The sequence below is a fragment of the Silene latifolia genome, chromosome Y, assembly GCF_048544455.1.
Source record: "Silene latifolia isolate original U9 population chromosome Y, ASM4854445v1, whole genome shotgun sequence".
NCBI classification, from domain to species: domain Eukaryota; kingdom Viridiplantae; phylum Streptophyta; class Magnoliopsida; order Caryophyllales; family Caryophyllaceae; genus Silene; species Silene latifolia.
Window position 1 is genome coordinate 8,867,935 of NC_133538.1, and position 72,089 is coordinate 8,940,023.

At 38.2% G+C, this 72,089-nt stretch overlaps 2 protein-coding genes and 1 pseudogene across 2 annotated transcripts; all 3 read left to right on the top strand.

Annotated features, from left to right (window-relative positions):
* The first annotated feature begins 12,540 nt into the window (after nt 1–12,540).
* LOC141627567 (uncharacterized) lies at nt 12,541–14,168 on the top strand. Its single transcript, XM_074440806.1, has 5 exons — nt 12,541–12,658; nt 12,775–12,859; nt 13,110–13,536; nt 13,623–13,802; nt 14,013–14,168. Exons 1-5 carry the CDS (start codon nt 12,541–12,543, stop codon nt 14,166–14,168), a joined length of 966 nt encoding a protein of 321 aa, XP_074296907.1.
* A 4,383-nt stretch (nt 14,169–18,551) lies between these two features.
* On the top strand, nt 18,552–24,739 carry LOC141627568 (uncharacterized). The gene is made up of 10 exons (XM_074440807.1): nt 18,552–18,663; nt 18,747–18,834; nt 18,898–18,947; nt 19,059–19,506; nt 19,593–19,864; nt 20,627–20,797; nt 21,089–21,966; nt 22,480–23,232; nt 23,452–24,075; nt 24,716–24,739. The coding sequence occupies exons 1-10, from the start codon at nt 18,552–18,554 to the stop codon at nt 24,737–24,739; spliced, it is 3,420 nt and encodes a 1,139-aa protein (XP_074296908.1).
* Nucleotides 24,740–30,299: 5,560 nt separating this feature from the next.
* On the top strand, nt 30,300–35,955 carry LOC141633759 (cytochrome b-c1 complex subunit Rieske-4, mitochondrial-like; annotated as a pseudogene).
* The last annotated feature ends 36,134 nt before the right edge of the window (nt 35,956–72,089 follow it).

Sequence of the window (72,089 nt, forward strand, 5' to 3'; positions counted from 1 at the left end):
AGGAACACCCTCCATGTCCTGTCGGCCCGGTATGTCCCCGGCCTCATTTCTTCAACCACCTTGTAGGGTCCTTCCCGGTTGGCCGTCATTTTACCATGGATGTTTCCTTTGTTGGTTGCGGCTGACTTTCTTAGGACTAGATCTCCTACTCTTAAGTCTTTTTTGTGGACCCTACGGTTGTATGCTCTTCTTATCCGGTTTTGATATACTGCCAAGTTGAGCCGTGCCGTGTCTCGACTTTCTTCGACCAGGTCTAGGGAGGCTCTCGGCCTTCCTCATTTTCGACTGGGTCAAAGGTTTGCGTTACGAATGTCGGCACCGGCCGCTTCATTAGCGGGGACGGCCTCGCACCCATAGATAAGGTGGAATGGACTGTACCCCATTGCTTCTTTCTCCGTGGTTCTAAGGGACCACAGGACGCCGGGTAGTTCATCACCCACCTTCCCTTTAGATCTTCAACCTTCTTTTGCGGCCCGTTTAGGATTGTTTTATTAGCCGCTTTGCCTGCCCGTTGCTCGAGGGTGGCGACGGAGGAATATGCAAATTTGATACCGAGCTCCTCCAACCAGTTCATTACCATGTCGCTCCAAAACTCTCAGTCGTGGTCAAATACCATGACTTGGGGCAACCCAAATCGAGTTATGACGTTCTCCCAAATCACCTTTCTTACGGCCACCGTGGTCTTGGCGGTACCGCGACGGCGACGACCCATTTGGTGAAGTAGTCAACGGCGACGATTAGGTACTTCCTTCCTCCGGAGGCCGTCGGAAATGGCCCTAATAAATCCATCCCCACACGTGCAAATGGTAGGGGGCTAAAATCTTGGTTGCAAGTCTCGGGAAGGTGCGTGTATCACCGGAGCATGCATCTGACAATTCTTGCACTTCTTGGTCTTAGCTCTGGAATCCTCAAGCATGGTAGGCCAGAAGTAGCCGGCTCGGAGAGCTTTGTGGGCTAGCGTTCTTGTCCCCATGTGATGTCCAGAGATGCCTTCGTGAATCTCTGTCAGTATTAGCTCCGCGTCGGCTGGGCCGACACATTTCAAAAGTGGCCTTATCACGGACCTTCTGTATAATTCTCCTTCGAACACCAAGTATCTTGCGGCGATCCTCTTTATCTTCCGAGAGAGACTGCGGTCCTCCGGTAACTCTTTTGTTAGTTTGTATTTCATTATCGAGTCATCCACGTCGTCTCGGCCGATGTCGCCCACCATGCCGATGATCTCTCGGTGATGCTTTTAGCATTCACGATATCCACCAAAGACGTTTCAACCGACATTCTTGATGCTTGAACTGGCAAGTTTTGAGAGAGCGTCGGCTCGGTTATTCTCAGACCTGGGGATGCACTGTATTTGGAAAGATTTCAATTTTGCAGTGTCGGCTTTTACCCTTTCCAGGTATCTCACCATCCCGTCGTCTCGAGCCTCATACTCTCCTCTGATTTGATTGGTCACTAGGAGTGAATCTGTCTTCAACACAATATGCTCCACCCCGGCAGGTCTAGCTAACACGACTCCAGTTATCACCGCCTCATATTCGGATTCGTTGTTTGAGGCCGAGAAGGTAAACTTCAAGGCGTACTCAAACTCGTCCCCGTTAGGGCTGGTGATAAGGATGCCGGCTCCTGAGCTGTTTGCCGTGGAGGACCCGTCGGTGTATACTTCCCATACCCCGGGATTTGCTTCTTCTTGATATGTACACTCGGCCAGGAAGTCTGCAAGTGCTTGCCCCTTTATCGAAGGCCTCGGCTTTGCCGACGGCGAAGGCCGCTTTTTCAATTAGTGGTTAATTTCTTTCGGCGGGCAGCAGTGTATGGCTGATAAAGTAGATTGGGTGTTGCTGCTTATTTTCCTCCCTGACAATTACGAAGATCGACCGTGGCCGAGGTAATAGCGCTAAGTATAGATATAGCGTCTCCCCAGCGTCGGCTGGGACGAGGGTCGGGAGAGTTAGTAGGTGGGCTTTCGATTGTTTGAAAGCCGCACTCTGTCCTCCCCAAGCAAAAGTCTTTATTCCCCTTCAACACTTTAAAGAATGGGGTGCTCTTGTCGGCCGAGAGAGATGAAGCGGGCGAGACCCGCCATTCTCCCTCGGCATCATAACCTCTTTTCGATTCCTCGGCTCCGCAGTCTAATATTGCTTTGATCTTCTCTCGGATTGGCATCAATTCCCCGGCGCCGATTGACAAGTGCCGAGGAACTTGCCGGCCCGGACACCGAAGTTACATTTCATTGGGTTAAGCTTCATCTTATATTTCCTTAGTGAACAAAATGTTTCGCTCAAGTCGGCCAAGTGCTCATTGTCGGACTTGCTTTTTACAATAGCATCGTCGACGTAAGCCTCGATGTTTCGCCCTTTTTGATCTTGAAACACTTTGTCCACCAGCCTAGTGTAAGTTGCGCCAGCGTTTTTCAAACCGAACGGCATCATTTTATACATGTATGTGCCGTGTATGGTGATGAATGCGCACTAAGGCATGTCTTCCTCGGCCATGAATACCTGATGGTATCCTGAGAAGGCGTCTAGCAGGCTCAGCATAGTGTAGCCTGCCGTTGCGTCAATTAAACTATCTATTCGAGGCAAGGGATAGCAATCTTTGAGGCATGCTTTATTAAGATTTGTAAAATCAACACACATCCTCCACCCCCCTGATGACTTCTTTACCATTACAACGTTTGCTAGCCACTCAGGGTAAGTACAAGGCATGATAAAGCCCGCCTCTAATAGTTTGTCTACCTCGGCCTTAATGGCCTCATCCTTCTCGGCCGAGGAGTTCCTCATCTTCTCGCGACAGGCGAGCGGTGGAGAGTACGTTCGGCTTATGAACGATCACCTCCCGCTCACGCCCGGCATCTCGGCGGGCCGAGTACGCGAAGACGTCTTTGTTCTTCCTCGGCAGGTCTAGGAGATCGGCTCTGAATTTTGCTCCAGGCCGACACCGAAGCGATTCACGGTGCGCCCGGGTCAATTTCCACTTCTTGATGCCTGGCTCCTTCGACCATGCTGACGTTGTTGGTGCTCATCGGATCACCCTCCCGTTGTAAGGATGGGCTCTTCCCTTTCTCGATTTTTCGCCACTTTGAGGGATTGCATGTTGCACCCTCCGCGATATTTGGACATTGACAATTTCGTCTCTTTCGTCCTTTGAGACGAGCTTTGCGCTTCCCCCGGTCCGAGACATACATCAATGTCGGGCCCGGGATGGACATCACTACATCGGCCTCGCTCAAAGTGACTCGGCCTATGAGAACATTGTAGGCAGACGAACCATCAATGACCACGAACTCGGATAAAACATTCTTGGCCGCATCGGCTTGCCAAACATCACCGTGCATCCCGATTGACCCCGGGGTACCAGGTAGGCCCGAGAAGTCAGTATAGCGGGTTGGTGCAGGGGCTCAGGTCTTCAATCTTCAGACCGAGATTGAGAAAGCACTCCCTGAACATGATGTTTGTGTAGGCGCCTGTGTCAATCAGGCACCTTTTGACCAAGTGGTTGGCTATGTCTAAGTGGACTACGAGCGGGTCGCTGTGCGGAGCGATGACTCCTTCGTAGTCCTTCTTTCCGATGGTTATATCGGGGACGGTGGAAGCGGGGATCGCTGTTTTGGGCACAAAGTTGATGGCTTGTATAGCTCATTCAGGTGCCGTTTGTGCCCATTAGCTGACCCACCGTTCTCGCTTCCTCCGGTTACAACCTGGATCACTCCCATCCTCTGGAATACTGATTTTCTGTTCGCCCCGTCGGAGCTTGTTTCCGGGCCTCCAGCTACATACTTGCTGAGGGCCGCTTTTTGGATTAGCTCCTCGATGGCGTTCCTCAAATGCCGACATTTGTCGGTCTTATGGCCGGTTTGGCCGTGGTAGTCACAAAATTGGTTAGTGTCACCGTCCCCCCTCGCCTTGGGGGGCCTGGCCCACTTCTGCCCTTCATTCTTACTCAGGGCAAAGACCTCGGCCGGTGATTTGACCAGGGGGGTGAGACCGAGACATTGTACCGCTTCGGGTGTATGGTCCCGAACTCCCCGGCGCCCGCCGTGTTCAGTTTCCTTTTAAATCTTTCAGGCCGTGACCTATTCATGTCACGGCGTCCTTCATCTACGTTGTCCCGGCGGCTCCTCCTCTCTGGGTGCCCAGCTTCGCTGTGGCCTACCCAGGTCTTGTGATAGTCCTCCACCTTTACGGCTCGATCGGCCATCTTTCTGGCGATGTCGAGGTTGAGATCCTCGCACTTGATGAGCTCATTTTTGAACTCGCCTTTCGGCAGGCCTTTCATCAGTGCGAAGGCCGCCAGTTCGGTGTTCAGCTCACGAATCTGCTGAACCTTAGCATCGAACCTCTTCACATAGCTTCGGAGGGACTCGTCCTCCCCCTGTCGGATAGTTAGGAGATCCGAGGTTTCCACGGCCCTTCTCTTGTTGCAGGCGTACTGGGCTATGAAGTTGTCTCTTAGGTCGGCATAGCAGTATACCTAACCATTAGGTAGCCCCTTGTACTAACTCTGAGCCATGCCGTGGAGGGTTGTTGGGAAGACTCGGCACCACACCTCATTGGGTTGCTCCCATACCGACATGTATGACTCGAAAGCCTCGGCATGGTCGGTTGGGTCGCTATCCCCTTTGTATGATAGGGGCGGCAGCTTCAGTTTGGTTGGCACCGGGACTTCGAGGACGTAGGCACTGAGGGGCTGTCTGACCACGTGTCGAATGACACGCGGCGATCGGCTCCTCGCAACCTTAGTCCGGCTTCTCTCCCCGTGGCGGGAAGGGCTTCTTGTTGTCCGACTTTGGAGAGTCGGACTTCTTTCTTCATTTCTTCGGGGTGGCCTCGTTGTTTTGCGCGCGACGACGCTGTCCTCCCGCGAGTGGGGATGGACTTTGGTCCGCCACGGCACCACGGGCTCCGCCGACGTCCTTGCATGCCCAGCTCCTTGTATTACTCCGGTCAAGTTGTTCGAGTCACTTTGTGGGCCACAGTTTACTGTGGAGGCGCTGCCGCCATCGCCGTGACAGAGTAACCGCGTACCACCCATCGAGTCCAGGAATAGCTTCATTTGGCCGCATCGACCACATGTCCCATGACAAAGACTTGGCCGGTTGGCATCGGTGTTTCGGCTCTCTCTTGGCATCCCGTACTTCACCGGCTCAATCACTCGGCCGGTGGGGGGACTGCCGATCTCGAGAATTAGGGAACGTGTCATCCTGGTAGAATTCAGTTTCTACACTCACAAGTTCTGGCTGTTTTGAAATCTTCTTAGCTCTTTGAATGGTTTTTGGTTTGTTTTTTTTTTTTTTTTAAGGTAGGTGACCAGCTTTTAGTATGGTTCCCCACAGACGGCGCCAATTGTTCCGGGTGTGATTCCGGAGCAGGATTATGACCACGTAAGCTTGTAGAATGATGTCTTTGCTTGTCTCTTCCTTTCGCTCTTTCCTGTTTAAGATGAACAAACTGAGGGCTCGGCTTGGCACCGAGCGTACTCACTCCGACGCTCAAGTCAGTAAACTTAAAGGGATTAAGCTGTGAGTTACTTGGCAAAGTATATTGTAGAGAGATAAGGGAGTTTATACCAGATTAATAGTGAGTTTTTGGATGAATTGTGGATCGTTTTCTCAATGAGGATTGAGGAGTATTTATAGACTTTCACCTTTTGTCACGTAGTGGCCAAGTGGCCAAGTGGCTAGCAGGTGGAAAGACTGTTCTACCTTCGGCCGAGGGACCCATGGCAGGCCGGCTGGCCTGGTTGACTCCATGCCGAGGGGACTTGGATGTGAGTACGCGGATATGCCTCCCGGCTGGTTAGTTGCCTAGCCGAGACCCAAGTGACAGGCCGACAGGCTGCGTCGGTTAGGCTGTTTAAGACGTTGACTTGCTGTCTTTTGGCTTTGACCTTGCTCAATATGTTGACTCGGTCAGCGGGCCCAGAATATGCCCCATCACGTATGTTAAGTATTCCCCTGGTTTTTTTTCAATATACGACGTTTTGATTTTTTAAGGCGAGTCTTTGATTTTAATATATACAAAAATACATTTGGTCAAAAATAATAGAAATTATACCATTAAATTTCTTATAAAAAGTTCTTTCATATGAGTATACATATCTATATTTAATCATATAATTTGGGAGATATTGAAAAGAGAAGTGCGTGTCTCAAACTATGAAATAGCCAGATAAAAAAAAACGGAAGTATAAAACTTATCAACCTCTATGGGTCATAATATGTCATATTTTAAAATATAGTTGTAGGGAATCAAGAGTATTATATGCTTATGTTCATTTGGACCTTAATTTTAGCTTATTTCAGTTTAGTTTAACTTTATTCACTTTAGTTTAGTTCAGTTCATATCTTCACAAATTACTGTTAGTTAGGCTATGTTCTTTTCAACTTATTCCAGTCCACTTTAGTTCAGCTCAACTTATTTCAACTCTATTTAACTCAGCAAATGTCTACATTCAACTCACTTAAGATATTTCAGTTCAACTCAATTCAGTTAAACTCGACTCTATTCAGCCCAAAAAAACAGTGCCTTAATTCAATTAAGTTCAGTTAGCTCTTTTCCGGCAAAAAGAACGAGGATCTTATGCTTTACTGTACTTTAAATAATCCATTTTTACATTATTAATAATGCTAATTTCGTCTCAAATTAAGATTTGAGATAAAAAAAATCCTCCGTTTATTTATAAACTTAGAATATATTCCGCAATATGTTTTGGTATCTTGATTTCTTTATTTGTAGAAGATAATATTAGAGAGTTAAGTATTGATAATGATCCTATTTATTCTAATTTCTAGGCTTGAGGTCCTTTGACTTTGCTTTTAAAAGCTAACACCACAATAATAGGACTTACTAATATTTTCCAATTACTACGTTATTACAAATAGACCGGTAAACATAGGCCCGTGCATCGCACGGACATTAAATCTAGTATCTATCTATATTAATAAAGGAAGCTTTTTTCGAGAGATTATAGAGAGTTCAAATATTACAGAAGACTAATATTATTAATAGATAGATATTATTATCTTAATTTGATAAGAGATAGAAATTGGTAAATGCTAGAATTTGATAGACAATGAACCTATAATAGATAATACTCCGTAAAACCTACGAATATGGAGGAGCGCTAGAAGTTGTGAGCGGCTTAAATACATCACCTATGCTATTATAATTTATATATATATACCTCCCTAAGTTCATATGCATCTCAACATCCTCAAGTTTTACGTAAATCATACATTCTGTCACATTAATATATTATCGTTATTTTGAGTTACGCCATTGGTTTTACCATGCTGTCTTTTGAAGTTTTTTCTTTATTTTTTTAATTTTCGAGCTATTTTAATTGTATTGCTCTCCGTATATAGATTCATTATATTTTATTAATTTCATGTTAATTTGTTTGCGGGTTTGCTTTTTTTAAGATTGTTAATTTTGTTGAAGTTAATCTATGTTTTCTTTTTTCATGTGCAGGTTATCAATAATTGACCGTAAGATAACAAAAGTATAAAGATGATCGTCGTGGCGGTTTTAATCATCCTCTTACTCCTGAGTGCAATCTCTAGCGTCATACAAAGGTTTTGTGTTTATAGTCGTACACATGTAAGTATTACTATATAAGACAACAAAAGTATAACGAGATGAACTTCGTGGCATTTTTAATGGTCCTTTTCCTCCTAAGGGCAATCAATATGTTGTTAGTGTCTTATCAAGTATCAACCAGCACCTCACCGTTCTCGTGAATCATGTACAGAGTACCACAACTACAACGTAAGATTACAATCTTGCTTCTATGAAAAGATACTCTAAAAAAGTATTTTAATACGTCAAGATCCTATAAGGGAAAAAAATCATCAAAGCTTGCAATTAAAAATACAATCAGATCATGAAAATTGATTTGAATGTTTACATCAATCCGCCCAATAATAATGTTCACCTGGTTATGCATAGTAATTTAAAGGTCATCATATTTTGTTCTTTGAGCAACTAAACAAATTGCAGAGAGAGTTCATACATCTGTTATCTACTTGTGTAGAAGATGATAGTAATAAGAGTTTCTTTTTTTTACAAATTTTTTTATCGATTAAAGACTAATTACTAACATTAAGTCCAAATACAATTATTTAGCTTAATTTAATTCTATTGACAATCTTGCTTTTAGACTGACTAAATAAATATTGTTGCATAAATGGAGCTTATCAAATAATATATCTGTCCATATAAATGGAGCTTCTTTCGAGCGATTATGAAGAGTTTAAATTATGTTACTCATTTGAGTTATATTATAGAGTCCAAATCTTACAAATTTTGTTACTCATAGCAAATTATATTATAGCTTCTTTCGTGGGAGGGAACGGGGTTGGGTGATTGGGTCGACAATAGGGTTGAGGAGATGACGCGCACGGTGTGGTCGGGGCAGGGGAAGGGGTGGTCAGGGAAGGTGAGGACTGGAGGGGGCAGGGGGTGTCGGTGGTGGGATGTTTGAGTTTCTTTTTTTATTTTATATTTTATTTTCTTTAATAATATGGATAGTAATGGAAAAATGACGTAAAGTGTGTGAGATATAGTAAAAATATGGGTAGGATTTAGCAATTACGAAGTTATATTGACCAAGATAATAAGAAATTTAAATTTAAATAATCTGAAATATCCTACCAATACACTACTACTATCACCTACAATTCATGCGTGTATATGTATGTATATCCTCCTAAGGCTCTAACCCAAAAACAAAAGCAATTTACAAACCACCTATTTACTTTTGATATTTTTATTTTCTTTCTCCTTCTAATTAAGAGTTTGATCGATGGATATTTTGTTTTGCAACTCATCAGTAGTTACCAAAAGCTACTTATTCTACTCCGTATTTACTATTTAGCCTAATGGTGAGAAGTGAAATCTTAATTATAATAAACTTATTAGATTTATTTTACCATTATTAGAAAGTATATCATTTATATATATGCCTTTCGCTTTAATCGGTGGTTTAAATTTAACTTTTTTTTTATATTTTACTTACTTCGATATTAACTTTTGACATTTTTATTTTCTTTCTCCTTCTAATTAAGAGTTTGATCGATGGATATTTTGTTTTGCAACTCATCAGTAGTTACCAAAAGCTACTTATTCTACTCCGTATTTACTGTTTAGCCTAATGGTGAGAAGTGAAAGAAATAATTATAATAAACTTATTAGATTTATTTTACCATTATTAGAAAGTATATCATTTATATATATGCCTTTCGCTTTAATCGGTGGTTTAAATTTAACTATTTTTTTATATTTTACTTACTTCGATATTAATATCAGACTAGGTGTATACGCCTTAAACCTCTACAAGTTTGCATATCGTTAAAGTTAACTGGATGAAATATACGGTTATTATTAAAAAGATGAATGCATGGGATTTCGTAAGATGTATCATAACAATTAATGGGCTAGCCACCCTTAGCCTCGCTACTGCAATCTATGTTACATGGCTTATAATTTGTAATTTAATAACGAGCTTAGCAACGTACTTAATATAATTTTGTGTTTTATTTAAGAGGGACTTCCAAAGTGAGGCTAAGGCTAACTTTAGTTATAAGGAAGTTTTTAAAAGTAGGTTAACAAAGTAAATATGCAAATTATTGTATTATATACTCCGTATATTCTTATTTAAAATTTGTTTAATAAATCGTCTCTTCATTCATGTTAATTATGTACAACTTTTACTTAGGTGTTTATATATGAGGTATATTTTAATCAAATGTATAAAATTTATTTAAAAAGAGATAGTAATTTTAATAGAAATATATGTAAACTCAAAACACATAATGAACAACTTAAAATGATTAGGTCAACAGTCTAACTATGAATATTATTTTTTAAAAATTGATATTTACTCTGTCCCAGTCAATTATTATCTAATTTTTTTTTTGGAGTGGATTATTCAATTGTAATCTATTTCTATTTTTGGTAAGTTTACACAAATGAGTAAGTGGGTCTTAGAAGTAGACATGTGAGAGAACTCTTTAGTTTCCCAGTATTTTTTACCCTTTTTGTTATTTCTTTGATCTTTGTGTCAGAACGAATAAATAACAAATGATCGGGACATATGAAGCATTAAATTAAGACCAAGCTAAGCATAGGACAACTTTAAATTATACACGGCAGAACGTTACAACTAGGCCCGTGCATCGCACGAGCATTAAATCTAGTATATATACTTAAAAGAGGAACTTTTGGAGTGATTTCATTGGTTATTACTTTGAAGTGATTTCATTGGTTATTGCTTTTGTTGAATATTTTATTGTTTTAATATAAAATAATGTTAAGATATTTATATGATAAGACAAACGAAGTTAACATCTAAACAAATTCTTAATCTAATTAAATTGTTAGGCAATCTTATCTATATAAAAGCAAGAGACAATACTCATCAGAGAGCGCGCCACGTCATTATTACATTTTTTTTATTTTTTTTTTCGAAAATTGACATTATGGTGGGACCCATGTGCGTGCAACGTATTTAATTACTGAGATATCCGTCTTTCAAAGCATGCGCTTAAATCCGTCTCGCAACAAATTCTATAAAGTCATCTTACGGAATACTTCTTCAAATTAACATTATGATAAAATTTTATACATTCCGTGTTAAGAAATTGAATAATAATTACGCAGAATTAATTACAAAAGCGAGTTACCGTAATTGAATTACATAATTACTAAACCAAAATTAAAGAATAAAAATACATAATTTCAGGAAAAAATATCACTTATATACGAATCGAAAATACATCGAGATGAATTACAAAATCAATAACAAGTATTTTTCTTATGAACGATTTTGCCTTGTGCAGTAAATTTAATGAAAACATGATTTTTTAAAAATACAGTGTACGAGAATTTTTTTTAAAATATCAATAATGACAAGAAATGTACTTGGAATATAAAACTCGGCATCTGAAGTACCAGCCACGCACACCGAATTTGATAGGTGACAATGATAGCAAACCGAGTTAATATAGACTTTAGCAACCAGTGAAAGCTATTTTTAATTTTTTTTTTTACTCTCAAAAATAAACAAATAAATGTTCATTTAAATTACAAGTGATTTAAAAATTATATTAAATTTTTTTTCAAATAATTCACAATACTGCACGGGTTTTTTAGGAATTAATTCACAATACTGCACGGGTTGTGAATTAATATTAATTAAAATCAAAATAGTATACCCGTGCAATAAAACATATGCACAGGTTTTTGTTAGATTTTAATAAAATAATTTAAACACGACACGAAAAGTCGAAACACTTTAAAATATGTTTTTTAAAAAAGTAATCCTCTCAGATCTGTATAGAAAGTCGTTCATCACCGAGGATTATGTACTTGGAGCAAAAATTCTAGCAATTTAAGTATCAGCCTCGCACTCCGAATTCGGAAGATGGCAATGATAAACTACCGAGTAATTTCTACTTCTACAAGTACGAATGTTAGGCAACGTTATTATCATCATAATAAATACACTTGGACCGTCCAACCATGAAATCCGAAACTGCATAAAATTAAAATAATCAGCATATTCTGAAATTAGGGCATATGCAGTTAAATATGGAATGGCAGTATTTACAGCAGTTTCAAAGAAGTGGGGTTCATGGGTAATGGAAGTAGTGGGGGATTTAGGGTTTACAAGAGGTTGTATTTTAGTATATATAGGATTGCAAACATTGAGATTGTCACAGAAACTCAATATAGCAAATTCAATCAAAAAGTTGAGATTATGGCACACATCCGGAGTATTCCAATTTCGAGCATCACCAAAGAAACATCAAGGACGGAGCAATTAACTGTTCGGGTTATGAGATTGTGGTACAGAAAGTCGGAGACAAATCCCAAGAAAGTGAAAGGTGTAGAACTCATCCTAATTGATGAGAATGTAAGTCTCCCTTTTCCCCTTTTCCTGTGGTGTTTTTCAAATTATTGTAACAAGGTATTAACAAATATGAATGAATGCAGGGAGACACAATTCAGGCATCAGTCAACCAGAGGCTGACTCGCCTTTTCTTAGAGCACCTTAATGAAGGGAGCACATACAAAATCAGAAGGTTCGGTGTATCATCAAACCGAGTGGGACTTGACATGGCAACAATTCACCCGTGCAAGATTTGGTTCGAGTACAGCATCAGGGTGGTACCCATTCCAAATGTAGATATTCCTCTTTCTACCCATGCTTTCTACACTTTCAATGAGGTCGTGTTTTGAGCAATGCCAAATAGACTTTATATTGGTAAGCAACAATGGCCTACAATTAATTTTTCATATATGCACCCTAAATGTTAACTACCAATTGAAAAATTTTGTTAACTAACAAGTGAAAAATTCTGTGACAGGCGTAATTGGAAGGTTGGAGCACATTTATCCAATAAGAGACAGCAATGGCAAGAGAAGGAGGACTATTGTTTTGGACAATAATCTGTAAGTCGACTATATTCTATAAACAATATGCCAAACTTAACACCATATCAAAATAATAATTACAAACCGTTTTTTCAGGAACCAAAACATGTGCTGCTCATTGTTTGGGGATTACCTTCAGCAAATTTCAGAAATCGAGCAAGAGTTCATTAACAAACCAAAGCCAACATTGGTTATGCTTTTCGTAAAACGATCAGTTTATGAAGGTATAAAATTCTGGTCATTCAAATACCATTTTCAGCATTACAAACACTTTGATTACTTACAAAATTTAAGAAAAAAATGTTGGAAAAAAATTGTCTCATTATTTCCTACTATGCAGGGGAAGTTAGCATAACAACAACATGGGGTGCAACAAAGATATTGGTTAATCCAGATATGAACGAGGTGAAAGTGTTCAACAATAGGTATGACATCTAAATCTGTTTTATGTGATGTTATTGTCTTTAGGGGAATAGTAGGTGCATTAATTGTTATTGACCAGAAAAGGCACAACATGAAAACTCCAAAAATCGTCCACCAAATGAAGCAGTCGATAACCGTCAAAAAAAATATTTGAAAAAAACAGTCCAAATACAATCCAGAAACATTTTAAGTTCAAAATTTTTTTAACATTCCCACTTCAGCTTAAATTAATTAAGCCATTTATCTTACCAGTTTTCCAGATGATGATGAACCCATCTTTGGGACTCCAGAAACTGCTGGGTACCATCCTCCAATCCTCGCAAGTGCAAACATCAAAACACTATCAGAGATACCAAATTTAACCAAAGGAGGGGCATATGTCACAATGGCCAAGATTATTGAGTTAGATACATCTGGTAGTAGTTGGTACTACTACTCTTGCAAAGAATGCAGATCAAAAGTGAAGCAAGGAGAAGATGGGTTGTGGTATTGTGACAGGGAAAAAATTAACAATAATTGCACAATGAAGGGTGTGGGGGTGACATCACCAATACCAAGGTTTCAAGTTAAGTTTATTGTGACATATGAAGATCCAGATTCGGTTGAGTTCATTATTTGGGATGATGTAATGGTTGATTTGCTTGGGAAAACAACACAAGCCATCCTTGACGAAGATGAGGTAACCTAAAACTCATTTACATACAATTTGCAATAATATCTAACCAACTTATAATGTTACTGATTAACGTTTAAATATCGTTTCAGATGTACAGTGTCGTCCCTCCCACAGATTTCAGGCCCCTACTTGACAGGACATTTGTGGCAAAAATAAGAGTGACTAATTTATATAACATTCAGCAAAAATCGAAGTCATTTGGGGTGATCAGTTTATGTGATGACCTAAGAACAATTGTTAAGTGGGATGCTATGAATAATGCAAGAAAGGTATAAGATCAATTAATGACTAACATATACACACTTTATTTTTGTATGTTTCGTTTTACTAATAAATAGTGTCCTCTCCTTTAGGAACAAGCAATTTCAACTTCGACAAGGGACACTTCGAAATCAGATTCAATAATGGTGAATTGAATTTTAACTTGAACTAATTTTTTTGATACTAATGGCTTTTTAGTAACAATTATTTTTTGTTAGGAGCAAATGAGAGAGATGATTGAGTCCGAATCTGTGCTGAATTCCGAAGAGATCACACCACAGAAAGGTGTCGTGGAGACGACTGAAGCATCCGACAAATCATCTGCCACAAAAATAAAGGAAATTAAGATAGGCAAGCAGCCTATGGAGTTCTAAAAAATATTTCAGCTATTAAGCAATTTCTGAACGTTGTTAACGGACATTTCTGTTTTTGTTTTTGGACTGTTGTTTTATGTTCTATTTTGGACCAAGGTTATTTTAAGTTGTAATCGAACAATTTAGGTCGTCATATTTAAGATAGATTTGTAGCAGGTTTAATATGCAGTCAATCAAGAAGCTAAAGGAGAAACGGATGGCACAACACTTCAAACATGGAGCTTAAAGGAAAGCAAAGATTGGATGCGGTTTTAAAGAAGCAACATCGGCGGTCCTTATTTATGTACTACGTTTTTTACTATTGTATTTCAATTCCCACTAAGAATTAATGAACTTTCGTCATCATTATGAAATTTAATTCGTTCATTTCCAGTTTACGATACATGTCATTAGTCATTAATAAGTGAGTAATTACCAAAGAAACACGGTTTTTTACAGCCAACAATAATAGAGTACATTCAATATCCTACCAATGAGTAAACGAAAAATGTTGTATGAGTATTTGACTTATATTGAAAATCATGGAAAAAAACGGATGAATGGAAGGGCAGAAATTTAAAAGCATAGTCACGGAATGTGTAAGCAAAAACGTCTTAAAAATCAAGGTCTAAATTTTTTCAGCTTAACTGACGGTTTAAACAGTTATGGTAACTATCCATGATGCACTACTTGCAGTTTATAAGTTAGTGGGCAATATTTGAGTCAACTAAATGAAGTAGTAGTAGCATAATCACGGAATGTGCAAGCAAAAACGTCTGAAAAATCAAAGTCGAATTTTTTTCAAACTTAACGTGGTTTAAACAATTATGGTCAACTATCCATGATGCACTACTTGCAGTTAATAAGTTAGTGGGCAATATTTGAGTAAACTAAACAAAAAAGTTTTGTAAGTTAGTGGGCAATAGTTGAATGAAGTAAAAGTAAATCAAACACATTTTAATTTACCAGTTTTTTTAGATGAATTAAAAAGAAAACCAACTAGAAACTGTGAAATTGTGCACATATTTTGCATCATCTTGAGAAGCATCAAAACAGAGGTGGGTTAAACATGGAAAAGGGCAACTCAAGTATAAGCCAAAAAAAAAAGGAGACGGCAGCAAGGAATGAACAATGATAACAGTAAGTTTCTTAATTTATTTCTATGAATTAAAATCTGTTACATTGTGTTATTGCTTACTTAACTTTTTCCAACTTTCACGAACAATATGCATGCTTCGAATGTTATTGGTTACTTAACTTCTTCTATCTTTCAGGAAGAATATGCATGCTACCAATGAACCTGCATTTTAGTAACATATTTTCATTAGATTAAGTTCAAATAAAATTGACAAAATTGAAAGCAAAAAAAGGTGTTGGTAATAAGAAATCAAACTAAAACTTAAAAGGAAACTTTTTTAAAGAAACAAGGACTGAATAACACTTAACTTATATTTTTGAAACCTTCCCTTCAAAATGTTTCTACAAGGAGCAATATAAGAAGTATTAGTAAATTATGTTCCCAAAAGGGGAAATATGAAATTGAAAGGTATATTAGAAAAGAGAATTAGTAAACGTACTTAACTTTTCACATGTCGATAATTGATCTGTAATGAATGTTCTGCAAACAAGTGTAGAACAATTACTATGATTTGTATATTATACAACACATCTCACAACTGTGAAATCAAAATGAGTTTAGAAATGTAACATATTGAAACCTGAGTGTAAAAGACAACAGTTGTATTTGTTGGTTTGGGGTAGGACCAACAGTTAGGTTGGGTTAGGTTAGATCAGTCTAGGTTGGGTTGGGTTGGGTTAGGTCAGTCTAGGTTGGGTTGGGTTGGGTTAGGTCAGTCTAGGTTGGGTTGGGTTGGGTTAGGTCAGTCTAGGTTGGGTTGGGTTGGGTTAGGTCAGTCTAGGTTGGGTTGGGTTGGGTTAGGTCAGTCCAGGTTGGGTCAATCCAGGTTGGGTCAGTCCAGGTTGGGTCAGTCCAGGTTGGGTCAGTCCAGGTAATTGGTCAATCCATGTAATTGGTCAGTCCATGTAATTGGGTTAGTCCATGTAATTGGGTCAGTCCATGTAATTGGGTCAGTCTATGTAAATGGGTCAGTCCATGTAAATGGGTCAGTCCATGTCATTGAGTCAGTCTGTGTTGGGTTGGGTCGGGTTAAAACCCGTGTTGGGTTGGGTCAGGTTAAAACCCATGTTGGGTTGGGTCGGGTTAAAACCCGTGTTGGGTTAGGTCGGGTTAAAACCCGTGTTGGGTTGGGTCGGGTTAAAACCCGTGTTGGGTTGAGTCGGGTTAAAACGTGTGTTGGGTTGGGTCGGGTTAAAACCCGTGTTGGGTTGGGTCGGGTTAGAACCCGTGTTGATTTGGGTCGAGTTAAAACCTGATTTGATATGGGTTGGGTTTAAACCCGTTTTGATTTGGGTCGGGTTAAAACTCGTGCTGATTTGAATCCAATTTTAGGTAAGGTTCTACCCAACATGTAATTTTAATTAAAGAATCTAGGGTTTTAAATTGTCACAACAACAAAAACGCAGCAATCTTGAATGACAACAGATCCTATAGTCAGATTTCCAGATTTTTAAACATTATTTTCAATAACATAGATAAATAATGAAGACTAACATAACAACTCCATTAAAAAAATTTAACATCTCTTTTAAAACAGATTGAATTCATTTTTAAAAAATTTTGTTACTAGCATTTCTAACTCATTATAGTCATAGATCTAAAAAAAAGTGTTAAAAAACGCAATCAAGGAACTCACCATCAACAGATCATTTTATAATATATCGAAATAGAGCATCTTTAATATGAATCTGAATAAAACCAAAGTTGGAAGCCTTCACCTTCCTCATGAATATGAATCTGCATGCGAGGAAAAGATGTTTATTTTGCATTAATATTTAATCAAAAGCGACATGTATTGAACATCTTCATTAAGCGCGCCATAAAAATGAACAAAAACAAAACGCGGATCTTATTTTGCATTAATTAGATCCGTATTTAACAGATCTGCTATATTTCGAAAAAAATTGCAAAAAATATTAAGAAAAAATTATTTAAAATTGTTAACAGCATGTGTATCAAATAAACTTATAGATCTAATAAATCTCATTGTAAAAAAGCAAGTACTGAAATTGATCTTTAAAAAAAAATTATATGTCGATTTTTTAATTAGCAATAACTCAGAAAATTGATAGATGAAAGAAAATAAACAACCATTTAAAAAAAAATCGAATAAAATTTAAAATTAATTAACAAATCGGCGGAAATAACAAAGCATATACTAAAAGTGAACTTACCATTAGTAGATCTTCAAAAAACGCTCCTAAGAAGACCATCCATAAAGGCGATAAGAAGATGTAGGAGGCTCAAGGGTTGAGAATCGGATTTAGGGAGGACGACGGAGGGGATGGTAGTAAGCAATCTTTAATGATGAAAGTTAGGGTTTCATGGGGGATGGTAGTATTGAAGATGTAATCAGAGAGTGAAGTAGAGAGAGGAGTGAGAGAGAGAGGCGGAGGCATGTAATAATAAAGGGGAGACGGAAATGTTAGGGTTTGATGGGGGGGATGGGTTTATATAATGTGGGTTCAATTAGGGTTCAATTAGGGATGGGTTTATACATTGGGCTTCAAATGTAGTGGACGGGATTGTAGAAGGTGAGACGGAAATGTTAGGGTTTGATGGGGGGATGGGTTTATATAATGTGGGTTCAATTAGGATTCAATTAGGGATGGGTTTATAGATTGGGCTTCAAATGTAGTGGACGGGTTTGTAGAAATGTTGATAAATGACGATAAAGGATGTGCAATAAATTGGGATTGAAATTGGTTTGGACGTGAATCATAGAAAGGTTGAGCCCAAAATTCTATTTCTGTCAGCCCATGTTTGATATTGTGTGTGTTTTTATTTTTGTTCGGGATGTGTTTATATACGGTCCACGTAGTTTACGCTGTTAAAATGTACATAATAATATAACGTTTGACATAATTTGTCTATGCCGTTATGCTTTACCAATATAGGAGTTCAGACAGCACAAAGAAACTTGATGATTACGGACAATACGCCACAATCAATGTCAAATCCTCGAGTACCGCTATGTGACATTACGAACGGTACTTCTTTATTTGTAATTGTTAATATTTCAATACATATATTAAAGTTTTTGAATTTTAATTTATATCCTTTTTCATTTGTTGTTTTTACAAATTTATAATACGGTAGTACCAATTGTGAACATTTCAGTTTCTCATACCCCATGTCATGGAAGCAGAAGAACAATCGTAAGTGAACAGTTAGCGATAAGAACCCCGCCAAGTAACGTTTCTAATGATCCTACTCCATCATATGCCAACACTGTTATTCTAACGCCTAATCAGTTATGAGCGAGAATGGCAAGAGAAAAAAGACAGTCGCGAGTCTCTAACAAACGTGTTGGTAATGTTCATAGTGACGCTTCTCAAAAAACGGTCAATTTTACACCAGTAACCTCCAACGTCACAGGTATATATCTATATTTAATTTTTTACATTTAACACGTATTAATGTTTGTGACATTCTTAATTTTTATTAAAAACGTTGTGTAGAACTTATATGTAGTCCGACCGATGTTGTTGAGCGCTTAGTGAGAGATCTATGTGCTGAATATGGTGAAACTTTCAGTGAAGTGATTCCGTCTGTAAACCGAATTGAATAATCATCCGATAGTTGTGTTTTTAATGCATCTTATTCACATAGAGAATGTTCAAGAACTCAGCAAAATACTTCTGTGCCGTTAAATAATGATGGTTAGTTCAATCATGACTTTTTATTTTTTAATTTGAATTGCAACATGCTTTTGTTGTTGTAGTCTAATTTTTATTTCTTAATTTATGAATTTTGTTTTCAAAATTGTTTAGCATGGGAAGGCTATTGGGACTGTGGTGATGCAGAATATGAGTGCGAGAAATGTAACGCGTTGATGTGGTTTGATGAAAGAAAAGATAAAAGACGTGGTACAAGACGTCCTAAGTTCTCACTTTGTTGTTCTGATGGAAAAGTTGAACTCGCATTTCTACAGCAGCCGCCTGAACTTATAAAGTCGTTGTTGACCGGTCAGCATCGATTTAGCAACCATTATAGAGAAAACATTAGAACTTATAACTCGATGTTCTCATTCACTTCTATGGGCGGTAAAATCGATCATTCCATCAATAAAGGTAAAGGACCGTACACGTTTAGGATGGGAGGTCAAAATTGTCATCGGATAGGGACTTTGGTACCGACCGGAGATGCAAGGCCAAAGTTCTGTCAACTTTACATATACGACACGGAAGAGGAAGTTCAAAATCGAAAAAATGCCATTAGGTAAATATATTTCCTTTCCATAATAAATTTTTTTTGTAGAGTATAATATTTTTTTTCGTAGGCAATAATTTTATTTTTAATTGTAGTCCAGGGGATCCATCAAGGTTCAATGACGAGTTAATACGATTGTTGGAAAATATGATTGACTCTCACAATACAATTGCAAAGACATTTAGGAAGGTTAGGGATAGACTGACTGTAAATACAGACAATGAAGTGAGTATCAAATTTATTTCAAGGAGATCAAGTGATGGAAGAACTTACAATCTTCCAACAGTTTCAGAGGTAGCGGCTTTAATTGAGGGGGATATTGGTCCACATATGGAGAAGCGAGATATTATTGTGAGAAGGTCGTGCGGTGGTTTACAATGATATCCGAGTTGCACCCTTTATACACCCCCTTACAATATCCTTTGTTAATTCCATCCGGAGAAGATGGGTATAGGCCAGGTATCCTACATAGTGCTTCTTCTATTGGTGTTAGCACGAGTGACCAACCACGTGAAGAAACAACGTGTAGGGAGTGGTTTGCTTATCATCTTATAGAGAGACCACCAGATGTTGAATTTCCAACGATCTTATTATCTGGTAAGGCATTCCACCAATTTTTAGTTGATTGTTATATGCTGGTCGAATCGCATAGACTCAATTTCATTCGTTTTAACCAAGATCGACTTCGAGTTGATAATTATAAGAACCTCTCAAACAATGTTGTCAGGATCGAGATCCTACTTTGGATCGAAGAGGGGTGGTAGGATCGGATCGCAGGATCAAATCGTAGGATCGTAAGATCCTACAAATAGCTTGGATAAACACGTTTATGTAAACTATTTGGTATAATTTGTGATGTATAATGTTAAAAAGTTTATTTAATGACATAAATGTCTTAATAATCATATCAATATATTACATATACCTTTAATTTAGAGCTGTAAGTATAGAAGAACAACCAACTCACAAATTTGTTGCACAAATAAGCATTTTACGATCCTGAACGATCCTACCATCGATCCTACACGATCCTGTACGATCCTATCCGATCCTGACCGATCCTATAACGATCCTACCACCAAAACGATCCTACGACGATTTGAATCGTTTTCCACTTTTTGGATCGTAGGATCGTACGATCCTACGATCCGGATCGCGATTTTAACAACAATGCTCTCAAATGCTGTTGGAAGAGGAGATGTTGAGCCATCTTCGGCGGGTACTCGGTTTATCGTGCCTTCTTCTTTCCCCGGAGGTGACAACTGGAAAAAAGCAAATTTCCTCGATACCATGACTATTTGTAAGTGGTTTGGTTATCCAGATTTATTCATCACTTTCACCGTAATCCAAAGTGGCCTAAATAGTACGATTTGTTTCTAAAAGAGGCTTGCGACCGAGGATCGTCCGGATATTATCATCGCGTATTTAAAATGAAGCTTGATGAGTTGATTAGGGACTTCAAGGATCGACATATTTTTGGAAGAGCGCGGGGAGGTACTACCAATTGCTAATCTTTTAATTTAATATATCGTTTCTGACATAGCATTACTGTAGAAAAATCTAATGACATTTATGAACGTGTTTTTTGCAGTCGTGTATACTATTGAATTTCAAAAACGTGGACTCCCTCATGCCCATATAGTATTGTTCCTACATCGGGAGGACAAATTTGCTACAGCCGCAGATGTTGACAAAATCATTTCCGCGGAGATTCCTGATCCGACTACAGATCCCGTCTTACATAGTGTTGTTTGCGAGTATATGCTTCATGGACCGTGTGGTAAAGCAAAGCCCTCATGTCCGTGTATGGTGGGAGGCAAGTGCTCAAAATATTACCCAAAGCCGTGCACCGAGAGAACAACGGTTGACGGTGATGGGTACCCTATATACAAGAGAAGCAAGAAAGGAGTTACGGTGATTAAAGATGATGTGCCCCTGGGAAATGATTTTGTCATTCCATATAACTCTAAGTTGTTGTTGAAATATCGGGCTCATATCAATATCGAATGGTGTAATCAATCTAGATCCATAAAGTACCTATTTAAGTACATTAACAAGGGCTCTAATCGAGTTACCATGCAGTCGTCTTATACACGACGTAATGAGGAGGACCCTGGTCGATTTTATGAGATTAAGAGGTTTTACGATTGTCGATATCTCTCTGCATGTGAAGCCGTTTGGAGACTTTTTGGGTTTGATATCCACTACAGAACTCCTGCTATTGAAAGGCTACAATATCATCTTCCGGATGAGCAACCTATAGTCTTCCACGATGATGATTGGGTTGATGAGGTCGTAGAAAAGACTTCGGTCGGGGTGTCACAATTTCTTAATTGGATGGGCTGTAATAATTCGACAGTAGAAGACATCAGGTTGCTAAAGAATTATTGTACTGTGAATTTCCAACCAAATTTGTTTGGAAAAAGAAACTTCGTCAATGGAGCCTTAGGAAAAAAGGATTTACAATTGGTAGGTTGGTTCACGTTCCCCGGCAATGTGGTGAATTGTATTTCATGAGAGTAATGTTGAATCACGTTAAGGGACCAAAATGTTTTGAGGATATTAGGACTGTGAATCAGTTTGTTCATCCGACATTTAGAGAAGCATGTTATGCATTGGGATTAATTGGTGATGATCGAGTATATTTCACTATCAACGAAGCGGTGATTGGGGTCCGCTTCTACTTGAGAAATTTGTTCGCGACGTTATTATTTTGTGGCACTTTGTGTATGTCGAGCGAGTCCTGGGACGAAACTTGGCAACTAACTATCGGACGACATCCTTCATAGGCAACGCACTATTCTTAACAATCAAGGTGTGTCTTCATTTAATAGTAAACATTTACCGCTATTTTAATTAGAACAACTTTAAAACAATTCTTCATATTTCGCATTCTTACCTTCATCTATTCTATGAATTGATTGCTGCAGTATATAAAATCACATAGATAATATTGCAACTTTTTTAACCACAGATTTACAGCTTACCGATGAAGAGTTGCAAAATTATGCACTTATTGATATTGAAAATTCTCTTCAAATAAATGGTAGTTCACTTCGTCGATTTGAGGGAATGTCGTTCCCAAACATGTCTGCAACGACACATCATCGAAATAGTTTAGTCATGGATGCGTTGTCGTATGATAGACAGTCCTTGAGTGAAGAACATGAGATTCTGTTATCTTCAATGACTGGCGAGCAGAGGTTGGTGTATAATGAAGTGATGGAAGCTGCTTTAAATAACAAAGGAGGGGTGTTCTTCGTTTATGGATATGGTGGAACTGGGAAAACTTTCCTTTGGAGAGCTTTGTGTGCCTGTTTCAGGAGTAAGGGCGATATTGTTGTGGCTGTTGCGTCAAGTGGAATTGCAGCAACATTGATACCAGGTGGTGTAACAGCTCATTCCAGGTTTGGAATTTCCATTAATGTAACGGAGGATTCCATATGCTCCCGAATTAAGCCCGGCAGTGATTTAGCTGAACTTTTGATACGTGCTAAACTCATAATATGGGATGAAGCACCGATAACTCATAGGCATTGCTTTGAGGCCCTTGATAAAAGTTTAAAAGATGTAATGCGTGTTTTGGACGTGAGAAATGCTGAAGTGCCGTTTGGTGGGAAAGTTGTGGTATTCGGGGGTGATTTTAGACAGACATTACCGGTTGTTTCAAAAGGAAGTAGAGCAGATGTTGTGGCTGCATCCCTGTGTTCATCGTATTTATGGTCTTTCTGCACGGTATATATATTTCTTTCTTTAAATATCAATATTACCGTTTTATGTGAGTCTTAGTTAAATTAATTTTGTCGTAATATATTTATATAATTTAAAACGTATACCACTTATAGGTACTTAGATTGACCAAAAATATGTGATTGCAAGTTGGTACTTCAACTGACAATGTTGAGGAGTTACGAAAATTCTCCGAATGGCTCTTGGAGATTGGAGATGGTATAGCGGTGTGAAAATGATGGAGAAGTTGATCTAGAATTACCAGCCGACTTACTAATTCAGGATGTGACGAATCCTATTAAGACATTAGTAGATGTCACTTATCCGGATCTGCTAGCACAATTGTGGAATCCGGAATATCTCCAACAAAGGACAATCCTGGCCCCTACTCACGAGATTGTTGAATCAGTAAATGAATATGTTTTGTCGCTTATTAAAAAGGATGAGAGAATTTATTTAAGCTCCGATGAGGTGTGTAGTGATGCCAGAGGTACAGGTGACGGTGACATTCACTCTATTGAATTCCTCAACAGTATTAAATGTGCCGGACTCCCGAATCACCAGTTGAAGTTGAAGGTCGGTGCTATGGTGATGCTTCTGCGAAACATTGATCAATCACGTGGGTTGTGTAACGGCACGAGACTAACTGTGATTGATCTGGGAGCACGCGTGATAAAATGTACTGTCTTAACTGGTAGTCATAAAGGTTATAGAGTGCATATTGCTCGACTAACACTTAATCCATCGGGCACCTGTAGATTTCCGGTACGTTTCAGTAGAAGACAATTCCCCATCGCTGTTTGTTTTGCAATGACGATAAACAAGAGTCAAGGCCAGTCTTTATCTCAGGTCAGCATCTATCTTCCAAGGCCAGTGTTTAGTCATGGCCAGCTTTATGTCGCACTTTCCAGGGTCACTCGAAAAGAAGGCTTGAAAATTTTAATTTGTGACTCAGATATGCGTACTTCTACTACGACTACTAATGTAGTGTATCATGAAATTTTTCAATTTTTAGAATAATTTGCATTTGTTAAAGTTGATTATTAGATTATATTTCTTTTATCCGAATGTAAAGTTTTGTATGTATGCATTTTTTATTTACAAGAGTAGATAACGTTATTTCCTTATAAACCAATGCATGTCAACACATGTTTTTAACAAATTTAAACATTAATTATGTACATCGTTGATTTAGACCATTTAGATAGGTACAATAGAAATGCAAAATCAAATATACATTAAAAAAAAAATCATCCCGACCCAAATAGATACCCGTGCAATTTTGCACGGGTTTAAAACTAGTTTATTATATATATATATATATAAACCGCTTTCACGTTGAAAATCTGTAGTGCAGCTCTCATAATTCATCAATTATATTTTGATTATTATTTGTTTGAATTTTTTGGTGTGTACGTCTAATTATTTTTTTATTAAATTGTTTGTGTTAACATGATATCTAACTATTATAAACCTTACCCTTTTCCAGTCGCAGGCGTTCATCAGCGTTTGATTTTGGCAAAAGAAGTATGTATTCCGGGGTGTTTTTGATGTCCTCTCATGCGCGTTAAAGGTTTTTATTCCTTTTTATCTTCAACAAAATTGCACTTTGTTCTTAATATTAACAGCCTGATCATATATTCATGTTTACTAACTATAGAGTACTACTTACTATCCGGTGCTGTGTAATTCGTTTTACTCTTCTAAATTGTAATTTTTAAAACCCTTTTTAAAATTTTAATATTCTCTTAATTCGTGAAATTGGTAGCTAATTTCTTTCTCTTTTGCCCAATTTATGTAATAAACTTTAGAATAAATTAACAATTAATTCTTTTTATAAACCATTTTTCTAAAATAAGTCCCTTATGAAAACTTTTTAATAATTTACTCCCATAAAATGTTTTCAGTTCAAAAGTTGCACCCATTTCGTCTTTCCGGTGACATATTCCGTCAGTTTTCAAATTTTCAGGTTAGAAACCCAATTTAATGACGAAAATGCCCTTATGTTGTTACATACTTCAAGGTTTTAACTCTCTTTCCTCTCCATTATACATCCACCGGCACCCACCACAGCCCACCACAACCAACACCGACTACCACCACGGCGCACATTTGAGTAGCCACCCGCACAACCGACACACTCACCCACGACGTCCTGCACACCGACCCCAAGACTCCCACTACTACAACGCCCAAATATACAACAAATACATTCAATCTTGCACGCCTGCCTCCTTCCTCATACAAACTCGAACACTTGCCCCATAATCTTTGCTTTTTACTCACTAGAGTTATGAATTGTGATAATGGGTAGGATTATGGGCAAAATAGGGAAAATCACACCCAATGATTTCTTTGCTTTTTGACCAAAAATAATTGGGAAATGAAAAATTGGGGTTAATTTCTGGGTTAAGAAGAACCCAATCCTTTCAATTTCAATACTTTTTTTGTCGGGTTCGGGCGGATACTTTTGATCTCGTTTGAACGATATGGACGTGATTTGGGCTTATGTATTTCTTCTTTCATGTTCATAGTAAATAAATGAAGAAGAAATGAAGGTGGAGGTGAGGTGGAGGGTTTGGGTTTTGTTTTCTTTGTCTTTGTTTACGGGAAGTACGGGGGAGAAGAAGAGATTGGACACTAAAATAAAACAACCGAAGAAATGAGAAATTGGGAAATGAAAAAATTGATCAAACCCAGAAAATTATTTCCCACAATTTTTCTGGGTTAAGATTGAATGATGTCGAGTGGCAGAGTAGATGGTGATGGTAGTTGATGATGTTGAGTGGCAGAAGAAGAATGTTGGACAAGCATGTGAGCGAAATTAGGTGACGGAAATGGTGGTCCGATGTGAGGGTGGTGTTGCAGGGAAAGTGGATGGTTGTGATCTTGGTGTGTTGAGGTAGGTGATGTTGAGATGAGGAGGAAGTAGGTGACGGAAATGGTGGTCCTATGAAGGAGAGGAATGGTTGAATTGAATGAGAGGATGACAAAATAAAGGACCAAAGAAAGAAAAAAGAATACCAGGGGCAAAACGGTCATAATTTTTTTTTTTCACCGGAAAGACGAAATGGGTGTAACTTTTGAACTGAGAACATTTTATGGGAATAAATTATAAAAAAGTTTTCATAAGGGAGTTATTTTAGAAAAATGATGTATAAAAGGGAGTAATTGTTAATTTACTCTAAACTTTAGTTGGGGTCGAACTATTTCGTTTTAAATCTCTACCAAAAGAAAGTCGGGTGAATTATATAAAGTATCTAGAACTTTGTGTTTAGTACAATATTTTTTTCTTTTGGTGACAATAAATTGAGCAATGTTACGGAATACTTAGTAGAGCAAATTGCTATTCCGCCACATCAGACTATATAGCCTTGATTACAAAGTTAAGACTTTTTCATTGTAGATTTGGTATTAGCACTACATCTAGGATAGTGGTGCATCATAATTATTTAATTTTGTAAACATAACTCTAGAAAGTTATAAAAAACCTATGGAGTTAAAAAATAATTCACAATAGAAAGTTGAGCCCAATGCTAGAGCTAAATAAAAAATTCACAATAACGTTAGAATTTGCGAGTTAGATATACATCACTGGCCTCCGTCCGTAGTCACGAACGAGCTAACAATAGCAACATGATTGATTAATACGGAGTACTATATTAAGAATGAATAATAATGCGACTCTAATTTTTATTGAATACTTTAAAATAAATAAATAAAAGAGAAATAAAAAAATATTACTGATAAAATTTATATATATTGATAATAGTTTTGAGAATTAAGGGGATTTTGGGTGTATACGTAACTATTAGTGTTTAGTATTTGCTAAAATACTCATAGCATCAATTGTATACATATGAGGTTGTACCATAATGCTTTAGCAACACTATCGTATTGTTTGATAACTTGATTTTTTTTCTTCTAGTTCTACCACATTAATTTGTATATATATTATGTTAATACTGATAATGTTTGTCTGTTTTACTTTCTGATGGTGCTACACACTAGCGCTTGCTTTCGTGTATACATATACTGATATACATGCAGATATAAATGCCTTAGGCTCAATTCAATGTTGTATTCTTAGATTGATTAAGACATGGTACACGTATGTGTTATGCTAGAGCGATATTGTATTTTCCAAATTATACGGAGCACTTGATAGTTCGGTTTTACTTTTGCCCCTTATATTATTTTCGCAGGAAGCAGGCACATAACGTGGATCACAATCGCAAAATCTATATCAATGGCACTATATATCATAATTCTTAAGGAAGAATGTCAAACTAGCAATAATCATAGGTTTTGTTGGACAATATACTACCTCCATTCAACTCCACTCTACCACTTTCATTTTTCTACACTATTCACAAATACAAATTCAATTTCAATTTTCTCTCAATACATAAGTGGAAATATATTCATGAGGGATCTTGTTTGATTCGTCTTTACGAATGCTTTAAAAATATCTAACTTTTAAAATTTTTGCAAATACGTAGCTAACGATATTTACCGCGTAAAACATGCGTTGGCAAACGTGATAAAGCAAAGTGGTAGAGTGGAGTTGAATGGAGGAAGTATATAGCTATATGCGGATGCTGAGTACTCTCTCTATTCCAGTAAATAGTTTACATTTGCTTAAACTATCTGTCTCAATGAATAGTTTACATTTGTTTAAACCAAGATTAGATATGGCAAACGGGTTAACCAGGTTGAGTACGGGTTGTGTCATAATGGGTCAGGTTACTTTCGGGTTGTAAGAGTCCAGGTCGAATGAGGTTATTTCGGGTTCAAGTCAACGAATATCAAGTTATTTGCGATAATAATCAGTTTATAATAATTAACAAAAGATATTTGGATCGGGTTATATTTTAGGTTAGATTAACTCAAGTTAAGGCAAACTCTTTCTATTATATTTTCTTAATAAATCATTCTCATAGACTCATCAGGAGTCGTTTGGTTGCCTCGATAAAACGTAGGCATTATATTGAGAAATCCCATGAATTGAAAAATCAAGACTTGTTTGGTTGACATATTTTTTGTAAAATGGAGGAATTCTAACTTCCTAGGAACTTCCAATGCCTACATAATGGGGGAATTGGCTTACCTAACCCCCCCCCCCCCCTTAGGTAATTGAAAGTTCCGGTGGAATTAGATTCCTACATTGATAACCAAACAAGTTTTCTCAAATCACATGAATTCAATGTAGGAACTTAATTCCTATGAATTAGCATTTCCTAGGAAAATCTAATGCCTTCATGAACCAAACAACTCCTGAAGTTGTGATAATGGCGTAAGTGTTGAATATAACTCAAGATATTAAGTACACTTCACTTCAGTGTCTTGTGCATTGTCGGAGCAATTTTTTAACATAAGCTTCAAGATAAGTATTTTGAAATTACTGTTGTGAATAACTTAAGATCAATAAATCCAGTCCAATTTGTGCATATTATGGTAAACTTTAGAAGAGTAAAACGAATTAAGAGAATATTAAAATTCTATTAAGATCATCACGAATTATAATACGATTCATCAAACAAGATGATCTTAATAGAATTATAATAGTACTCTACGATAAATTGTAGTAGATTCTCTCACAAATCATGACCTGTAGGATGTGATCACTTTTAGTATTGATAAATAGGCCAATCTTTACATTTATATAGAGTAACAATATTCAGTTTAATCTTACAACCTATTTCAAAATGGATCAATTCTAGAGTTTTTATTAAGCGAAAAAGATGAGCAAAAAACAGTTATTTTGGAACACTACCACTTAAAAGTAACGATTTTAACGCCACTGTTGAGATATTAAGAACTACTTTCAGTAAGAGCTCCGTTGTCGAATTCAGTCCTAAGCATTAATCAAGAAGCGGTGGGAACGACGGAACCCATGAATACATAAGATTAAATTTAAAATGAATCCTGATTATTCAGTGGGAAGGATGGCGGAACGAACCATAAATCAATTCATATTTTCTGAAAAATTATAAACTAACTCTACAATTGAAAAAGAGACTGAAAGAGTAAATATTCACCCGCGAAAATATATTTTAGAATATATAAAATATCGTAGTTTATTTTCGCAGTACGATTTTTACTCATTACATGACTTTTTATCTTAAACTTTCCATTTGTCTACCCTTGAGTAAAAAACTTCATACCTAATTCTCTCCCTTCTCTCTTTTGTTAAATTCTTAACCTCCTTCAACCCCTTTTAAATTCTTCAATTATGAACGATAATTCGAGTATAGAGGAGGTATTTCTTTTGTTAGTGCATTATTAATAAATAAATTGGCTTTTTGTTATAATTTTGTTTTTATTTTAATTAGGGTTTATGTTACAAAAGGGTAAATTCAATAGTCAATTATCAATTGTGTTATACTAAAATTGTCCATACCGCGACCGTATATCGCCGGAGACATTGGCAAATAGTTGCCAGTCCACTGTATGGTGTTGTTTGGTGGGTCGTTGGCAATGGTGCTAAGTTGAGTAAATTAATTACGTACTACATTTTTTATAAAAAAACTGCAAAGTGTAGTACAAGGACAAAATGTAGTATACAACACTGCAACTACACAGCCAACTAACAAACTACACACCAACCCCACACACCACCCAATCCTTGACTCACCTTTGCAACCCCTACCACCAGCGTTCTGATCGGTTGGCATAGTCCGTGTCGGGGAGCAGTGCAACCACTTTAACCATTTGGTTTCCCAACCCCACGCAACCACTCTAACACAACCTCGCTGGCGACGTATTACGCCGGTGAACCTCTTCCGCCAGTAACCGGAAATAGGATGGTGTGAAAATAGAGGAGAATGGGTATCAAGGTATGTGAAATTAGAAGGAATAGAATAGAGAGAAATTAAAGAGGGAAAATGGTATGGGAAATGTGAGGGGTATAATTGTCAACAGTGTAATGTAATGAGTAAAATGCGTACTGCGAAAATCATCACCCTAAAATATTTACTAAAATTAATCCCTAAGAATCGCTTGGGCTTGAAATCTAGTTTTTACCAATTTGACAAATGACCTTCACTTTTTTTACCAATTTGGTAGTTTGGCCGACTTTTCATCTATCATCAAATTCATCTTCCCCCAAAACTCTGCGTCAAGAGAGAAAAACGCCCTAATTCGCGTCGTATCGATTAAGCTAGCGAAGATGTTGAGAATGGCGGCAAAGCGGCTTTCTTCTCTCACCTCATCTCCATCATGGCGCCCCGCCGCCGCCGCCGCCGCCGTTTCTAAGCCTCTGTTTTCCTCCAATCGCGACGATGAGACCAGATCTGCGCTTTCTGCACCTCATTTTTACATGTCTCACCGTGGTTAGGGCTTCCTTCTTTAATTGAGATCGCCTTTATATGTTTATTCCTTTGATTTGATCGATTTTTGACTTGCGATTTGTTATATTTGATGTTTTCATTTTGATTTTCAATTCTATTGAGGATCTCTACATGTATTCGCGCTGATTGTGTTGATTGCACATGTGAGCGTCTCATGTCAACGAAAAATAGGAGAAAATTGACTCCTTTACAATCCGAGAAGCTACTATTTCTATTGCCGATTGATTTCCAATTAATCATTATAGGATATTAGGATGGAATCTCTTTCGACTCGTGAGGTGGACTCTTTCTACTCTCGATGTGCGCCGGTTGGGCTCAGTTGGTCAACACATTATGTGTGTTTGACATTTTGAAATGATTGTTGTATTGTCTTTAAGGTGCGATAAGTTTTAGTTCGGTAGATTTGTGAAGGTAAAATAATCAAACGTTACGGTTGCAATTTGGTATTTGAAGATTTTTAAGATTTCATTGAGGAATTTTGGAGGTGCCGGGGCACATATATCTTGCGTTTTTTTAATGCTGTATGGTTCTAATTTCTGTTGCTATAGATTGAAATGAGTTGACTTGATCGTTGAAATGTTCTGCTTATAGGATACTCCCTCGGTCCCGGTCATTTGTTGTCCTTTTCCATTTTGGGGTGTCTCAATCATTTGTTGTCCTTTCTATTTTAAGAATGAACTTGATGAGTAATTTGATAATTCTCATTCACTTTGTTCCACTTGTCATTTGGTTATTGGCCCTCTCCTCTTTCCTTGATCTTTGTGCCAAAACCAAAGGACAACAATTGACCGGGACGGAGGGAGTACATATTTGTGTTTTTAGGGGTCGAGTGGATTCGCGTTGGTAATCAGTATGGGGCGAATTGAAAATATATAATCTGTACATGTGATTTTGATGAAAATATGGTTGTTAAGATTTGATGCTATGAAGTGTATGATAATAATCAGGTTATTTTTCTAACTTCGATTTCCTGTACCTCCTGCATAAATCTGAGACTCATGTATTAACACGTGGTTCAGTTGCCGTTGCTGTATTGCAGGATATCAGTTTCATGATATCACGGACATAACATAATGGGTCGCTGCAAATGCGGCCCAAAATTCAAAAAGGTTTGCTAAATGAGTCCTAATTATGTTTGGTTGCGTTAGCTTGACATTTTAGGCTGCTTCGTTTGGGAATATACGATGATTTCTGGGTGAATTATTAAGCTCATGCTTTACGACATTAAGTCATTATCCCAATGCTTCCAGCGTCTCCAACACTCCCATCTATGGTGGGGTATGGGTTATATGTATGCAACCTTATCCCTCTATGTTGATAACACTGTTTTCCAGAACTCACAGTGTAGCCCTGTTCTTTCTGAGCTGAGCTGAGCTGAAAATCAATTTTTTTTTTCTTTTCCGTTTATGCTATAGAGAGTTAGGGACCAGCGATGTTGGTCCTTGAGTTTATTTGAGTATCTGTTTCTAAGTAGATTTGAAATACACTCTCTTCTTATATCTTGTGGCTGAAGGTGAAACTTTTTTGAAGAACAATGAGGTCTTAGCTCTTAAATTTGAATGGGTTATTGTTGGATTAACTGCTGCTTGATTAATTGTCGTTATTAGCTATCATGATTCACAATGCGAGACACAGGTTGTTGAGTTGGTTTGACATTGTTTTTTTTTGGCATATATTAGTGCTTAATCTATTTCCAGAACTTCTATTGCGTTCTTTCTACCTTCCCAGTACTAGCCTCAAGAAGCTAGATTATTCATCTGTTTAATTGTCTGTTATGTGTTCTGTTTGAGACCTTGGAAGTTGGAGTGGAACATTTGTGTTTTGATAGTTGACATCAAAATGGAATCTTTCAAGGCTCTAATTTTTGTTTTAAAACCGCGCTTAGGGCTCAACGTCACAAGGCATACTCAGGTGTTAGCAAAACACTCAAGTGCGCCTTATAGGTTATAACTAGTGAGACGCATTATCATGCATTTTCTTATATTGTTTCTTTTACTTCTTTTATTATGCCTTCTCCTTAACCCAATATCCCTAAACTTCAGTTTTTTATGTCATAAAAAAAAAAAATCTAAAAAGATAGTTTCTCAAGATTTTACTATCTCCAGTCCAATCGGAAACACACATATGACTTATCACGGTCTGCAAGGCAACACTTTGACCTTATTTTTATCCTTTATATATTATATTCGTGTTTTGAAAATGATAATTTTGTAACAGATTTTTTTATTGCAAATCCTAGTATGTTCATGTCAGATTTTTGCTCAAAAGTATGAAAAATCAGAGTCCAAATTTTGCAACTTTAGTTTCACAAAATCAATGTCGAAAATTTGCAGCTTTAACTTCAAATAGCGAATGGTAGTTTGGATTGAATTGGAGGGAGTATGTGAAAATATAATAATATACAGTGTTTTTGCAAACAGTGCGCCTCGTTTTCGCCTTTGTCGATTCGTTGCCCCATGTACGGATATACCCCTCGTGCCTTCTGAACTAAGGGCTATACCCCCCTCCTCTTTAGTTTTCTCTGCACCTTTTTTTTTTTTTTTGGTTTTGCCATCAGAATGGTGGTTCCCTATGACGCTCTGTGTTTTAGTTGATCCCTTAATTTTTCGTTGTTCTGGTATGACCCCTAGACGGTTACAGATGATGATTCATGTCAGCCGACGACAAATCATGTTGGGATTAAGACACTGATGTTGTTGTTGTTGCTGTTGTGGTTGGTTGACTATATCAATTTTACTGAAAATGGCATGTAGTTTAGGTTTTAGATTATAATCATTACACTTTACCTAGTACTCTCTGGGGAGCTATATTATTCTGTATCAATTTTACCATTGTCGAGGGGATGATGTTTGTATGTATATTCTTCGAGCTTGGTTAGTTTGGTAAGTTTGAGGCAAATCTTATAGATATGATATTATAGTTGTTGGGGAATCTTCTTCATTTCATTGTTACATTGCTAATCATTCGAGTATTGGATTTTAAATGATACTCCCTCCTAGTCTCTCATTTCTTCCCTCTTTATTTGTTGAGTTTAGTTAGCTTTTGTTCCCTCTTTCCTTATTTAGTCATAAAATGACACATGAATGGGCAGAAATGCCCAGATTCAGCCACCCTCTCTCCTAAACCCCTTAACAACGTCCAGCTCTGCCTTCCCTCCCCCACCCACCCATCACCGTTCACACCACCAGTGCACATCCCCCACCTCACCATTTAACGCCTCACCTCCATTCGCACCATGCCACCACCATGATAACCACCAATCTAACCTTCCTTCACCACCCATTGTCACCATACGCAATAGCCACCTGTCCAACACCACCATTACCAGTGGGCTGCACTTCCTTCGCCTCACCTTTACCCTGCATCGCCATTAAAACCGAGGCCAGAGCAGTAAAGCTTGTCACCTCTATTGGTGTTTGAAGGTGGGGTCAGGTTTAGGTTGGTTGGGGTTGTTTCCCGATGATGGCGGGGCCAAGTTAGGTTAAGTGAAAAGGGGGGGTGTGGGGGGGTTTGACAGAGAAGATAGGACAGAAAATGGTTAAATAATAGAGGGGTAAAAAGGGAAATGTCTCTCTTATTTTTAGCACCCAAAAGAAAAGGGAAGAAATGAGAGAGTAGGAGGGAGTATGATTCATTATTTTGTATTTTGGATGCTAGTGCTTTGAACTATATGGTATTTTTACTATCTAGTTGTATGTGCTTGTCATCTGCCTTAACTTCATTCACTGCATCAGATGTTTGCAAACTCCTTCATTGTGTTTCGTCCATGTGTCACGGGTTATTTCATTTCTTAAACTTTACAGGTAGCGTAATGGGCATTTGCTGGCTCACTGACAACTCTCGGTATTACTGCTTTACAATTTACAAAATAGGTCGTATTGCTGTGGCGGAAAACATTTTTCTCACTTCTAGGGGTGTTCCTACTTAAGTGAAGTGCACATATATGGTTGTTCAGTAGTTGTTTGACTTATTGTGTGAGACGGGCTCACTGTGTAAGATGGTCCATTTACATAAAGATTACTCTTTGATTGATAGTAATAAATGAATGATTTTTTCTAGATAAGGATCGTCTTACTGTGTGAGACCGTCTTATTCTAGAATTTGTGATGGTTGTTATGTTGCATCACTTTTTGTTTATTCTCTTTTTGTCTAGAGTTGAGTAACAGACGTGGACATTTGAAATACTATCGAGGATTTACCTTCTAGTTAATTGTGCACAAATATTGAGGAATATAATAAAATATGGATAGAAATGTAAGTTGATAAAATATGTGGGGTCACATACAGTAATGGTTCAAAAATACCATACGAATAACTAAACTAGGGCAAGCTTCTACGCATGAGCTTTGTTAATGGGCAACGCAAAATAGAATTTGAAGCTTATTTAATGGTGGAGAGTAATCTTTAATTAATCTCTTAGACTTGGACATCTACTGCAGGTTTTGCTACAGAGCATCTTATCCCTAGAGCTGAACACGACCTGGTTTCAGATGTCCCAGCTACTGTGGCTGCCATAAAGAACCCGTCTGCAAAAATAACTTATGATGAATACAATCACGAGTGATGTCCTCCTGGTGATCCCAGCAAGAGAGCCTTTGCCTACTTTGTTCTGACTGGTGGAAGATTTGTATATGCTTCCCTTATTCGGTTACTTGTACTTAAGTTTGTGCTGAGTATGTCAGCCAGTAAAGATGTCCTTGCACTAGCATCACTTGAGGTTGATCTTTCAAGCATTGAGCCTGGCAGTACTGTGACTGTCAAGTGGCGTGGGAAGCCTGTGTTTATCAGGCGCCGAACTGAAGAGGACATCAATCTGGCAAACAGTGTTGACGTTTCAACCCTGCGAGACCCACAACCTGATGCTGACCGGGTTCAGGACCCGGAATGGCTGATTGTGATCGGTGTCTGCACTCACTTGGGTTGCATTCCATTGCCAAATGCTGGGGACTTCCATGGATGGTTTTGCCCTTGCCATGGGTCTCACTATGATATCTCTGGTAGAATTCGTAAGGGACCGGCCCCACTGAACCTCGAGGTACCCACATACAAATTCTTGGAAGATAACAAATTGCTCATTGGTTAAGGGGCGAGATGGGACTTTTTTGTCCCAAAGGACAATGGCGATATTTTTGATTATTTTTTTGGGTCTCCTTGGCTATTAAACTTGGGTGTCTGAATTTTCCGAGGCATCTTCTGATAAATTATTTTGCACTTGGAAGCTTGCCAATAATGCTTGTGAGTTTGTAGCTTTTATTCATGGAGTTGGTTACCTTGTGTCATTAGATGTAATAATTCGCTTGCCATTTTATGGTGGCGTGAAATTTTTGAATCTAACGTGTTGGTCATTGTAGGGCGTGAGATAACCCTGCAGAGCATGATACAGTAATGGTAATTTTTTTTAAGGTAAGAAGAGTAGGTTGATCCTCTAGGGTAGGACCAACCTATCTCATTCTCTCGAATGAGTGAGGTAAGTTGAAGTCACCGGCTTTCAAACTACCTCAAAAGAGTTGGATATAAATGTCCAATAGAAGCCATGAAGTCAGCAAACTTGTTGACTTCACGAAAGCAATGCTTAATTATCACCTCATCGAACAAATGGAAGTTTAATTTCACATCCTTTAGACTTCTAACAGTTTGATATGGTGGTCTACTCTACTGCATTGTGCTGTATTTGAAAAACTATTTACGGCATGGAAATTTTCCAAAATCAGCAATTTGATTGAATGTTGACGTAGAACTGGATTGATAACACTTGGGGCACTGCAGAATACTACTGCGACACTGATAGCTCAACGGTTACACATCGGACTTCATATACAAATATTCTTGATTGTCTTTTGCCGAGATTAGTTTCAAGAGTGTCTGATATCATTTTGTATGATGTCCGCCTTAACAATGTGCTTCAATGTGCCTGGGAGTTGATCCCCGTCTAGAGTCCTACCACTGCATACTAATTATGATCGTGTTCAGCATCCACCACCAAAGCCACATTTAGTATCCGAACAAAAAATAGTGGTTTTGGCCCAAAATGGTATTTTTCGGTCCATTTTCTCCCCATTTCCTAAAAAGAAATGGAGAGGCAAGTTCTTATCAATGGAAAGAGATTTATAATTTATTTAAAGAGATTGTGAGAAAAAATGTAACACCCGCATAAAAATAAAGGAAAAATAGGAGTGAAAGAGGAAATTATTATTTAAAGAGATTGTGAGAGAAAATGTAACGCCGCGAAATTCTCATTTTTGACATTTATAATTTTTTTTTGATGAAATGTAAGAATTCCATTAAGATCAAACAAGGCTATTACAACCTACCATTTAGCATACAATCATTTTCAGAGACTGAGTCCCTACTTACATAAGTCAGTACTTTGCAGCCAAATCCTATCCTTACCCAGAATTCGGTAGCTAAATACTCTAATCCTCATTTTTACAACCTGATGGATATGTTTACAAACTGTATCAGGGTGCACCAGGATCTGCTCACATCTAACACGATTCCTTTGCTTCCAGATAAAGTAGAAGCAAGCCATAAAAGAACATATGAGAACACTCTTCTGAACTTGAGACCTCCTCTGCTGCCATATCCCTTGCAAGATATCTCCACCAGGTAAAGAAACCTTACAAATGTTTGCCATCCCCATAAGGATACGCTTACTGTAAACACAATCTTCAAACAGGTGCTCATGAGTCTCAGTGGCATTGCCACAGAGCAAACAAAGATCATCCTGACAAATGCCCAGAGCAAACAATTTCTCCTTAACCTGCATTGCCTTCCTAGCCAATAACCATCCCAGGAACCTATGCTTAGGCACAGTCCAAGAATGCCAAATGAACTGATACCAATGCATAACCTGAGCCCTAGTTCTTAAAAAATCATATCCACTTCCAACAGAGTATCCCCTACTGTCCAATGACCAGGTACCTTGAGAGAAGCCAGGAATAAGCTTGTCTTTAGCACGACAAACATTCTTCCAGCTCCAGCTAACATCCCCCCTGGGTGATAATCATGTCAGCTCTTGTTTTTTAAGTATATCTGATTGACCCACTGCACCCAAAGCTTATCAGGACTACAATAAACCCACCGGACTAACTTCCCCACGTGCCACATTCCACACTTTGAACTATTTTTAATTCCTAATCCCCTTCTTCTTTGGGAGAGCATACACTCGTCCCAAATAACAAGTGGGACTCTCATGAAATCCACCTTACCATCCCACAGAAAGTTCCTACGAGAGTTAATCCTCCTCGGGACTCCTTTTGGAATGATAAATATGCTCATCCAAAGAATTGTACAAGGTTGTAAGAACATAATTCACTAAAACCAGGTCTTCCAAATAGTATGATAAGTGTCTAGAGCCAAACCTTGTAATTCTATCAGTCACCTTCTCAACCGAGAATCGGCCTTGAGCTTTTGTCAATCTACCCGAGAATAGGAACACCCGGATACTTAAAAGGAAGCCCCCCTTCCTGAAACCCAGACACTAGCAGAATATCCTCTTTCACCTACCCTGGAACCCCTCTGAAGTAAGCACTTGTTTTAGAAGGGCTCATTTGCAAGCCCGAGGCTTTAGAAAAGGTGGCAAAAGCTCTTAACAAAACCATAATAGACCCCACATCCCCCTTACTAAATAGCAGCAAGTCGTCAGCAAACATCAAGTGTGATAGTTTAAGCTTACCACACATAGGATGATATTTAAAGGGAATATGCTCAGTCACAAAAGCCAACACTCTACTTAGGTACTCCATAGCAATGGTGAACAATAAAGGTGACAAGGGATCCCCTTGTCTGAGCCCTTTTTTCCCCATAAAAAAAACCAAAAATATCCCCATTGAGCACTAAGGAATAGCTGGCACTTCTCACACACCATCAGCAGAGAGATAAAATGATCAGGGAAATTTAAAGCACCCAACATTTGTTCCAAAAACTCCTAGCTAACAGAGTCATAAGCTTTCTTTAAGTCAACTTTCAGGAGAAATCTAGGAGATATAGCTTTCCTATTATACAGCCTCACTATATCCTGGCATATCAGGATATTTTCCACTATGCTCCTCCCCTTGACAAACCCTCCTTGATTAACACTTATCACATCAGGCAGTATCTCAGAAAGTCTTTTGCAAAGCAACTTAGAAATACATTTATAGAGCATATTGCAACAAGAGATGGGTCTGAATTGAGTGACATTCTGAGGTAGAGCACATTTAGGAACAAGTTTGATGAGGGTATGATTCAGCTGTTTTAGAAGTTTTCCAGAGTGGAAAAAATCCTGAATGGCATTACAAATTGAATCTCCCACCACATCCCAAGCATCCTTGAAGAAGGCACTAGAGTAGCCATCAGGGCCAGCAGCCTTGTGACTAGGAATAGAAAACATAACCTTCTTGATCTCTTCCTTAGACACAAGGGCAAGGAGGACATTATGGTGATCACTAGTGCACCCCTTCCCCAGTTGAACAACAGAAGAGCTAACTTTCAGCACAGGTTCAGAAGTACCAAGCAGCTGTTTATAAAAATCCAGGAAAGCCTCCTGAATAAGCTTTGGATCATCACAGCTTTGGCCTTTTAGATTCTCAATTCGAATTACCTTATTCCTGGACTGTCTTCCTTTAATAATATTATGGAAATATTTAGTATTGTCATCACCCATATCCACCCAAATAGCTTTAGACTTTTGAAGTAAGTAGGCAGCACAAGCCTTCTCCAGGAAGTGAAAACTATCTAGAGCCTCCCTTTCTTGATTCAGAAGCTCAGGATTAAGAGGATCATCTCTAAGCTTATGCTGAATGAACTCCAGGTTCAGAGAAGCCCTAGTTTTATTATTAACCACATCATCAAAATTCTCCTTATTGAGCTGCTTCAGAGACCATTTGAGAGCCTTTAACTTCCTAACAACTTGGAACATAAGAGTACCATGAACAACCTGACTCCAAGTATGTTGGATACAGTCTTTAAATTCCAATGCCCGACTCCACATATTATAGTATTTAAAAGCCCTCCTAGATTTCTCCTTATCAAACTGAGCTTGAACAACACAAGGAGTATGGTGAAAAACCCCTTCAGAATAAAAATGAGCATAGGCAAGGGAATTATCTTTCAACCAAGCATCATTCACCAACATTCTATCAAGCCTACTAAAAACCCTTGAGGCAGGCTCCTGTTTATTTGTCCAAGTATAGTAAGAGCCAATTGCAGAACAATCAGACACCCCACACTCATTGACACACCTTTGAAAATCATCCATTTCCTCAAAAGTAGATTGACCACCCAACCTTTCAGACGGGACCAGAACAGTATTAAAGTCTCCACAAATGACCCAAGGACCCTTAAAACTCCTATTAAGAGCACTAAGTTTAGCCCAAAGTTCTTTCCTCTCATGCACATCATTAAAAGCATAAATCATGGTCACATAGAACTTATACTTAGTACTCAAATCCTCAGCCTCCATGTGAATAAACTGAGCTCCATAATCTAAAAAATTAACACTATACATAGAGGGATTCCAAAGCACCCAAATACGCCCTCCCTTATGATAAGCAGTATTAGTAGAGAGACTCCAATTTGCACAGATATTGTAACACCCAGGATATTTAAGAACATTGTTGACCGCTAATGTTGACCAAACAGACCTTAAGGATGAATGGGTGAGGGATCAGACTTGTATCATGAGGTTTACAGGATTGCTTACTCGACCTAGCTGAGGCTACTCGGCCGAGTATCCCCGATACTCGACCGAGTAGAGCCTACTCGGCCGAGTACTCTTGTACTCGACCGAGTATGGCTGCTGTCGACACATTAATATAAACGCAAGTTCGCCAGATTCATTTCATTTCTCATTTCTTCGACAGTTCCTCTTTCTCTAACCCTAGTCTACCTCTCTCCCCTATCACCCCATATCTTCACACTCTAGTGAAATTAGCCTAAACCCTACCATGGGAATTACGGGATTCGCCGAGAAAGGATGACGGAAGTGGTGGTCGTCTATGTCACCGTCGATGTGTAATGTAGGTAAGTTTCTGCCTTGTGTTCTTATGAGTGATTCTTTGAGTATAGTTGTGTAATAGGAGATGGTTATCATTGTTAGGACGCTTGTTGGAGTCGTGCGTGGCTGTAAATGGGAGTCTTTCATGCTTTGCGATGAGGTAGGGTTTCCCTACTCAGTTTACTGTTAATTGAATTAAGATTGTAATTGTATTGTGTATGATTGTCATCTCGATCATCGGAGTATGGGTGTAGCGGTGATGGTGGCGTTGTTGTGGTGTTGTGACAGCGGTAAGGTTGTGTGTGTTGTGATGGTAGTGGAGTCACTTGCGGGAGTGACTCCACACCCTAGTTCGCCCTCCGTGGAACCCGCCACGGGAGGGGATGTGCACATTAAGGACAGGGATTATTAGTCGCTCGTTGATGAGCTGGACTAGGTGGGATGGGCTGCGGTCACCCATCGGCGCGAGGATTACCCGTTGCGATGGGTAATCGCGGGGGCTACACCCCTTCGGAGCGTAGTCGGTTATTGTGCGTGGTTGTGAGACCGGGATAGAGGATGATCACTGTTTATATTGTTATTCCGTCTTACTTTTGATTAGTCAGTACTGACCCCGTTGTTGTTGTTTTGTGAAACCTGCGGTGATCCATTCGGGGAGTGAGCAGTTGGCTTAGCAGGTTTTGTTGATTGTGGCAGCTAGGATTGGAGGGATCGAGTCATCACGCTACCGTTCTAGAGAGGCAGTGTCATTAGTGTCATGGTTGTACCTTTATTATAAAGACATTGTAGTAAGCTGTATTTTATAAGACATGTTAATAATGAATGTTTGTTCTTTAGTTGTCTAATTTGATCTACTCCCTCGGGAAACCGAGATGGTAACACCGTCTTACACTAGAATGATCCTTGGTAAGACATCCTGGTGTGCGGGGGTGTTACAAAGTGGTATCAGAGCCGACGATTTTGGAACCTAAACCAATGAACCTAATGAATATAGGGTGTCAATTAAAATGAACCTGGTGTATGTACGTTGGGAGCCCCAGCCGATGCTAGATTTTGGGTGAGTAGGCGCCCTCATTTCAAAATCATGGCCCCATCGGACTTAAGCCAGACACGGGAAAAGGGTAGCTAGTGAGAGTCGTTGATTGCTTGGTAATGATTGATGTGTGTATCTATTATTAGGGTGATACGTGTTTGATGTATGTGTGGAAAAGTTGAAATGAGCGATGGAATTGTCGCAATGGGAGATCGGTGACAAGTTAACTTATTTGTTTCACGATGAATGTGTTGTGTGTTGGATTGCTACGTTGCAAATGTGACTATAGTGTATATCTGGTGATTTAACGGAATTAGAAATGATGTGACATGAGAGATAAACCTTGCAGGTACTGTAGTTAGATTGTTGAGTATGCTATAAGGATAGAATATAATAATTTCATGGCAAAGTGAGGAATGAAGGTAGGAGTAATGATCATTCCGATGATGGATGTGATGTTGTTATGTGTTTACGTGCTTATGTGATAGAATCAGCCTTAACAGTGACGAGCCGGATGCACGGAACTCCGAACGATATTATCTGATTTTGCAGGAATAATGAAAAGTTACGACTTCTTCTTTGTTTTCGGAAAACTCGACCGAGTAGATGAGTATACTCGACCGAGTAGACCACACTCGGCCGAGTATTAAGCTACACAACCGAGTGCCCGTTTTGTGAGAATATTAATCGCTTCGTTTCTTCGAACTCGATCGAGTAAGAAAGGTACTCGAATCGAGTAGTAAACACTCGGCCGAGTATCCTAAATACTCGACCGATTAGTCGACACTCGGCCGAGTATTCCCAATACTCGACCGAGTATTGCTGTAGCGGGACTTATGCGGGTTATACAAAAACCCTATTTTCGTTCCTTTCTTCCTTATTTCCGCCTCCCACCTTTCCTTTCCTTCTCTCTAAAAACTCCATATCCTACCTCCCTCAAGCTTTTGGGTAAGACTTGGGTATTCTACTTGTTCTTGCTCGTCTCAAACCAGTTTAAGGTAAGGTTTAAACTCAATTTTCTCACTTGCTTTCAAAGTTATGGTATAATAGCATGTTATATCTTGATTTCCTTGTTAAAACAATTGATATTTAGTCTTTAATTTGTTAATTCTTGGATTCAATTGTATATCAATCTTGTGTATGCCTTAATTGATTAAGTTCATGGTTTAAAAACTCAGTTTCTGAAGTCTAGGGTTGGCAAAAACGAATTGTGTCTGAAATTTTCTGGTTGTTGATGATTATTCCTTAATTTGAAACCAATTAAAGCTTGTAAGCATATAAATTGTAAAGTAGTTGGTGATTTTCTGATAGATTGTCTTAAAAGTATGGTTTTATAAATCGATATACAATTGAAAACTGTCCGTCTTTTGAGCTAAGAATTTTGTGTCAATCCCCTGTTAAAGCATTGTTTCATTGCAGTATGGTGAAAACCAGAGGCTTACCCAACAAACGAACTCGTACTAATGTCCAGCTTGAGGCTGGTCAGTCAAGCACTGAACCGATAGTTCCGCCGGTGGAAGCACATCCATCGGTAATTTCTCTGATTTCAACCATCGAAAGGCTTTTGTGGCTCTTATGCGTCGTCCTTTTCGCCCCACCCGCTGTGTTAACCCTAGTATCCTTGAGACTTTGGGGATCAAGGAGGACATAGTTCATATTTTCAAGATTTTGGGCATGGAGGGGTTGTATCATCTGAGAAAGAAATCCTACCCCCACTTGACCTTAGAGTTTTTGAGCTCTTTTGTTTATGATAAGAAGGGAAAGACCGTCTCTTTTCGTCTCATAAATGAGGATCATGAGCTTACCCTGGACGAGTTGGCTGACCATTTGGGTTTAGAGGCCGAGGAGGATGACTACCTTAGTGACGTGGCCAAGAATAGTGGTGCACCCCTTTACCTTCCTTATTTGACTGGTAGACCTGCCCCTAGTGCCAGTGTCATGCATATTAATGATGTTCAGCACGTTTCCCTTCGTATGTTTCTGAGGATGATGACCTGTTTGTTATACTCGAGAGATGATGTGAGCAAGCTTAATTCTCATGAGGTCATGTTGCTTATGTCTTACCTCAACATCCACCGTCAGAAACCATTCTACTACAGTGCCCCTGGTGTAGTATGCTCTAGTCTGGAGCGTATGGCACAGTCCGAGACCCGACACATTGCTTGCGGGGCCATAGTGACCCGTCTAGCTCAGCGCCTGACAGATTTTGAGGCCCCACCTCCTGAGAGGAATGAGTATGTAGAGATTGTGCCTACCATGGACGCTTAGTACTGGTGTCAGAACCGATGGTTGAGGAGGATGGATGATGGGTCGTATGCTTGGAGAGTGAGAGGAACTATGTGGATGGTGCTTCCGGACCCAGCTCATCTCCCTGTTGTTGATCATTTGGCTGAGTGGGAGCCTTGTGGCATTCCTAGACCTGAGCCCTAGTCCTACCTGATTGACCCACGGATTCTCCTGGACCTACCTGAGCCTGTCACCGTACCTGAGGGACAGCAGCAGGCACCTCCCCCACCTCGGGAGCGTCGCGGAGTGAGGCGATCTAGGCGACCCGGTTGTATCCGAGCCCTCTTACTCTACTCCTGACTCCTATCCTTGCTACCCTTACCAGTATTCGCCCTACCCCATAGTGCATGACCCTAGGATGCAGCCGCATGAATTGGCTGAGCGGATCTCCTCTACTTTGGTGCTCCGCAACCTACATGAGATGACCCTTAACCAGGGCATAGGGACTCAGTTAGCACAGCCTGTCTGGTGGAGGGGACCGGGAGTGGATACGGGGTATTTCACAGCTATGGAGTTGACCCGAGTTACTGGAGACCTCCGGAGGAGACTGAGTTTGGCTACCTCGCGGGACCGTGGGGAGCCAACTCTGGCAGTCAGTTAGGAGGGGACTACTCGGCGAGCAGCTTTCCAGAGCGGGGGAGTTCAGTGCGGTACTTCGGCGCAGGTGGTGATGATGACATGGAGGAGGGTCCCCGTCATTGATCTTATGTTGTTAGACTATTGGTTTGATTTCTTTGAGGTTGGATTTATTTGGTTGTGATGGATTTGTTTTATTGTGTTGGATTTCGTACTTTTATTTTGGATATTTCTTTCGGGATTTATTATCCATTGCTGGATGATCGTATTTCGCCATAAGGCCGTTATTTACTTAATTATCGTATGGAGACATGTTGAATGTTGTGTATGTTAGGATTTGGTTGTGTTTAATATTGCTGTAAAGAATTTGATGCAGGTTGACGGTGAATGCTCTAAGTAATGTCTTCAAAGGCTCTCTGGAGGCGATAATTCAACCGAGCATAGATACTACTCGACCGAGTAGAGCTTACTCGGCCGAGTATACACATATACTCGACCGAGTAGACTTTCATACTCGGCCGAATATTGCTGAAACAGAGGATTAAGGGAAATAGCTATAAGTTATGTGATAGTTGTATGAAAGAATTGTTAATACCTTATTTTGCTATTTTATACTATAACATGTTCCACAGATGGATTATGACCGTATCACGGATACGTGATTGTTGGAATAGGCTATGAGTTAGTGGATGTTTCGTGGTATAACATTGGTGCGTGACTAGAATCTTATATTACTTGGGAGGGAATAACTACGTCATTAAAGCATATGAAAAGTAATACCCTACTCATATAGCGGGGTAGCTGTAACAAGTTTTATGCGTCCATCTATATATTTGGTTACAGTGATAATCACCTCAACGGGTTACGCATCAAGCTGCTATTTCTTATTAATTCCATATTTTTAATTGTTATATACTACTTGGTTACTGAAACATTTTGTCTTTATAAGCCACAAGTGTGTAATGTCATAAAGTAAGTTGTGCTAAAAGAGGGGGATGGTCGCGGTGGTGTTTCGTTTTGTTAGTTGTTTTGTTTTGAGTCGGGGTAAACGACTTTTGTGACGACTGCTATAACTCTTTGGTGATGTTATACGTGATTAGTATAGTCTGGTGGTGTAGTGTTTTGCTTTGTCTTATAGTAGCGTGTGCCGTCAGGATGTACTGGTTAGCTTTGGGCATGGAATTGGCTAGTGGTGAACTTCGGGGACGAAGTTCCTTTAAGAGGGGAAGAGTAATGTCGCGGAGAATTAAGTATTTAATTACGTGAAATATGTATGTAGTTATACCTATGATTTTGGAATCACATGTATGTTGGGCACGTTAACATTCAGAATTTATGTTCATGTTTCCTTGAAGCTGTAGCTATGTTGTATTCAAGTAATATGAAGGTTATACTGTGCACGGATGTCTCAACCCAATTTTTATGATAATTGATCGTGGTAGTCCACATTTGTATATGGTTTGCATAATTGATCGTGGTAGTTCATATTTGTATATGGTTTGCATTTGTATGTTGCTATGATTGTATGGTTGAGTGCTGTTTTGAGTATTGTTTCGTTTCTGGGTGTAGTTGATAATAGTTATGTCGCGTTTGGCAAAAGAATGCATGTGAGTTCATTAATTTCTGTAAGAGTATGTGAAAGTTGGTGATAGGTGATTATTGTTTGAGTAAGTTGGTGTGATGATGATGCCAGGACGGTGTGAATTTGTGCACCTTGGTGTGGGTGGTCAATGTCACGGTACGTAAACCTGAGGAGAGGGTCGTGTGGGCTGAACTTCGGGGACGAAGTTCTTTTTAAGGGGGGAAGATTGTAACACCCAGGATATTTAAGAACATTGTTGACCGGTAATGTTGACCAAACAGACCTTAGGGATGAATGGGTGAGGGATCAGACTTGTATCATGAGGTTTACAGGATTGCTTACTCGACCTAGCTGAGGCTACTCGGCCGAGTATCCCCGATACTCGACCGAGTAGAGCCTACTCGGCCGAGTACTCTTGTACTCGACCGAGTATGGCTGCTGTCGACACATTAATATAAACGCAAGTTCGCCAGATTCATTTCATTTCTCATTTCTTCGACAGTTCCTCTTTCTCTAACCCTAGTCTACCTCTCTCCCCTATCACCCCATATCTTCACACTTTAGTGAAATTAGCCTAAACCCTACCATGGGAATGACGGGATTCGCCGAGAAAGGATGACGGAAGTGGTGGTCGTCTATGTCACCGTCGATGTGTAATGTAGGTAAGTTTCTGACTTGTGTTCTTATGAGTGATTCTTTGAGTATAGTTGTGTAATAGGAGATGGTTATCATTGTTAGGACGCTTGTTGGAGTCGTGCGTGGCTGTAAATGGGAGTCTTGCATGCTTTGCGATGAGGTAGGGTTTCCCTACTCAGTTTACTGTTAATTGAATTAAGATTGTAATTGTATTGTGTATGATTGTCATCTGCTGATCATCGGAGTATGGGTGTAGCGGTGATGGTGGCGTTGTTGTGGTGTTGTGACAGCGGTAAGGTTGTGTGTGTTGTGATGGTAGTGGAGTCACTTGCGGGAGTGACTCCACACCCTAGTTCGCCCTCCGTGGAACCCGCCACGGGAGGGGATGTGCACATTAAGGGACAGGGATTATTAGTCGCTCGTTGATGAGCTGGACTAGGTGGGATGGGCTGCGGTCACCCACTGGCGGCGAGGATTACCTGTTGCGATGGGTAATCTGGCAGGGCTACACCCTTCGGGGCGTAGTCAGTTATTGTGCGTGGTTGTGAGACTGGGATAGAGGATGATCAGCTGTTTATATTGTTATTCCGTCTTACTTTTGATTAGTCAGTACTGACCCCGTTGTTGTTGTTTTGTGAAACCTGCGGTGATCCATTCGGGGATGGTGAGCAGTTGGCTTAGCAGGTTTTGTTGATTGTGGCAGCTAGGATTGGAGGGATCGAGTCATCACGCTACCGTTCTAGAGAGGTAGTGTCATTAGTGTCATGGTTGTACCTTTATTATAAAGACGTTGTAGTAAGCTGTATTTTATAAGACATGTTAATAATGAATGTTTGTTCTTTAGTTGTCTAATTTGATCTACTCCCTCGGGAAACCGAGATGGTAACACCGTCTTACACTAGAATGGTCCTTAGTAAGGCATCCTGGTGTGCGGGGGTGTTACAGATATTCATTCTGATACTATTTAGAGACAAAGGTTTGACCTTTGTCTCAAGGAGACCAAATAATCCAACCTTATGACGATGAAGAAACCATTTAATTGCATTTTATTTAGTTGGACTATTTAATCCCCTAATATTCCAAAAACCAAAATTATGCATTACCCCCAGAGGGAGGTAACACACTACCAATTACACCAATTCCAGCTTTAGGAGTCATATTATTCAGAGACTCAAAAAGATTAGAATTACCCAACTTTCCAGAACTCTGACCACGGTCTATCAACTCCTGCCTACTGAGTCTTATAATTCTCTTAGCAGGGGTATCCACCATATGATACTTCCCATTTCTAGCCCAAGACACTTGAAATTGATTGGGTTTTTCCACTGGAGTAGACAGGACATCACCAGAAGGGTTATCCAGGGGTTCCTCCTGAATTGGTACAGGCTGGGACACTACAGGAACAGCCACAGGAACAGTAGGCTTCCTTTGCCGTGCCTTAGGTCTCCACTGTTTTTGACCCTCCTGAGGTTCCTTCATCTTCTGAGTTTGCGGTTGAGTAGTTTTCCTGCAGTTAGCAGCCTCATGCCCCACCCCTTGACATTTTTTACAAAGGACAGGCTTCCATTCACATTCCACCTTAACATTGACCACAAACACATCCTCATCCAAGAATTTAACAGAAGAAGGAATAGGCTTACCAAACGGAACTTCAATCATAACGCGTGCAAACCCAAGACGAGTTTTATCCTTAGTTGCAGCATCACATTGAACAAACTTTCCCAACAAACCAGCGAGTTTAGGTAGACACTTACCCCAGAATTTCAGAGGAAGGTTCATAAACCTGACCCATACTGGCACTTCCTTGACATCTGCCTTCACCAACTCCACTTCCGCACTCCAAGGCCTAACAATAAGAGGTTTATTGTCAAACAAGAAATGCCCTTGCTGCAAGACTCTATCTTTAGCCTGACTAGAGGTGAACCGGACCAGAAAGACCCCATTCGGGAGAAAGGACACCTTATCAATAGGCAAGTGCGCCCATATCCTCCTAATGAAGCCATCCACAACTTCCACAGGCGGATTAGCACCTAGTACAAAGCAGTAGACCGAATTCTTCCAATAATCAAGCTCCTCCTTAACATCTTCCTCAGTAAACTGCAGTAGTTCAGTAGGCTCTTCCGCAATCACCGTCAACGGACTCTTACCCTTTCTCCTTCGCTAAACTACCCAGGCCTGCTCTCCAGGAACAATGGAATCCAAATCGTATGGAGTAATTCCAACAACTTCATTAACACTCTTTGTTTTCCCCACATCAGCACTTCCAGGTCCCCCCACCACCTCAGGAACAACCGTAGAAGGAGATGTAGTATGATTAGGCATGTTACGTGTTTTGAATTTGTATTAACAGAGATCAGAGGAGGAAACTGTTCGACGCTAGAACAATCAATTGACATTTTTAAGGGTTTTGTTAGGGTTTTTCAATTTTTAGGGTTTTTCTGATTTGCTCTCTATTCTCTCTCTATCTCTTCATTTTTTCGGTCCAACCAACGTTGACATTTATAATTTATTTAATCGTTCAATTACTTTATTTAATATTTTTAAATTATTTAATTTAATTAATTTATTTTAAACATAATTTTTATAAAAGTAATATTTTAAAGCTTAATTTATATAAAAATACGAATTTTAGTCGGATAGTAATAATAGTAAAAAAAATAATAATAGTTTCCGTTTTAAGTTATAGACATAATTTTGTCTAGCAAAAGACCGTCACATTTTCACATGTGAGCCTAGTCTAATCCCGACCTATCCCATACCGACAACGCATACACACTCACCTACTTTCTACATCTAACTAATATAATACTCTCTCTCACACTCACACAAAAATGGGACGGACCAATCCAAACCCCTTATCCCCTTTCTTTTTCGGTGTATCAGCAGCAAACAACAACAAAACAACCAGTGAGTATAAACTCCATTTTCTCGCATCTTCAAGCTCCGATTTCTCCTCCGTTTCTCAACCTTTTCCTTTGATTTTTGCACCATTAGCTTCCTCTTTCCGCCCTTTAACTTTCTAGGTAAGAAAGTCTCGTTTTTGTGGTGGTTTTGAAATTCGCCGTGTTATAAAATTTTCGATTTTTGCCTTAAACCTTTCGTTTTCTTGCTCCTTGATGAAGGTTTCGAAGACCCGGAGGAAGACCCGTGCTTTGTGGACAGTTTGCTTGAAGATTAAAGCGTTTCCGAGGTAACGGTGATAGGTTACTTGACAAAGTGTCGAAATTTCGTCCCGTTAACTCGGTTTGTACTCTTATTTGTCTTAAAGTTTGGTCCTTTATACTTCCCTCATATGTGTGGTTGAATGTGGGCATTTATTAGTCTTTTACATGATTGTTTGAAGCAAGTTTTCATGGTTGTTTTCTTCTATGAAGTTTCGAGTATAGGTATGTCTCAGTCGGGTGGGTTCCCGTCTCCAAAAACGAGTAGAAGTGCCCTGTTTTATATGGTATTTTCGAGTGTTATTGGCTGTGGTTTAGCAGTTGTTAATCATGTGTTTATTGTGCTTTGTTTCCGTCTCAACCTTGCTTTTATTTCCTTCTTAATTTCGAGTCGATTGGACTGTTTTGTGCTATGTTTTCAGCCGTGTAAGGGTGATTTTTAGGACCGAATTGTGGAACTACTTTGTGGTCTTTCGGGACTGTTTTGAGCTTGCTTTATACATGTCAAATTGAAACAAGAAAACGGTATATTTTTGTAGAGGGTATGGTTGCTGTTACCTATTTAATGTTTCAATCTAGTATGTTGCCCTATGGAAATGCTATTAAGTTGTTGTTGCCTGACAATGAAGTTCTGTTTGGTGTCCAACACAGGGTTTTGTCGAGAGATGAAGGGGGGTGAGGTGAGGTTGATGCTGCTCATGTTGGTGGGATGATTAAGGAAGGTAATTAAACTAATGGGGGCGTGATTAGTAGGAGGGATACCGGATTAAAGGAGGGCGATAAGATTTTACATGGCATTGTTTCACTAGAAGGAAAAGATCAACAGTTTACAAATGACACCCTTGAGCCGTGTTGGGTGCTGTCCAAAGGGGCTTTGAGTCGTATTTATGGATTTTTGTGGTGCTAGTTGGTTTATTCGAATTATTTAAATTCCGTCTCGTGTTTTATATAACGCAACTCGTTAAATATCGTCCTTTTACATATTTATTTTGTTGGGCTCATTTGGTTTTGTTTGTTGGGCTTGCTTTGTTGGACTTGATGGATTCATTATATTTTAATAATAGTTCGTATGATTGATGTAGAAATTTACGTGAAAGTATTGTTAGATGCATTTTCCCTTCTTGATGATTATGTAAAATGCTTCTCGTTCACCGAAATATTGTTAGATACGTTTTTCCTCCTTGATGATGATGATGATGTCAATTGCTCTCCTTTCACCATTTTAGAATCAGAATTATGGAGAAGGGAGATTTGTCGACTGTTGTTTAAGAGAAATTTAGAGAAGGGAAAGATGACGGTTTATCGACTGAGGAGAAATCAGAATTAGGGAAAGAGGAGATGCGTAGAATTTTTTTTTTTTATTTTTATTGGGCTTAGATAATTTAATATATAATATATTGGCATATTGTATAATGCTAACCAAGTGGTGTTAGTCCAGTGGTAACCGGGTTAAACCTTGAAGCTTGCACAAATGCAGGAGTTGAGAGGTCCCGGGTTCGACTACGAGCTGGGGCGATGATCACTTGGCCACTGAAGCTCCCGAAGGGGGTGGCTTACATGGTCCATGTGATGGTGCGGGAATGCATGGGTCCGGGAGGATTCAACCCCCTCGTCATCAAAAAAAAATGTTGTATAATGCTACCGCACAACTCCTATTTGTGGGCGACGTCACAAGTTTGTTACCTACTATTCTCTCCATCTCACGAGAAATTCTATTCCTCCTGCACAAAAACATGGTAAATTATATCCTACTCCCATGAGTAGGGAGTAGGATACTCTCAGGAAGTTATCCACAAATAATGGAAACAACTACCCACTAAGACACTAAGTACAATTCAGTTACAATTCTTCTTCTCTAAACTACTTATATATTAGACAAAATCTCTATCACTAATCTACTACTACTCAATTCCGTAAATTTATATTTTTTGGCAAAATTATTTTGATGTGGTCTATAGAGCAAAACATACACGATCATTATTAATTGATTTGAGTGAATCCGTATATGAAGGAATCGATATTCACAAAATATAAGCGTATTCACATAATCACATGTTTTATATTGTGAATACGACGTTTATGTTTTGCGTATATGTAATATATTTGTAGTGAATGTGTAATTATATTTTAATATATATAATTTACATGGTTTGAATAATTGAATACGTGGTTATACTTTGTGAATACATATTATCTTATGTTAGATTAATGTTTATGATAACCCATATGAATATATTTGTTATTGTTATGAATATGTATTTGTGAATATGTTTTTTTTGAGGGAAATTTGTGAATATGTTTATTATATTGCGTGAATATCTCATTATTTGGGTAAATACGTGAGTTTCGATTCGAGAATATGTTGTTTAATATACGTGAACATGCCAGTTAGGCAATGTGAATATCTCATTCTTATGAATATTTCAATTATATGACGTGAATATGGCGAGTAAAATTAAAATAAACAATAAAATATACTTCCTCCATTTCACTCAATTCCATACATTTGCCTTTTTGAACACTATTCACAAGTAGGGAGAATTTTCGATACAACTTCTAATATATGGCATAAAATATAGTCATGTGAGATTTTATTTTAATTGTCTTACCGAGTACATTGTGAATAACAAATTTTTATAATTTTTTACTAATATGTAACTAAAGATACGAACAAAAGAAAATGAGCATTGATATACGTGTATAAAGCAAATGTATGGAATTGAATGAAATGGAGGAAGTATCAAATATGATCTCTATTTATAGAGAAATAAAAATTATGAATAATGATACAATTTTTATATTTTTCTAATTTATAAAATTTAAGTTTTAAGGATTTTAAAAAACTAAATTAAAGTGGGAGTACGGTGTACCGTACACCTGGGTGTATGGTATAAGGCCAATAAGGGCATTAGCAATAGATGAACCTCCAATAGATTTGTTCTCATGCCACATAAGTTAGTATACAAACTCGTTTAGCTACAAACCTCATCCCAACAATAAATAAATCTCTTCAAGGTTATCATATGGCCCACTATACTATTTCTTCTCTCACATTCTCTCTCCACAAATCTGTATACTATATTGTAACCTCTCTCATCCATGAACCTCAACACCCATGTCCAACAATAGAGAGTTTATAGACAAACCTCTAAAATAATTTACAAATCATCTTACAAACTTATTGACAAATTTCTATCGCTATTGCCCTAAGAATTGCAAAAACATTGTCTTTACAAGTCATAACTTCCAACAACAGTTTCATTGCCGACAACTTTTTCCGTTACGCGTATTTTGTCTTCTTTCAAACCACATATTTTAATTTCTAATAATTTTTCTTTTTAATTGCACAAATTTGCAATACTTAAATCGACAAAATCGGAAAATTCATGTGTACCCTCGAATTTTATCGTTTTATACGTGATATCTAACTTTTTAAGTTTGTGTACATAATACCCCCATGTTTAATTTTCATGCACAACATGCCTTTTTTGTCGCTATACAAAAACTCAATTACACATAATTTCTAGACAGGAATTCAGAATCGGCAAATTTTTTTTCCTAAAATAATTATTCCTAAAATGATTATACCGTCATAATCTTTACGATTTGAGGAAAAAAATCGTCAGGTTGACATTTTATAGGTTTTTTTTAACGAAAATCTCAAATCAACCATATATTTTATCTTTAATTTCCAATGACCTGTTAAGAATTTGGTGCTTGAATTTGTGTTGTAGACGGACTAAGCTAAAGTACGAGCAAGAAAAAGTGAAGGCGTTAAAGGAATGATGTCAAGCCTAGGTGTGCAAGCAGTTCGCATGTGGTGGATTTCATTGGTTTGCTAAGTTTAGACTTTACATACTACGTTTGACTTTGTTTAGGGATTTAGTTTAGTGGGTTTCCTAAACTAATTAGTCCTTTACTTGTTTTTGGTTTGTACCCGGGTTATTTAGGAAATTAGATATTAATTTTCTAATTGTCTTTGTTTTCTAATTAGACTGGATATTTTATCTTGGGTGAAATAAGTATATAAAGACCCAAGTTTTATTCTAGGTTAATTAAGGAGAGCGAGATAATATTTGTGAGCACAATCTTATGAGAGTCGATTTGTGAGGTTCCCTACGGGGAGGAAGATTCAGTTTGTTCCGGGCTCATGTAGATTGACGTTCTTCTGTCTTTGGAGATCGAAGGAGTCTGTTCGGATCTTGCTGGCCTCAAGATCGTTAGTCCTTCATCTCGTTTGGGTAGTCTCTTTTTGTCCTTTTGAGATTACTATTTTGTTGGTAGAATATGGTATACTTTTGGCTCATATTGAGCGCGTGTATACCGATCTACTGTTGTACTATTATCTTCACAATAGTAAAATTGCCCTCCTTCAGGGTGGACGTAGCCAGTTATTTGACTGGTGAACCACGTATATCTTTGTGTCACTTTATTTGTTATTAGTTATTATTTGTTCTTATCACCCTAATCAACTTACTATTGGGTAACGGGACGCCTCCGTTACAACATGACCTTTTTCGTTTTATCAATTTATAAATCTCAAAGAGGTAATCAATTTGAAAAATGAAAATTAGTCAATTCCGATTTCTCGTCTATGATTTATGCTCAATTGAAAATTTTAAAAACGATAAAAAGGGTACGTTGTACATGAAAATCGAATTCTAAGGTTATGATGTGCACAAACTTAAAAAGTTGGATAGCACGTGCAAAATAATAAAGTTAAAGGATACCACGTAAATTTTCCGTACCTAAATACCCCAACTTTCTTTATTCTTCATAATTTTGTGTAATATGGCGTCTGTAGCTAATACTCGAGGTAACTGCAGTGAAGAAGCATGACAAGAACAAGGATGTGCTAAGATTGGAAATAGAATCTGTTATTCCTATTTTGAAGCCTAAGTTGATTATGACTCGACCAAGCCCGTCTACCGAACATGGTTAATCTCATTGGTAATATTGATTATGACTTTGGCTAATCTCATTGGTAATTCTCCGCCTTTTTTATTTTTTATGATGGGGTTAATAAAAGTTAAAAACAAGTGATTGAGAAAAATGATTACGCACCTCATACTATTCTAATTTTTGGGTTTAATGTGGTTTTTTTTGAGCATTTAAAATTTATAATTTCATCGTTCTTTTAGTGGAAAAATGTAGTGGTCGTTTGTGTTATCTTGTACTCTTCTTTGGTGCCGCTTGTGTACAATTGAGATGATCAGTTTGGGAGGATTTGGAGTGCTGCATTGCTACTTTGAACCATCCATACTTGATTTTGGGAGACTTTAACCAAGTTGAATTCGGAAGTGATAAATTAAGCAAGAACACAAGAGCAATAAGTGGAGCTTATGATTTTAACTTATGGAGGGTTAATAGTGAATTGGTGGATATACCATTCAAAGGCCCAAGATATACGTGGTGTAATAATAGGAAAGGCGATAAGCGGATGTATGAAAGAATAGACCGTGCCATGGGGTCGAAGGATTGGCTATTCTTGTTCCCTAATACTGGAATAAAGCACTATCCAATTCAAATTTCGGACCATGCCCCAATTGAGTTAGATTTACATCTTAGTCAAAATACGAGTAAAAAACCTTATAAGATGGATGCATGAGTTCTTGCTCATGAGGAGTGTACTGAGATTATTAAGGAAACTTGGAATATACAAATAACGGGAACGCCGGTGTATAAAATTGCAAGGAAAATCGCACTGGTTCGACATAAAGTAAAGAAATGGGCGCTTGATAAGCGCCAGGTTTGGAGATAAAAATGGGATGATTTTGATATGGAGCTGGAGAAGGGAATGGACATCGCTGTTAAGGAAGGAAATGATGAGATGTACACGAGAACGAATGAGGAAGTTAAGGATTTTTCGAAGGCAGTTGCTATTTTCTGGCGACAAAGAGCAAAATTTAGATGGATGGTGGATGGGGATACGTGTACTAAGTAGTTTTTTAACTCGGCTAAGGGTAGAGCATGCAGAAACTTCATCCCCGGCATTAAGGGGGAGGATGGAACATGGGTGTGTGATCCTGAAAGAGCAGGTAATATCTTCCAGGCCAACTTTGTGGAGCTTTATAATCCGATCTATAGGAGTCAGGATGCTAATAATTTGTTGATAATGAAGGAACTCATGAGTGGATGTACAACTTCTATTAGAAATGATGACATTGACTGGCTGAAGTGGCCATTCACGGCACAAGAGGTGAGAAGTGCGGTTTTCCCGATGGGCGCTCTTAAATCTCCGGGCCCGGATGGAGTGCCGGCTGTATTCTATCAGAATGCTGGTTCTTTGTTAAGAAGGATGTCACGAAAGCTATCCTATCGATCTTAAACTCTGGTATGATCCTTAAGGAGCTTAATAGAACTTTCATTACCTTAATTCCTAAGTGCGATAACCTGGAAGGTGTACATGACTACCGACCGATTAGCCTATGTAACATTTTAATGAGGACTGTGTCAAAGTGTATCACTAATCGGTTGGCTAAGGTGATGGGTTCCTTAGTAGGAGAATTCCATAATGCTTTCATCCCCGGCAAGCAGATTTCGGATAATATCTTAATTGGACATGAAGCCATTCACAAAATAAACTCACACAAGAAAGGAAAAAAGGGTAGGTTAGCTTTCAAAGCAGATATGAGTAAGGCTTATGATAGGGTAAATTCGGATTTTCTAAAGGCAGTATTGCTTAATGTTGGTTTCCCGATAAATTTAGTAATACTTGACTATGGTGTCTGACACGACTTCCACAATCTATCAAAAATAAAACCTAACCGGCCTAAACTTATGCAGTAGAGGTAAGCAGGGTATCGTATCCACAGGGAGGCAGTCACTATCTACTTGTTATCTAGTCTGTCTATGGTCACAAATTGGGGGTTTTGGTTGTTTTGATTTAACTAAACTAATGAACTAAATTTAAAGCAATTAAAGAAACAACAATTAAAACTAACAAGAATAAAACAGAGTGTGATCAAATAGGGAGGAAGATGCTAGGATGTCGGTTTACCATGATATTACGCAATTCAGCTAAGGGTAAGGTCAGTCGGTCTGTAGTGAGAAGGGTAGTGGAAAGGTCCTTCCGGTCCGCTATCCGCCCTAAATTCTTCCTAAATAACTTCCGCTCTGATTAGGGTAGTCTATTATTCATAACACGTCTATTCATTCCAATCTTCCGATCTAGGTCTGAATTTAACCGGGTTAATTAAAGTAGTCGCGTGCACTCAACCAAGTAATTACTGTTAAATTTCTATAAAACAATTCTCACATTAAAACCTCCTAAAACTAATTATAGCGTCATTATATTACTATCATGGCTCCCCTAATCCCAACAATTAAGATTTAGCTACTTATAGCGGTGGTAAACAAATAACGATAAATAGAACTATATTCGACATGGTTCAAAGATGAATTAACAGAAATTGCATAAACAGAATATTAATTCTAATAACCTAACAGAACTTAAATGACAAGAGAATTCAATGTTGCAAAAGGAATTAAATTGAATAAGAAGAGAGTAAAGAAATTACACAAGCCAAGATCCGAGAAATAGAAAGTGAATGCTTAATGAATAATCAATGCTGAATTCTGAATAATGAAATCTGGCTAAAAACTCAATGCCTAAACCTAATTAGGTCTCTCCTATTTATAAGAGAGATATTTATTAACCTAAATAAGATAAATAAGTAATAAGTAAATAAGATTACGCAATAAAATCTTGCGTCAGATCACAAACTGTTCGATCGAGCACATTGAAACTCCTCGATCGATCAACTTCCAGCAAAATCCTCTCGATCGAGCATAAAGTCTACTCGATCGAGGAACCCCATAAATCCTCCTCTCGATCGAACATAGCAGGATTTCGATCGAGGAATCTTCATCATAAAAAAGGACTCGATCGAGCAATTAAGCCAGCAAAGCCCTCGATCGAGTTAACTACCACTGAATCAGCTCATAGGACATTGACTTGCTTCCAAGATGACTTCACGCATCCCAAGGCAGAAGTATTCTCGCTCCAATTCCATCCATCTCCTAAATGCAAGCTATAGGAACAGTTTCATGCTCAGTTTTGCTCCTTCCGGGTCCATTCCCGCAATTAAAGCCAAACAAACCAAAGTAGACTATTCAGGGCATTTCGTAGCCTAAAACTATGGGAATCGCATAAAAATGCCTGCAAAATAAGCACAAAGAGTCTATATAAATAGCACGCATCAAACTTCCCCAAACCAAACCTTTGCTTGTCCCCTAGTAAACTATATGCAACTAACTAATGGAATAGAGTGAAACTCAGAGCTAGCTACAAATCGTCCATCTAAACAAGTTTAATGCAATAAATTAACAAAATAGCAATGATATCAGATGCAAACGAGTTATAAGGATGTTTATAAATATAGCTGAACCGTCGACCTTGCTAGACCTTCAAAATTGGACTCTCACGGGTCACTCTCTCTCTCTCAATGAAGCAAAGGGTAAGCATATAAATGTAAGAGAGAAAGAAATATAGTCGCTCACCTAAACTACGACCTACATAAACATGCATGCAATCTAATATGATAAACAATTCTAGTTACCGTACACATACACTCCATCCAACGAGGTCCTGACACATGCCGAGTGCTTACAATAGTTTGGAAAAGTGAGGTAATGGGTAAGAAGAGGCAAAATATTTTGGGAATGAGAGGGTATAGGCCAAGCTAGTATCCTAACAAAACCAAATAAACCAAATTCGCTTCTAATCCAACTCCAAAACTAAACACAATGCCTTTATTCGGCATAAACTCACTAAACCACATATAAAAAACTCCTCATAAGATAAAATGAGAGCATAGGAGTACAACCGATATCATTCAAATTCTTTTTCCATTTTTTTCTTTCCTTTCTCCTATATGTGACACCGGCCACTAACCTGATTGTATGCAGACAAAAAGCAATTGAATTTCATACTTATGCGAATTAATGTTTCATGTTATGCAAGTAGTAACTACTCACAATCCTACATGAAACTGGTTATGGATGACACCAATTTATAAGGCTCTAGAACTTAGAATTTATAAGTAGGTTGCCAAAATATCAGGTCAAGTCTATTCGTTCAGCTAAAGTTTAACATAAATTCGTAGATTATGCAAAATGACTATGCTTAAAGATGTGAAAATTGCAAGGCTTTGGTCATAAGACTAGATGTAGTGCAATTTCATCATCGGAAACTACCGTTCCGACTCAACCTATATGCAAAAATAAACGTGAATTTTTTGATTTTTCGAAATTTTCTAATTTTTTTGATTTTTTCAATTTTTTGAAATAAAAACAATGCAAGCTAAAATGCAATAAACGTGAATGCAAAACAAATGCAAATGCAGACTCAAAGTATGCATTACCCTCCCCAAATTAAAACAGATAATGCCCTCATTGTCCTCCAGCATACACTAGCAGAATAATAGGCAAAGGGAAAATACAAACTCAAATGCAATATAAAGGAAACTAAACTAAAGGAGATAAAAAGAATAAAGAACAAAAATACTTACAATGTATAACTTCCCCAAACCAGCCAGCAAACTGGGGAAGTAAGTAACCATCAACTACTCGTCATCTCCCTCCTCGTCAACCACCTGAAAGGTAGAGTCCTCCTCCTCCTCCTCCTCCTCCTCACCCCTCCTCTAAGAACGACCTCCAACAACAAGGTCAGCTCTAATCCTCTCCTCTCTCTCGGCCGTGTCCTCCTCGCTCTCGGGCTGAGGGTACCCCTCCTCCGGGTACCGATAAAAAGAGGGATGTGGCCAGCCAGCTGGCACCTGACGGCCTCTACTCATGTGATACTCATAGAGAGGGAATAAGGTAAGGGCCTGATCCCGCTCCATCCTAGCCACCCTTTTTCACATATCCAAAAGCAAAGCATCACGGCGCCCATGGTCCATGACCTCAGGCGCCTCAAAAATAGGAGGTGGGATAAAATTAGCTGGCAAAACCAGCTGAGAGGTAGAGGCAGAAGGTGTAGGCGTGGGCGTGGACACGGACACGGGTGTATGCCCAGCTTGTGGAGGTCTAGACCCCTCTCCAACTTCCCTAACAGCAGGGGAAGCCCTCTTCCGCTTCTTAGAAACGGGAGGAGAGAAGTCAAGGAGGTAAGAAGGTGGAGGTGGTGGTAATCTACCCGTCACAGTAGTCAAAGGTGAAAGACGGGGTAGAGAAGGTGAAGGTAAAGTCACAGAAGTGGAAGTGCCAATCTTCCACGTCCTATGGTCAGAAGCAAGCTAGTTCATTGAAAACATAACAGAAATGTCAGTAACATCATCCTTATCAAAATACTTAAGACCACGGGGAAAATCAAGGAAAAGATGGTGGGCAATGTAAGTCACTGATCAGTCATAATTATATACATATTTATGCCTCCCCTTAATTATTTTGATACGGTTTTCGTGCGAGATTATATCATTTACATACCTTTTATGTTAGAACGTTGATACTTCCGCCTTTTGATGTTTAAGGCAGAAATGATGCATTTGAGGAACAAAGGAATGAAATGGGCATCGTGGAGTAGGCATGGAGGAATACACGAAGCATGGCACGGAAATCCATAGGAATGAAGGAAGAGAAGACAAGAAGAAAATACGAAGAAAGGAGCTGAAAAGGGTTGGTGCCTCGATCAACTATGACCGGGTTCGATTGAGGAACTAGGTGACTCGATCGAGTACAGTGATGCTCGATCGAGGAACCTCTTATTTCTATAATTTCCGCAATTTCTTTAAGTCAGTTGCGTTTTATTATAAATACCTAATATCGTACCCTGGTTATTTACGCTTTTATTTTTACGTCTTAATTTCCGTAGGTTAAGCATAACTACTCTAAAACTCTCTCAAATACTTTTAGTTTAGTTTAGTTTCATTATTATTATTCGGATCTAAGCTTGTTCTTCATTACTACGGTATTACTATTAATCTTTCTTCAATTGTTGTTTAATTCATTATTCATCTTTATTATTGTTCATCAAGTTCTTAATTATGCTTTCTATTATTGCTATTGTTGTTATTATAGTTAGTATGAGTAGCAAATTTACTATCTAGGGTGAAAAGGGATCTAGGTTGTTAGAAAAGAGGTTATTATGAATTGATTGTTAAATTGCTTTCTATTGTTGTTTAATGATCGTATTACTTCTAATTAGTTGATTACTGATCAGAGTTAATTAATTAGCCTCGCATAAACTAGGATTATCACCGATCGGGTTAAGACTAGTATAGGACACAATAATTGAATTAGACCGAATTAATTATAGCGATTGCATGTTAAGTTAGATCTAAAAAGACATATTAGAATCGATCGATCATATGATGACTTTCAACAATATAAATTGCTCAATCAATGAATTAAATCTACCCTTGGATGACTACCTAGTGAAACCGAATCCCTAGACTCTTTAATATTATTGTTATTCATCTTTTATTTACTTGCAATTAGTTGTTAGATATCAAATCAACAAACCCCAAAATTGTTACTTCAAGACAAAGTTAGATATAAACAAACTAGATAAATTAACTAGCCTCCCTGTGGATTCGACCCTGACTTACCGCTAGCTATTTTGTTAGTAGTAGTTTAGAATTTATTTTGACTAAGGCAAACGACTGAAAAAAAACCTTATCGAATTTGGCAAGGCAACAATTTACTGTATGTTTTTCATTTAGTTTGTCTTTTGTTTCAGGGAACTTCAGTTCCTTGGGAGAGTTTTACCTTTTCTTGTTGTTTTCGTGTATGCCCAGGTCTAACAGGTTAGAGATTATACCTTTTGATCCCGAGCCAGAAAAGGCTTTTTGGTACAGACGAAAATTCCAAAGAGAAGTAAGTCAGGTGGAAGACTTGAGTACACTTGACTACGAGCGGTATACTTTTGCAGAAGATTCATCCTTAGAAGAGGATACACTTATTTCTGCAGCTGTGATTTCTACAACACCAAAGATGCCAACTTTAGCCAGTCATTCCGAACCCACGGTTGATTCTATTCCTAAAGTTTTCAAGCTCCTTACTGCTGATAAGGGAACTTTTGAGTTCAAGCCTTCATACGTAAGCCTAGTAGAGAGGAATTTATTTGGAGGAAAAGCTGGAGAGGACCCCGCAAAGCACATGGAAAAATTTGTTACATACTGCTATTCTATTCCTTTAACAGCTGGGGTGACTTAAGATCAGGTGAAACAAACTCTCTTCCCTTTCTCCTTGAGAGATGATGTAGCTGAGTGGTTAAGGGACTTAGTTATGGAGACCGGCGCAGTTACATATTGGACTTCATTAGCTCTTGCATTCTACAAGAGGTATTTTCCACCACGGAAAACTAATGCATTGAGAAGTTAGATTACAAGTTTTAAACAAGGTCCTACTGAGGATTTTAATGAAGCTTGGATACGGTTCAAACGATTAGTGCTGTCCGTCCCTCACCATGGTTTTGAGATTTGGTTCCTTTGCAACCAGTTTTACAACGGGTTGTATGATGATCATAGAGGTTTACTTGATTCAGCTGCCAATGGGAGATTCCAAGATAACACTAATGACGGTAATGCTTAGAAGTTAATTAATCAGATGGCTACTCACACAGCTGAGTATGGTAACCCCAGAGGAAGTAAGAGAGGAAATGGGTCAGAAAGTGCAATTACGGCACAACTGGAGGCTCTAACGGCTCAAATAGCCGAATTGAAGACTATTCAGTCTTTGGGTAAGCAAAAGATGGTTCACATGGTTCATCAAGAAGTGTCATGCGAGAGATGTGGGATAGATAGCCACATTGCGGCCAAGTGTATAAGTACCATTGAGCAAGTTCATGCCTTCCAGTCTTTCAAGCAAGGTACGCCATTTTCTAACTTTTTCCCTAAAAGGAGTCAGAATGCCTATGCTCAAGCTCCTCAACAAAATCCTTATATTATTCCTCCTAATCATGGTAATCAACCACAAGGAGGTTATCAAAGGCTAAATCAAGGAGGTTTTCAACAAATGCAACCTCCTCCTCAAGCTCCAAGTAATGAGGTGTCAAAGTTAAAAGCTCTCTTACATCAAACTTTGACGATTCAACAAAAGCAAACGGCTCAGATCTATGAACTCATGTCTCACAACAAGATGTTAGATACTCAAGTTGCTCAAATAGCGGCTCAAAATCCATCAAAATAGTCCGGTCTTCCTCCTCAAGGTAAATAAGCTCATGAGCAAGTTAACGCTATTTCTTTTAGAAGCGGTACTTCTTATCAAGGTCCGAACATGCCCATTAATGAAGATGAGGTTCCCTATATGCATCCTAAGGGATTGGGAAATCTCGAGTTGAGCGATGACGAGAAAGAAACTTGCAAGGATCAAACACAGGATAAGCAAAAAGACAAAAAAGATGGGACTGACGTAGTGACTCGATCGAGTAGGACGAGGCTCGATCGAGGAACCAAGCCACTCGATCAAGTACACCTTGGGCTCGATCGAGGAACCCCCTCTGACGGTGATTTTTCGCGTGTTTCAGCTACGACATTGGATAAAAATAGGTTCCTTGATCGAGTGACTACTGGGCTCGATCGAGGCACTCCTGTAACTTACGTTAATACTTCCAAACCGTCTCCTAATGCAAAAGAAGCCGAGCCAATCAAAATTCAACTACCTGTTCCTCAAAGATTGCAAAAATCTAAACTTGAACAACAGTTTGGAAGGTTCATAGAGGTAGTAAAGATGCTTCAAGTGACAATGGCATTTACTAAATTGGTAACTCAAGTGTTGGCTTATGCTAAGTTTTTGAAAGAGATATTGTCAAAGAAGAGGTCTTTTGATGAAGTGGAGACTGTCGCGTTCACTCATGAATGCTATGCCGCATTACAAGCCAATTCTCCACCTAAGCTCAAGGATCCAGGGAGTTTTTCTATTCCCTAAACTATAGGCCCTTTAAATATTGACAATGCTTTATGTGATTTAGGAGCGAGTGTTAGTGTCATGCCGTATAAAATTTGCAATCAATTAAACATGACTAAGCTTAAATGTACTAATATGACTATTCAATTAGCTGACAGGTCTATTAAGCACCCCATGGGTATCTTAGAGGATGTGCCAGTTAAGATAGGGAAATTTTTCATTCCAGTCAATTTTGTAGTGATAGACATAGCTGAGGATTCTCGTGTTCCTATTATTCTAGGACGGCCATTCTTGCATACTGCATGGGCGGTGATAGATGTTAGGCATGGGAGTCTTACGTTCAATATTGGAGATGATACTATCACTTTTTGTCTTGACAAAGTATCACGTCCTCCTGATTTAAAATATTCTTGTCATATGACTAATGCTCTTGATCCTACTTTTGATAATTGCCTTTCTTTCTGTTTTGACAGGAATCCACCTGACGCCCCTGCTGTTGCGTCATATCCATGGAGCAAGGAAGTGGATAAAATAGAGAGATTGATATATAAAGATGATCCTCCTCCTGAGCCAATTTATAACTATGATGAGAGTGTTGACATAGAAGCCGAGTTGGATGCTTTGGAAGCTGAGATTTTCAGAGAGGAGCCAGTCAAAGTTGCTGATGAAGATCCTATGACGGATGAAGTGCCCTATCTCCTTCCTCAAGAAGATGACATGAAAAAAAATGAACATTCCTCATATTTTACATTAGACTTTGAGTTTGATGAGCGATAACTTTATTTGTCATTTATTTTCTCTTGGACTTTTTATTGGTGCTACTTATGGTTGTATGTAGCACATGCGCTAATTTTTGAATTACTGTTACGAGCTTTAACTTGTATTGATTATGATTTGTGTGCACATTTGTTTTAATGCAGAATATGTGCTCGCCAGGATGGTTCCTCGATCGAGTGGCATGAGGCTCGATCGAGTCACCAAGGTTTTGGGTATTAAACGTGGCCAGACGATGATAGGAATTGCGCGGTTGATTATTTTCCCCTATTTTTGCAGCTGGTTTGGTGGAATTTCTACGCTCTTACCCGGTATTCTCTTCCCTTGTATCTTCTTTTATTGTATTATCTATTTCTTTTCCATTCCTTTTGTTAGTTGTGTCCTTTAGGTTGCTGGATTTGTGTGTGATTGCTATGCTGTAGGCGTCACAATGAGGACACTGTGACATTTAGGTTTGGGGGAGGAGTTTATTTATGTTGTGTGCTTTTATATCAAAAATCTATAAAAATTAAAAAATTTCAAAATATAAAAACATGTTTTTCCTTTGTTTTAGGTCGAGTCTTGGTGAATTTAATAACAATGATGATAATTTGCATTATTTTTGTATTTGAATCCCAAATAGTTGTTCATATACATTATTTTGACCCGTTATCCATGGAAACAAAGCTCATAATTCAAGTCTTAACCATATTGACATGCCTTATATTGATTAGATTTGACGCAATTATGTTGGCAAACTACTTAAATTCTGAGGTCTATAGAGCTTCCTAGGCCAGGAACATCACTAAACTGGTCTCATTTTCAAATAGGCTTGAGTGTGGTTTCTCCTTGTGGAATGTGTAATATCAAACTGCATAAGTGTGACATTGATTTCTTGATACTTTTATTGCTTTCATTTGACTAAGTACATGTGGATAGGCGGTTCTTACCGTTCAAATAAGTCATACATTACCTTGTTTTGTTAGCCCGTTTGAACCTTGTAGCCATTTCATATCCTACTTTCATAGCTACAATCTAGAATTTGCCTACCTTATCGGGACAGTCACAGTTGCTTGCTTATCATGTCTATTTTGCTACTATGGTTGGGATTGGGACTATTATTGTCTATTGTGGGTGTAGTAGAATTATTTAGCAATTGTGTTGTATCCTTGTGTTGGAAAAAAAAATATGAAGCAAAAGAAAAAGAAGAAAGAAAAAAAAAAGAGAAAAGAAAGAGAAAAAAAAATCGAAGAAGAAAAAGATTGAAAAAGAAAGAAAACAAAATATGATTGCTTCATTTGGTTTTGTCAAGGATCGAAAGGATGGTAGTTAGAGTCTAATGCATATTTGGAGAGTAGTTTTTTAGCTCTCATGTGTTGTAAAGTTGAATCATTTCTCTAAGTTGGGTTCATTTGTTATTTGGTTTTGGTTTAGCGCTGCGACTACCGTCTTAGCTCCACATATCTATAACGTGCTTTGGCACAAACCATTTCTATACCTTTAACCCATTTGCCACCCTTATTGTCCTTGATACATGCACTTTTGTCTACATATGGTGATTGCATATTAGTTGGGTAAATCTCTATCACATTAGATTGCATGCATGTTTTATAAGTCGAGTGAGTGTTTCTATTTATTTCTATCTTCACATATAACTCACCCTTACATACTTATGAGTGCACGATTGAATCCGCGAGAATCTGACTAATTTGTCTTGCATGATCGAAAGGTATTTGGCATTTGTCTATAGTATGGTGACTTGAGACTTGATTTGCGTTTTCTATTTCCCGTACTTTAAATTTGTTTTATTGGTACACCTTGGTCATTACTTTGTTACAGATACGGATAGCTTGGGATTTTTATGCATTAAACATTAGCTCTGAGTTGTTTATTCGCCATTTGTATGATTACCTTTTGTAATTGTGTGATGCTTTGCTTGAGGACAAGCAAAGAGATGGTTTGAGGGAGTTTGATGAGTCATAATTATATACATATTTATGCCTCCCCTTAATTGTTTTGATACGGTTTTTGTGCTAGATTATATCATTTACATGCCTTTTATATTAGAACGTTGATACTTTCGCCTTTTGATGTTTAATGCAGAAATGATGCATTTGAGGAACAAAGGAATGAAATGGGCATCGCGGAGTAGGCATGGAGAAATACACAAAGCATGGCACGGAAATCCATAAGAATGAAGGAAGAGAAGATAAGAAGAAAACACGAAGAAAGGAGCTGAAAAGGGTTGCTCGATCGAGGAACTAGGTGACTCGATCGAGTACAGTGAGGCTCGATCGAGGAACCTCTTATTTCTATAATTTCCGCAATTTCCTTAAGTCGGTTGCGTTTTATTATAAATACCTAATATCGTACCCTGGTTATTTACGCTTTTATTTTTACGTCTTAGTTTCCGTAGGTTTAGCATAGCTATTCTAAAACTCTCTCAAATACTTTTAGTTTAGTTTAGTTTCATTATTATTGTTCGGATCTAAGCTTGTTCTTCATTACTACGGTATTACTATTAATCTTTCCTCAATTATTGTTTAATTCATTATTTATCTTTATTATTGTTCATCATGTTCTTAATTATGCTTTCTATTATTGCTATTGTTATTATTATAATTAGTATGAGTAGCTAATTTACTATCTAGGGTGAAAAGGGATCTAGGTTGTTAGAAAAGGGGTTATTATGAATTGATTGTTAAATTGCTTTCTATTGTTGTTTAATTATCGTATTACTTCTAATTAGTTGATTACTGATCAGAGTTAATTAATTAGCCTCGCATAAACTAGGATTATCACCGATCGGGTTAAGACTAGTATAGGCTACGATAGTTGAATTAGACCGACTTAATTACAGCGATTGCATGTTAAGTTAGATCTAAAAAGACATATTATAATCGACCGATCATATGACTTTCAACAATATAAATTGCTCAATCAATGAATTAAATCTACCCTTAGATGTCTACCTAGTGAATCCGAATCCCTAGACTCTTTAATATTATTGTTATTCATCTTTTCAATTAATTGTTAGATATCAAATCAACAAACCCCAAAATTGTTACTTCAAGACAAATTTAGATATAAACAAACTATATAAATTAACTAGCCTCCCGGTGGATTCGACCCTGACTTACCACTAACTATTTTGTTAGTAGTAGTTTAGTATTTATTTTGACTAAGGCAAACGACTGAAAAAAAACCTTATCAGTCACTAGTCCACCAGACGATATCGTACCCGCTACTTTTTACCCGACAGTGTTAAAATGCTGAGCTGTCAAGTAAGCAATATTGAAAACAAATGGGATACCACTGTTAATGTTCAGGTACCCAGCTAAAATGGATAATTTAGTATTGTTAACATTGTTAGGTTCATGACGAGCAAAAATAGTTTCCCCAAGCAGACGGAGAAAGTAGCGGGTAGGGGGTAAATAAACGTGGGCACCACGACGCTGACCATAGGGAATGTGTGAAAGTGTAGCCCAAATATGACGCATGAGCTTCCTAGGAGGCTCAAGACAACCATCACTAACTAGAAATAAACGTTCCCTGAACTCATCTAAAGTCCAGGAATAGGTAGTGTTAAATAATCGGAATGTGATGCATGTGCTCCCATGGTCAGTCGCATAAGCCGCAGAATGAAATTCAAAAGAGCTAAAAAACTCTAAGGTAAGTGCCCTATAGGTGAACTCCTTCATATTGGCCAATCCCGACATCCCCGTCCCATTGAGCAGGTCAACAACAGGTGCAAAAATTCCTAGAGTCTCTAGGGCAGGTCGACTCAAAAAACGGGTCGAGGAAATATGACATTCCATTAAATTCAAAAAACGAGTACGGTGGGACGGGGACAAAAATTTTACCTCCGGAAACTCAGGTGAGATTCCAGGCGGGACATAGATTTGTTGTTGCTGCGGTGGAGGTGTAGGATTCAAAACATCTTGGCTAGACCACCTCAAATTGGGATGAACTCCAGCTTTATTATTGAAATAAGAGCCTCCTTCCCTAAATTGTTGAAAGGCATAGACTTCTTCCTTCTCAGCTAGACACTCCACTGCATTATGGCCATCTGCACCACATCTCTCACATGAGATGGTCTCTTGTCTAGACAACAAGTGAACCGTCTGTTGATTCCCACAGCCTACATCTCTAGCTTATCAAATCTTGCATTCATGGCTTCCAGTTGAGCCACAAGTGCAGTATTATCTTTAGCGACTGATCTAATACCACTCCTTGGATTCCCATATTCAGCACAATAGGTAGCCATCTCCTCTATAATGTGCCAGCCCTTATCATCATCAATATTTTTCTGAAATCTTCCATTGGTTGCAGCATCTAAAATAGCACGATGGTCATCATATAACCCATTGTAGAACTGGTTGCACAAAAAACACTGGCCAAACCCATGATGTGGGACAGACCTAACCAACTTCTTAAATCTACTCCATGCTTCATACAAGTTCTCAGTCGGATTCTGTTTAAAACTTGTAATCTGCCCTTGCAATGCATTAGTTCTCTGTGGAGGGTAGTATCTCTTGTAGAAAGCAAGAGCTAGGCTATTCCAATCAGTAATCTCTGCTGAAGTCTTATCCAAGTCAGTTAACCACTCCCATGCTCCATCAGTAAGAGAAAAAAGAAACAAAACCTCCTTAATCTACTCTTAGGTCACTCCCTTAGTAGTAGGGATAGTAGAACAGTAATCCGTGAAGATCTCCATATGCTTTCTCGGATCCTCACCAGCTACTCCTTTGAACAGGTTTATCTCCACTAGATTATCTCCAAAGGTACTCCCCTCATCAGTTGAAAGCTTGAAACCTTTAGGAATAGAATCAGCTGTCAGCTTAGAATGACTAGCAATGTTAGGCATATTCACATATTTAGTAACGGTTGCAGAAATAGATTTGTCTTCCTCTAAAGACTGAGCTTCTGCAAAAGTAAAATTTTCTAGAACTGGGTCAAGAGTACTCAAGGCTTCCTCTCGACGAATCTCCCTCAATAAGTTTTGTATACGGCGAAATGTGCTCTCTGGTTCAGGATCAACTGGTACTAACTCTGACCTGTTGGACCTGGGCATAAACAAAACTAAGAGAAAAGAATAAGAACTGTCTCAAGGAATTAAAAATCTTGAGACTAAAACAAACTAAATAAAATAAGAAATAAATTAATTGCCTCCCCGGCAATGGCTTCAAAATTTGACACGGCTGTCGCAACCTATCAAAAATAAAACCTAACTGGCCTAAACTTAAGCAGTAGAGGTAAGCAGGGTATCGTATCCACAGGGAGGCGGTCGCTATCTACTTGTTATCTAGTCTGTTTATGGTGACAAATTGGGGGTTTTGGCTGTTTTTGTTGGAGTTTTTATCCTCCTCAAAAGTGCGCGATAATATTATTTAATCTCATTAAGGAATATGAATGGGATATTCATTGGCAGTACTAGTCAGCTGATCAACATATATCGGTAATGGTTGGCCAACTAGGATTTGACATTACTGTCGTGAGACGGCGGTGTTCAGCTGATCCCTTTTGGTCACACCTAAAGGAACGAGCCCAACACGAAAGCTAATTAATTGTATGAGATACAGTTTTGTTAGTCCCTTTATAAATTGACTAAGAGTTAGTCGATTAATTTATTTTAGAGAGATATCGAGTTGTGAACTCGAGGGGCGGAAATTATTATTTAAATATGCGATATTTAAATAATAAATTATTTGAGACGAGAATTAATGATTAAGCAGTTAATAGTTAAATTAGTACTAATTGACTAATGTGATTAGTATTGGTACGTAAAATATATGTGTAGCTGTACACGTATATTTACGGAGTGTTTTAGACGATATTAATTGGGAAGCATTTAAACATAAATCGATGTTTAAATAAAATTTACACGTATTTGTGCGACAAATATAAGAACCAAAATGGACCCATAAATAGGTTATTTTGGACCGTGTAAGTGCATGTGGTAGTGTGTGTGTGTGTTGCTTTAAACACCATCATTTCTCTTACACATTTGACTTCCCCGTAATTACTTTTGTTCTAACCCATTCACATGAGTATTGGGTGGAATAAATAAGAAAGAAAAACACTCCACTTTCTCCTCTCCTAACCGGCCTCCCTACCTATCACTCCCCATTTTATTGTTTATTTTTTCTACTCATTAGTTCTTGAATGTGGATAAATAAAATAGTTCTTCTCTCTAAAAATAAAAAGAATATTATTAAGAGTTAATAATTCTTAACAAAATTACTAAGAGTGTTAGTAATAGATTTGTATATTTTTCAAGGGCAATATTACATAATATCTAGTTAATATTAGTAAGATTTTGGGGTAAGTTCTTGGGTGCTTAAGAGAGGAGGTGTTCTACCTTAGACACTTGAAGATGGAGGATCTTGCCAATATGAATAGCTCAAGAACTACCAAGATGGGTGATCTTGGTTGTGCCCAATACTACCATACTCAATGTAAGGAAAATTGTTTTCCTCATCTTTTATTTTTAAAAGGCTTATATGTTACATGCATATTACATAGATCCAATGATTTCTAAATAAATATTTTGATAAACTAATTAGAGAGGTCTATTTTTGGGGTTATGGTCTTTAATGTGGTATCAGAGCTTTGATTTGTATTATACATGTTAATTTTAAGCATTTTTATCTAATTATGAGATAATTTTAAAATAAAAAATGGTGCTAAAATGAGGATTTTGCACCAAAATTTTTGCATGCATACTTTCTGATCTCAAAAGTTTTGTGGTCAAACTTGGTGAGTTGCGGAATTATTTTGCTATTTTTAGTCATTTTTATGGAAAACTGAGTCGGAAATATCGTATTTTGGTTAAGAGGTTAACTAAAATAGTTAAACTTGGATTCTGACCTTAGAATTTTTATATGTTATCACATGCAATTTTTACAAATGTTCTGTAAAATTTCGTAAAAAGTTATGAAGATTTCATGTTTAATGATTTTTAATGGTTAAAATCGATTAAAATTGATTATTTTATTCAAAAATAATAAACGGAATTTTCTGGGTATGAAATTTTTTTGGTATATTACAAAATATGTTTTATATGATAAAAGTGAAATTTAGAAAAAGTTTTCACAATTTTTGATGTTTATTTGATTTTATTCCATAAAAACCGATAAATATGGATGTTTTTGTTCATAAATTTAATTCAAAATTTTTTGACTAAAATTTTGACCTTTTTAGGTCCCTGGAAAAGTCCCATAATGTACAAAATTTTTGTATCAAAAATTTGTAATGGTTAAAATTATTTTTGAATTGTTTATCCAGGTCGTGATAAAAACCGATTTAAATAGCAATGGATAATATCAATTCAAACTAATTCTTATTAGGAAATTCGTGTAGACTAATTTTGAGTTCTAAATCAGTTTAGACAATTAGTTTGAGCTTAAATGAGATTTAAGTGTTGATTATTGATTTTTAACGGGTAGAAATTGATAAATTCCGCAAAACCGAGCTCTTTTTAAAAGATTATGCTAAAGGGGCGATTTAGGCATGAAAGTTACAGCATTTTATTTTTATTTTTATTGTTTAATAAATGAACGTCATTTATTTAATTATTTATGCAATTTTTGTACCTAGTATGGCCTAATTTATTTTAATCGTTATTACTCGAAATGTAAGGGAATAACGGTTTGTTTGT

Bases quoted from the DNA above. Each gene is read 5' to 3' on its own strand.
- LOC141627567 (XM_074440806.1), top strand. From the start codon at position 12,541: ATGTGCTGCTCATTGTTTGGGGATTACCTTCAGCAAATTTCAGAAATC. The intron at 12,659-12,774 runs GTATAAAATTCT...CCTACTATGCAG, and splicing joins AAAACGATCAGTTTATGAAG to GGGAAGTTAGCATAACAACA. The intron at 13,803-14,012 runs GTATAAGATCAA...ATTTTTTGTTAG, and splicing joins CTATGAATAATGCAAGAAAG to GAGCAAATGAGAGAGATGAT.
- LOC141627568 (XM_074440807.1), top strand. From the start codon at position 18,552: ATGGCAAGAGAAAAAAGACAGTCGCGAGTCTCTAACAAACGTGTTGGT. The intron at 18,835-18,897 runs GTCTGTAAACCG...TTATTCACATAG, and splicing joins ACTTTCAGTGAAGTGATTCC to AGAATGTTCAAGAACTCAGC. The intron at 23,233-23,451 runs GTATATATATTT...GAGATGGTATAG, and splicing joins ATTTATGGTCTTTCTGCACG to CGGTGTGAAAATGATGGAGA.